The sequence below is a fragment of the Staurois parvus genome, unplaced genomic scaffold (assembly GCF_062004578.1).
Source record: "Staurois parvus isolate SC_StPar_1 unplaced genomic scaffold, SC_StPar_1.0 ptg000208l, whole genome shotgun sequence".
Classification (NCBI taxonomy): domain Eukaryota; kingdom Metazoa; phylum Chordata; class Amphibia; order Anura; family Ranidae; genus Staurois; species Staurois parvus.
Genome location: NW_028318004.1, coordinates 2,351,484 through 2,423,572, shown reverse-complemented (window position 1 = coordinate 2,423,572; position 72,089 = coordinate 2,351,484). Strand labels below are relative to the sequence as shown.

General features: G+C 42.9%; 1 protein-coding gene across 1 annotated transcript; it reads right to left on the bottom strand.

The window, feature by feature from the left end:
• Positions 1-20,078: 20,078 nt before the first annotated feature.
• Positions 20,079-67,211, bottom strand: LOC149461202 (protachykinin-1-like). Its single transcript, XM_089678670.1, has 6 exons — positions 67,056-67,211; positions 54,508-54,662; positions 41,015-41,120; positions 38,231-38,254; positions 33,031-33,084; positions 20,079-20,247 (listed from the first exon to the last, which is right to left on the bottom strand). Exons 2-6 carry the CDS (start codon positions 54,616-54,618, stop codon positions 20,198-20,200), a joined length of 345 nt encoding a protein of 114 aa, XP_089534796.1. The 5' UTR covers positions 54,619-54,662; positions 67,056-67,211; the 3' UTR covers positions 20,079-20,197.
• Between the last annotated feature and the right edge of the window lie 4,878 nt (positions 67,212-72,089).

The following is a 72,089-nucleotide window of genomic DNA, read 5'->3' as shown; positions in this document are numbered from 1 at the left end:
TTCCCTGCCAGCACTCAGTGATCACCATGTATCACTGATGGGGGAGAGACCTGTATGTAAACAATACAGATCTCTCGCCTGTCAGTTCCTGCACATTGCTTTGTATGGCTCTACATAGCAGAGCCATAGAAAGAAATGTGCTGACACAGTGAAACACACACACAGCACACAGTAAAACAATCACAGCACACAGTTAACCCTTTGATCGCCCCTCATGTTAACCCTTTCCTGCCCAGTGCCATTAGTACAGTGTCAGAGCTTTTTATTAGCACTGATCACTGTATTGGTGTCACTGGGGATGTCAGTGGCAGTTAGTCAGTTCCCCCTCCCAGTGTCAGAATGCCCGCCTCAGTCCCGCAGTCCTGCTCTAAGTCGCTGATCGCCGCCATTACTGTATGAGAAAAACAAATTTCATTATATATACCGCCATTTGTAGGTGCTATAACTTTCACGTAAACCACGCAAAGACATGGAGCAGAATACATTTTGGCCTAAATTTATGATGAAATTAGATTTTTTACATTTTTTTGCTGGACATGTAATAGCAAAATGTCCAAAATATTGTTTTCTTTCTCAAAATTGTCGTTTTTTTTTTTGTTTATAGCACAAAAAATAAAAACCGCACCAAAAACCCACCAAAAGAAAGCTCCATTTGTGGGAAAAAAGGACATAAATTTAATTTGGGTGCAGAGTTGCATGACCGCACAATTGTAAGTTAGAGTAATGCAGCGCCGTATCGCAAAAAATGGCCTGACTTTTTGCTTTTAAACATGTCTAGGAAAAAAAAGTAAAAAATCAAAGTTCGTCAGAAATGTATGCCAAAATGTATTCTGCTCCATGTCTTTGCTAAAAAAAATCCCAATACGTGTAAATTAATTGGTTAATGTGAAAGTTTCAACGTTTACAAATGGCGGTATAGATAATGGGATTTTTTTTTAAATTTTTACTAGTAATGGCGATTATGACTTATAGAGGGACTGCGGCGTGCATTCTGACACTGGGGGGACTTTGTGTCACTAACATCCAATACAGTGATCAGTGCTAAAAAAAAAAGCACTGACATTGTACTAATGGCACTGGGCAGGAAGGGGTTAACATGAGGGCGATCAAAGGGTTAACTGTGTGCTGGGAGTGTTTTACCAGGGGGTGGTGTCTGTGTGCTTCACTGTAATCACAAATCCAGAGCAGTGTGCCCCAGCTGATAGGGAGGAGGACTGTTAGTAAACAAACCAGTTCTCCTCCCTGTCGGAGATCTTCGGAAATCAGCGAGTAATTACCTGCCAGCACCCGGTGATTGATAGCCTCGGCCGCGAATGGCAGCGTGGGTAGGGCACGCGCGGCTCGCACGTGCCCTCCACCCTGGAAATGCGAAATCACACACATTTATATATGTGTGATGTAAAAAAAAACTGTTTAAAACAAGCAAATATAATACACATTCCTATTTATTTACTAATGCTAGCAGCATAAGGATTCAAAATAGCTAATGTTGATTGAGAGAGTGAAGTTACACTTTAAGTGGATCATTCACTTGGATGGACTTTTGATTTGTATTTTTTCTGAAGGTGTTAAAATATTTTTACAAACATTTATTTGCTTCTTTCTTCATGCATTGTACATATAAATGTCCGTTTTTAAATGCACATCACAACAATATTGTATAAAAGCATTTTATTGTGCATTCACCTGCAATTTGGTAAGTTGCTGATAGGATCTCTTCAAAGTAGCCCCAGTTGTCCTTGACCTGCCTCCAGCCTGTGACTAGACAGTGAAAGGAGAAGCAGCACGGGGATGAGCTAATCTCTCTGTCACTCTGCTCTCTCCTCCTATCAGCATGCATCTTATCAGCATATGAACTGATTCCTTCCTCCCATACTCTAGCCCTGCTGTACAGGGACTGCGAGAGGCTGATATCAGGTCACATTCAGGTACTGACACTGCTCATATTGAAAAAAAAAGAAATTCTCTGATGTATTAACCACTTTCCGTCCACCCCATGTACATAAATGGCCGGACGGGAGCAGTGCAGGGGCGGGTTGCCGTTTATAAATGGTGCCCGCCATTTTAGCCTATGTGCGCTCTCTGGGAGCACACGGCACAGCGATCCGGTGCCTCCAGACTCAGCGGAACACCGATCGCTGTACGGGACCTCTGTGTGAGGTCCTGATCATGTGATCACTGATTGGCCAATCAGTGATCACATGAACAGTAGTAAACAAGATGTCACTTCTGACCTCATTTCGTACTACTAGTGAAATCTGTGAATGATCACAAAGGTCACATGGTACAAGGCTAATCGCAACAGCCTTGTACCATGTGACAAGCTGTGACCAATCACAGCTCTCGTAGTATTTCTCAATAGCTGCAAGAATGCAGCCAGAGAGAAGGAGAAATGATTGCTTTTACAGCCTATATGGGTCAGTGTAAAAAAAAATAAATCTTCATCACCCCCCACAAGTAGTACAGTGTCACTATGGTGACACTGTAATGCTAGGGTGACAGTATTTAAAAAAAAAAGAAAGCCATAAATAATAATATAAGAAAATAAAATAAAAATGTGAAAACAATTTTGGAAAAATTATAATTTTTGGTTTTAAACTAATTTGGGTTTTTTTTTTACTAAAAAGATAATTGAATACATTTTGGCCAAGATTTATGAAGAAAGATTATTTATTTGCAAAATGTTATAAGAAAAACACTTTTTAAAAACATTTCTGGAGTTTTTCATTTATATAGCAAAAAAAATAAATACCACCAAAATAAAGTTTTATCTGTCTCAGAAAAATTATAAAATATTCATATGGGTACGGTGTTGCATGACCGCGCAATTGTCATTCAAAGTGTGATAGCACTGAAAACCTGAAAATTGGCCTGGACAGGAAGGGGGTGAAAGTGTCCGGACAGGAAGTGGTTAACAAATACAAAAGCTGTAATAATTTGTGTCTTTTATAGTTGCCTACAGTTTAGCTTTAAGACAAAGCCTTTTTGATAGAGTAGAGAAGGCTGAGAATGTCTGTCAGGTTTATTTGCGTCCCTGCTGAGATAATTCACCCTCTCTATTTCTTTTAGTAACTATTGTTACTTAGACAGAAAGTGACAGTTAATCTTCCATTTTACAGATGCCACTAGAACAGGAAATGAGGGAAAGTTTGCAGTTATACCTGGATCACCGACCTGCAGTTTTACATTAAATGAAATCTGTGCTTTACCAGTTCAGGGTTCTAAAGCAGGGAGAAGAAACAACCAGATTGCTGATTTGTGCTCAGAGCCCTTTGTTTTTTGTAAACACAGGACCCTGTACTGTGAATGGCTACAGCTGATCAGCAGGTCTCTAACCATTGGCTGGGCCCTTCTGGCAAAATCCAGTGTAGCCAGTGACAGCAGGATTCAGCAGGGGGGCGTGACCTGGAACAGGCTGGTTGATGTACATGTACGTGATCTAGCCGCCTGCAGTAAATGTACTGTGAGAGGGCAATAAGCAGTTGAAGCAAAAAATAGGAAAAATAACAATAAATAATCAATTAAAAGATAAAACAAAAAAAAACAGTTTTCACTTTCAATCCAGAGATGTCCTACGATGGTCGAAATCATTCAACCCACTTCCTTTAGGCCCACGTCTTCCCAGACGAGCCCCCAGCCTGTGACTAGACAGTGAAAGGAGAAGCAGCACAGTAATGAGCTCATCTTTCAGTCACTCTGCTCTCTCCTCCTGTGAGCAGTCCCCAATTCAGCACATAAACTGATTAGCTCCTGGTGCTACTTCTTTCCCTGCCTCAGGTTGTACAGAGAAGAGGGGAATTAAAGGTGGTGGAGGTGGTTTGCAAGGCCTTATTGAAGAATTGGACCTGGAATTTAGGTTTACAACTACTATAATTTGTTTTATATCTGCCTGGATCTCAGCTTTAATGTCCTCCCACTTCTCTAGAAGCAAATAATGAACTTCCCTTCATCCACCTTCCTCCCCCATTCCACTACATGCTCAAATGGCATGGTAAATACCCAGTACTTCCAGGTATGGAGGAGCGTGTAACTGGCTCCATGTGACAACCCTGGGCCTGGGTTGTCCTCAGAGGAGAAACAGGCAGCAGGCCAAAGGTTCCAAGACCCTTTCTACTCTATCAGACTTCTTTTTTTAATGTTTTATGCAAAGTGTGAGACATGTGTGTCCTGTGTACACTCCGGCCTCTGTACATACACTCCCCTCACATAGCTCCATGGGGTGGAAGACCACAGGCAGCACTATGGACAAGGCTCCTCCCCTCTGCATTTAGCTCCTCCTGTAGTGTTCCCAGTGTCTGAAGCTGTCCCCAGCCACCGCTTGGAGGACTAGTGCCCCCCAACTTGTCCCTCTGCCCCCCACCTGTCCTGCTGCCCCCCACCTGTTCCACTGCCCCCTCCGTCCCGCTGTCCCCAACTTGTCCCTCTGCCCCCCACGTGTCTCTCTGCACTTTCGTCACACTGCCCACTTCGTATATGTTGTCCCCCACCTTTTCCGCTGCCCCCCATCCCACTGCCCTACACCTAACAAGATATACCTGTGCTCCAATCCCAATAACTAGTACATGCATTTATCTATCAGGTGCTAAAGGGGTGTAACCACTCACTAGAAATTTTGAAGGACCATCTGCACACTGGTATATACCCTCTCCAGGAGACTTTGCAATAAAAAAATAGGGATATTTAGCTCACACACATTGCAATACATGTGTTCACAGCAGCATTTGTGTTGGCAGAGCAGAGAACGACTGGCCATAGAGGGATGACTTTGACGAAGTTGACCAGCTTAAGCAAAGTCTGCTTGGAAGGGTATATAGCAGTGTGCAGAGGGTCCTTTAGATTTTCTACTGCCCTACACCTGTCCCGTTGCCCCCCTCCAGTCCCACTGCCCCCATCTGTCCTGTTGCCCCCCTCCTGTCCCATGGCCCTTCCATCATGCTGCCCCCCTCCTGTCCCGCTGCTCCCCATCTATCCCATGGCCCTCCATCCCACTGCCCCCCTCCTGCCACACTGCCCTCCACCTGTCCCATTTCCCCCCTCCTATCCCACTGCCCCCCTCCTGTTCCATGTCCCCCATCACGCTGCCCCCCTCCTGTCCCACTGTCCCCCTCCTGTCCTACAGTCCCCCTGCCTTCCTCCTGTCCCACTGTCCCCCTTCTGTCACGCTGCCCCATAATCTCCTGTCCTGTCCTGAAGGTGTGCGTCTTAAACAGGAAGTTTAAGATGGGAGGGGCACCCAATTTTAGTCTTACCCAGGGGCCGGCTGACAACTCATGAGGCCCCCGGGCAATAGGGGATCATGGGGTCCCTGTGTCCTTGCCCAAACTCAAAAAAGCCTATGAAAAAGGTACCAGGGGCATCTCATGGGGCCCCCTACTGACCCCGGGCCCTTGGGCAGTGCCCTAGCTTCCAAATGGTCAGTCCGCCGTTGATCTTGCCTAGGGTAGCACAAAACCAAATACACCACTGAGCACAGCCCCCTCTTTCCTGTTATGCCATAGCTTCCTCCTCTTCTGGGAATGTCTAATTACTAGTGATGGCCCAGCTCCTCCACTCTCCTCTTCACCTTCTTACATTACTTTTTATGGAAGTAGTGAAGAGGAATACTATAAAATATACCTTGAGTGACAGCTTTGACTCTGATGACATCTCATTCATGATGGCAGTACGCAGCAGCAGTCGCATGGCTTTTGGATGTCAAATGCATGTATTTTATTGAGAAGATTGTATTTTAATATATATGGACATGATCTTTTTATGCTAATCATATTTCAACATTCTAAACAAAAAATGTAAACAAAAACCATGCTGCTTACTTTTAAATATGATGTACAGACGTGAATATACCATAATCCTGTGTATGAGCAACAAAATGAGCAGAACAAGAAGACGTGGCGCGGTATGTCTGCTCTATTCTCCCTTTGCCTGCTGATCCACAGTTGTCAGCTCGCCTTTGCTTTAATGCGGTGATGGATTATAATGTATTCCGCGCACAATGGGTCATTCATTATGGGCATATTGAGGATCTGTCTGCACCGGATTTTGTAATTAACTTCTTAAACAAACAATTATTTTCTGTTGGAAGGAGCGAGATAATGACAGCGGTACAAGACCAAAGCCGAACGGTTTAATCTCCGAACAAAGTGCCGACTTAAATACCTTCTTTTAGAATCACAGATTTACATTGCTCGATGTTCAATTTGGGAATCATTTTTGGACAAATGAGCGTTGAATTTAGTAAAAGAGAAAATGACGCATTCTGAGAAGCCTGTTTAGGAAATAAAAGGGATCCTGTATGGGGGCCACAGTAGCTGATCTACTTCTGTCATGTCAATACTTTAAGCCAGTGGTCTCCAAACTGTAGTCTGCAGACCAGATACGGCACTTTGTATGCTTTTATTCAGCCTTGGGGCACTAATTCCCCACTGACATCAACAAGAGAGCACTATCCTTCCCACTGATATCAGTGATAAGGCCCTATTAATAGCACTGACACCAATGAGGGGGCACTATTCTTCACACTGATACCAATGATGGGGCACTATTCCTGCCGCTGATATCAATGATGGGACACTATTCCTCCCACTGTAACCAATGATGGGGCACTATTCCTCCCACTGTAACCAATGATGGGGCACTATTCCTCCCATTGGTGCCAATGATAAGGCACTATTCCTCCCACTGATACCAATGATGGGGCACTATTCCTTCCACTGATACCAATGATGGAGTATTATTCCTCCCACTGATATCAATGATGGGACATTATTTCTGCCACCGATACCAATGATGGGGCTCTATTCCTTCTACCGATATCAGTGATGGGGTACTACTCCTCCCACTGATACCAATGATGGGGCACTATTCCTCTCACTAATACCAATGATGGGGCACTATTCCTCCCACTGATACCAATGATGGGGCACTATTCCTTCCACTAATACCAATGATGGGGCACTATTCCTCCCACTGATACCAATGATGAGTCACTATTCCTCCCACTAATACCAATGATGGGACACTATTCCTCCCACTGATACCAATGATGAGTCACTATTCCTCCCACTAATACCAATGATGGGGCACTATTCATCCCACTGATACCAATGATGGGGCACTATTCCTCCCACTAATACCAATGGTGGACCACTATTCCTCCAACTGACACCAATGATGGGTCACTATTCCTCCCACTGATAGCAATGATGGGGCACTATTCATCCCGCTAATACCAAAGATGGGGCACTATTCATCCCACTGATACCAGAGATGGGGCACTATTCCTCCCACTGATACCAATGATGGGGCGCTATTCCTCCCACTAATACCAGTGATGGGGCACTATTCCTCCCACTAATACCGATGATGGGCCACTATTCCTCCCACTGATACCAATGATGGAACACTATTCCTTCCACTGATACCAATGATGGGGCACTATTCCTTCCACTGATACCAATGATGGGGCACTATTCCTCCCACTGATACCAATGATGGAACACTATACCCCCCACTGATACCAATGATGAGGCACTATTCCTTCCACCAATATCAATGATGGGGCACTATTACTCCCACTGATGACAATGATGGGGCAAAGTTCCTCCTACTGATACTAATGATAAGGCACTATTACTCCCACTGATACTAATGATGGGGCACTATTCATCCCACTGTTACCAACGATAGGACTCTATTCCTACCACTGATACCAATGATGTGGCACTATTCCTCCCACTGATACCAATAATGGGAATTATTCTTCACTCTAATACCAATGGTGGGACCCTATTCCTCCCACTGATACCAATGATGGGGCACTATTCCTTCCACTGATACCAATGATGGGGCACTATTCCTCCCACTGATACCATTGATGGGGCACTATTCCTCCCACTGATACCAATGATGGGGCACTATTCCTCCCACTAATACCAATGATGGGGCACTATTCCTCCCACTAATACCAATGATGGGGCACTATTCCTCCCACTGATACCAATAATGGGAATTATTCTTCACTCTAATACCAATGGTGGGACCCTATTCCTCCCACTGATACCAATGATGGGGCACTATTCCTTCCACTGATACCAATGATGGGGCACTATTCCTCCCACTGATACCATTGATGGGGCACTATTCCTCCCACTGATACCAATGATGGGACCCTATTCCTCCCACTGATACCAATGATGGGGCACTATTCATCCCACTGGTACCAGTGATTGGGCACTGTTTCTAATCCTACTGACCACAGTCCCTCCAGAACCCCCAGTCCCAGTATTTCAATACATATGATGTCTTCCCATACTTTGTATTGTGTGAGTATAAACATTTTTTTTTTACTGTTGTGGCACAAGAGATTTTGGAAGAACTTACTGGGCCTGGGTCTAAATAAGGTTGAGAATATATCTGAGTCTGTAATAAGCAAATATGGCTGTCTCCATGTGTATGATTACAAACTTTACAGAAAAACAGGGTTTTAAAAACATGAGCACACGTTGATAACATTACTGACATGAAGTTCATCTCTTTTATAAATAAATATTAAAAGATCTGAAAAGATGATACCTTCACTTTAAGCCGTCTTGCATTTTCCTTTGGAAGCACGGCACACTTTGCTCCCCTGCACCGCTGTTCAGTCTAATACCTGTAATTTGGTGTAATGTGTACCTGTTGGAGACGTCTGTAGTCTCTGCAAACACAAAGATTGAAAATTTCATATATTTAGAGATTCTAAATGTGGGGGCTCTTTGTAGCTCAAGGATATAAGATGACCTAATGTTCTGTATAAACTGGATGAAAAGACAGCTAGAAGAATTTTAATAAATAACTTTTGAAAAGAGACAAATCCTTTACAGGAAGGACAATATAAATCAGCTTTTCTTAACATCACATCAAATTCCTTTTATATTTTATATTTTTGACCCTGAGATTTGGTTACTATTTCTATAGTACATGAGTGTTATTTAATGGTTACCTTTAAAGTCGTACTAAAGTCTGGTAAATACAATTTCTATTCAAGTGTGTATTCTTAACTCAAAAAGTCTCTCTTCTCAGCCTCCTCTGAATCTCCACATTCTTTTTTTTGATGCTGTGATCTGATTTCCTCTTAGAATTGTTCCTTCACCATGGTCCCACTGTTTGTAAGAATGTAGCCACCTTCTCTTGTTGGCTCCCAAGATGGACTGTTGATTTTGGATCCAGGTTTTCTCATCCAACATCAGTACCTGACCTTAAAAACATGTTTTTGGCTGTATGGGCACGAAGTCCCACAGACACACATACATCTAAAGAGTAAAGGCTGTTATAGCCAGGGGAAGGGACAACTGCTTAATAATGATAGTGGCCATGGTTTTGGAATGGGATGTCCAACAGCTCATATCGGTGGGATGGCCAGGTGTCTACATACTTTTGGCCATAGAGTGTATTTCAAGTGATACTAAACTCTGATTTAACCACTTTTAACCGTCATTCGGCTATAGCGTGGATGTCCAGTCCTGGGAGGGCATCATAGGATGTCTTCACAGAATGCACCTTTCAACACACCCCCAGGGGTACGCACCTGGTGATCTCCGTGATCGCTGTGTCCTACGGACACAGCTGATCACGTCATGTGGTAAAAGGCCAATCACAGTGGCCTTTTACCACGTGATCAGCTGTGTCCAATGACACAGCAGATCACTGGTAAATGCAGTTGCCGATTATCGGCTGCACTTTATTCATTCTGTCACAGTGTGAGGAAAGTACTGCCGATAACCGGCAATTGTCAGCGAACAGTTGGCACCGATCATCAGGGCAATGATGATCAGTTCCCTGATGATCAGTGCCCAGCAGTGCCACCCACCAGTGCCGCCCACCTGTGCCCAGGAGTGCTGCCCAAAAGTGCCCAGTAGAGCCACCCACCTATGTCCAGCAGTGTCAACAACCTGTGCCCATCAGTGCCTAGTAGTGCCACCCACCGGTGTCCATCAGTGTCACCCATCAGTGCCGCCAGTCAGTGCTGGCAGTCAGTGCCACCCATCAGTGCCAAATATCAGTGCCCATCATTGTTGCATATCAGTGCCGCATCATCAGTGCCGCCTCATCAGTTCCAGCTCATCAGTGCTGCCTATCAGTGCCCATCAGTGCTGCCTATCCGTGCCACCTCATCAGCGCCGCCTATCATTGCCCATCAGTGCTGCCTATCAGTTCCCATAAGTGCTGCCTTTCAGTGCCCATCAGTGCTGCCTATCAGTGCAGCCTCATTAACGCACATCAGTGAAGGAGAAAAAGTACCTTTTTGCAAACTTTTTTAATTAAAACAAAGAAAAACTTTTTTTCCACATTTTGTGCTCTTTTTTTGTTTATAGTGCAAAAAATAAAACAGCCAGCGATGATTAAATACCACCAAATGAAAGCTCTATTTGTGTGGAAAAAATTATAACAATTTCATATGGGTATATTGTTGCAAGACTGCGCAATTTTCATTCAAAGTGTGACAGTGCTGGGCAGGAAGGGGCTGACAGTGCCCGTGGGCAGGAAGGGGGTGACAGTGCCCGGTGGGCAGGAAGGGGGTGACAGTGCCCGGTGGGCAGGAAGGGGGTGATAGTGCCCAGTAAGCAAGTGGTTAAAAAAAAAAGGAAATATTTTTAAGTATGTATTCTGAACTCAAAAAGTCTCTACTAGTGCTCTGAGCCTCCTCCACCCTTAGAGGGTGCCTGCAGTCGTTCTCCATAATCACACTGTATGTAAGAAGGTAGCCACCCTTTCTTGCTCACTGCTGAGATGAACTATATACTATGGGATGTGTAGTGTGCATAGTGCAGTGTACAGGACCACAACTAAAATGCACTGCTCATTCCAAACAAATGTAAGTGAGGGGGAAAAAGAGGTTTAGGAGCTCATGGAAGACATAACAAAGAAGAGAAAACACAGTAAGAAACAATTTAATGAAAAATAGATTTCAGAGCCATTAAGTAATGGAAGCGTATGGATTATTTTTGGAGAATAAGGAAATTGTTTAGTCTCACTTTCGTGGTAATGTGTTGTGGTTTCCATATTTTTTCTTTAAACACTAAACTTTAGGCTAGTATGGAAGACACATATTAATGTAGCTCTGTAAGAGGCAGCACTGATGGGCACTGATAGGATGCACTGATGAGGTGGCACTGATGAGGCGGCACTGGTGGACATTGATGAGGAGGCACTGATGATGCTGCACTGATATGCAGCAATGATGGGCACTGATAGATGGCACCGATGGGCACTGACAGACAGCACTGATGGACACTGATAGGCAGGACTTATGGGTACTGATGGGCTGCACTGACTGGTGGTACTGACTGCACTGACTGGTGGCACTGACTGATGGCACTGACTGGCAGCACTGACTGGTGGCACTGCTGGGTGGCACTGATGAGCGCAACTGCTGGGCAGCACTGGTGGGTGGCACTGCTGGGCAATGATGGGTGGCACTGCTGGGCACTACTGCGTACTGGTGGGTGGCACTGCTGGGCACTCATGGGCTGCACTGCTAGGCACTGATGGGTGGCACTGATGATCAGGGCACTGACATTTGTTGGTTATCAGCAGTACTTTCCTCACGCTGTGACAGTGTGAGGAAAGTGCAGCCGATAACTGGCAACAGCATTTACTTTGTGATCTGCTGTGTCATTGGACACTGGGGTCCTGGGAATCCTTAGCTCAAACCAGAGCCAATAACAAAAATGCTCATAGTGTAGTAATGTTGCCACTTTATTATGTAAAAAATACGCTTATAAATTGTCCACGTGGAAATGCTTGAAAATTTGAATAAGATGGCCACCAGATCTTCGTGCGGCTCCGGTGGCCTGACGTCACGGCGTACGACTTCTTGATGCGTTTCGTGCACACGCACGTTCTCAGCCCCAGTGCATATGCAGCTTGCGCAAATGTTTTCCTGAGCACTCGCTGATTTTTGTTTGATTTAAATTTCTGCTTGTAACCTATTCTTGTTCTTATTTATTTACCTATTGGGCAGCACAGTGGCTAGCACATCTGCCTTGCAGTAAATGAGTCATGGGTTCAATTCCTGACCATGGTGCCTCCTCCATGGAGTTTGCATGTTCTCCCTGTGCTTGCGTGGGTTTCCTCCGGGTGCTCTGGTTTCCTCCCACACTCCAAAGACATGCTGGTAGGTTAAATGGTTCCTGTCTAAATTGTCCCTAGTATGTGTATGTATGAATATGAGTTAGGGATCTTAGATTGTACGCCCCTTGAGGGTTGGGGACTGATGTGAATGTACAATATATATGTGTAAAGTGCTGTGTAAATTGATGGCGCTATATAAGTACCTGAAATAAATAAATTTATATCCTGACCCGTCTTTTTCATCCTGTTTGAACCTCTATTGCTGACTCTGGCTTGTGACCCGACCTTGTTTCCTGCCTGCTGTTCCGGTACATCTTCTGCCTGCTTGATGGTGACCTTGGCTTGGACCTGACTCCTCTCCTGGTTCCTGACTTTGCACTCCTGCTGCCCAGTTGTTGCTGATCTCTGCTCATCTGACTACAAATCCAAGATTCAGTATCTTTCTACTGCCAGTTGGCCTGCTCCAACTCTGCATCTGCTTCCAAGATATTCCAAACCGGATCTCCTAAAGGCACCCATGCCACTCTGTGCCTAGTTTTACCCTGTCATCATCCATGGGGAAACAGGACAAGGGGTGTAAGGGCAGCCCTCTTGTCAGCTCAACCTCGACCAGGTATGTGACACCTATTTCCATGCTTTTCTGGTCAGCATCACCTAATAATGGTATAATAAATATGGTACAATTCCTCATCACGAGAATAACATTCTTTGCCTGACCCACAAAGACAGTCATTTCAGAAGGGTTAAATACCTACATAACGTCTACACCCCACAAGGGTATAAATCCTTACCATAGCTACAGAAGGAATTCAACATTGTTTTATTATTATCAATTGCATCGTGCCATAAAGACATAATCTGGATTGCTAGACATTCCCTGCTATGATGCTCCGACCTGACGAAACCTATCTCAGAGTATTACTCTGCCCTTGTGACCAACTCCATTGCCAGGTTTCCCATTGCACAGGCTAGATGGTCCTCACTACACATACAATTTACTGATTCAGATTGGAGTTGAATTTAGTAAAATTTATAAAAATGCAGTAATCTCCTCAAAGGATAAAATATTCCAACTGAAAATGTATCATCACAGTCACCTTACCCAACTACATAAATTGGGTTTGTGCTCTACGGCTGACATCTTTATAGATTGTGGGCTTCATGCCAACTTTCTACAATGTTTTTGGTCTTGTCCTGTAGTGCAAAAGTTTTGGTTAGAAATTGGCTTCTTCTCTTCTATAGCATTGGGCCTTCCTAATATCCTACATTCTAAGAATTGTCTTCTGGGCATATTTAGTATTTTCTAACTATGGTAAAAGTTTATTACAGACCCTGTACTTTTTTGCAAAAAAAAAAAGGATTTTGCTATCCTAGAAAGGAACATCCCCTCCTGAAATACACACGCGGCTTAAACTAATTAATGCCACTCTCTCCTTATATTGGATCACCTTTGAACTCAGAAAAAAGCCAACACTTTTCGATAAATTGTGGGGCAACTGGATTTCTAGTCCGCTCACACCAGGGCCAGATCTAGCCTGTCCGATGTGGGGGTCCAGTAAAAAATACCAGGGGGCAGAGGATGGGAGGTTAGCAGGGCAGAGGACAGGGGTCACTGCTGGCAGGACAGAGGACAGGAGTCAATACTAGCAGGACAGAGGTCACTGCTGGCAGGGCAGAATACAGAGGTCACTGCTTGCTGGGCAGAATACAGGGGTCACTGCTAGCTGGACAGAGGACAGGGGTCACTGCTGGGTGGATAGAGGACAGGGGTCACTGCTGGCAGGGCAGAGGACAGGGATCACTGCTAGCAGGGCAGAGGATAGGGGTCACTGCTGGCAGGGCAGAGGACAGGGATCACTGCTAGCAGGGCAGAGGACAGGGGTCACTGATAGCAGGGCAGAGGACAGGGGTCACTGCTGGCTGGGTGGAGGACAGGGGTTACTGCTGGGTGGACAGAGGACATGGGTCACTGCTGGTAGGGCAGAGAACAGGGGTCACTGCTGGCAGGGCAGAGGACAGGGGTCACTGCTGGTAGGGCAGAGGACAGGGGTCACTGCTGGTAGGGCAGAGGACAGGGGTCACTGCTGGCAGGGCAGAGGACAGGGGTCACTGCTGGCAGGGCAGAGGACAGGGGTTACTGCTGGCAGGGCAGAGGACAGGGGTCACTGCTGGCAGGGCAGAGGACAGGGGTCACTGCTGGTAGGGCAGAGGACAGGGGTCACTGCTGGCAGGGCAGAGGACAGGGGTCACTGCTGTCAGGCCAGAGGACAGGGGTCTCTGATAGCAGGGCAGAGGACAGGGGTCACTGATAGCAGGGCAGAGGACAGGGGTCACTGCTGGCTGGGTGGAGGACGGGTTACTGCTGGGTGGACAGAGGACATGGGTCACTACTGGCAGGGCAGAGGACAGGGGTCACTGCTGGCTGGGTGGAGGACAGGGGTTACTGCTGGGTGGACAGAGGACAGGGGTCACTGCTGGTAGGGCAGAGGACAGGGGTCACTGACAGCAGGGCAGAGGACAGGGGTCACTGCTGGCAGGGCAGAGGACAGGGGTCACTGATAGCAGGGCAGAGGACAGGGGTCACTGATAGCAGGGCAGAGGACAGCGGTCACTGCTGGCAGGGCAGAGGACAGGGGTCACTGATAGCAGGGCAGAGGACAGGGGTCACTGACAGCAGGGCAGAGGACAGGGGTCACTGCTGGCAGGGCAGAGGACAGGGGTCACTGCTGGCAGGGCAGAGGACAGGGGTCACTGCTGGCAGGCCAGAATACAGGGGTCACTGATAGCAGGGCAGAGGACAGGGGTCACTGCTGGCAGGGCAGAGGACAGGAGTCACTGCTGGCAGGGCAGAGGACAGGGGTCACTGCTGGCTGGGTGGAGGACAGGGGTTACTGCTGGGTGGACAGAGGACAGGGGTCACTGCTGGCAGGGCAGAGAACAGGGGTCACTGCTGGTAGGGCAGAGGACAGGGGTCACTGACAGCAGGGCAGAGGACAGGGGTCACTGACAGCAGGGCAGAGGACAGGGGTCACTGCTGGCAGGGCAGAGGACAGGAGTCACTGATACCAGGGCAGAGGACAGGGGTCACTGATAGCAGGGCAGAGGACAGGGGTCACTGCGGACAGGGCAGAGGACATGGGCACAGCTTCTTCTCCATTCCTGCACTGCACACAACCTGGGCACAGGCAGCAGAGCCCCTCCTCCCCACACAAAGAATAACAGAGATAGTATAGTGTCAGTCAAGGACAGTGTAGTGTCAAACTAGGGTGGTAAAGTATCATATTAGGGTGGTATAGTGTCCGATTAGGGCAGCATAGTGGCAGGTTAGGGCAGATCAGTGGCAGGTTAGGATTGACTAAAATCTGGGGGGGGGGGGGCATAGCTCACACTAGCACCCCCCTAGTTCTGGGAATGGCACACGCTCAGTTCTCTCTACCTACAGGATATTAAATTCAAACTATAAGATTCCCCATAATATTCTGCTGAGAATATACACTGCACTACCCAATTTATTTAGTGTACATTTATTTATTATTCTTATTCTTATTATTATACAAGATTTATATAGCGCCAGCAGTTTGCTCAGCGCTTTACAATATAACAGAAGACAAAAAAATATATTTCATATTTTTAAAATATTTTTTTTTAAATATATTCTTCAGATTTTTTTTAACCTTAAAAAAGTAATTTTAACATATATTTTTACATATATTTATTGAAATATATTTTGAAGTATATTGAATACGGTCAAAATTGCAGCATTTTAAAAATATGTCAATATAGTTGGGAAGAATATATTCCAAATATATTTCAAATATATTTTTCTTCCATGTTGGCGGCCAAGCAGATATTCTGACAGGAAGCTTCAATTAACTACCATGGCGCTCCACTACAAGCCCACAGCCGCTAAGACTGTCGGACTCGGGACTTGCAGTTCATTCATTCATTCACGTAATGCAGCTGGGTGGGTGGAGCGCTGTTTTCAAATCTGACAGATAGTATGGGGAGACTTCTCCCCATACTATCTCTCAGAGGGAGGGGGGCGGCAGGCAGAGGCTGCGGCTATGGGAACATGCTACATGTTGCTTCCTTTAAATCTGAGTGTACAGAGTTTGCATGTTCCATCAGAACACCAGCCCTACCGTATTGGTTGAAGTACAATGTCATGGTAAAAGCTGCAGATAAAGGTTACCGCTACCTGTGTATCTAACCTGAGCTTCTGTTATTCATGTTTATTTTTAACATACATGAATCAATTTGCAATTAGTAATCTGGTACTTCCCATTTATTGATTTAATAAAGGTAAAAAAGCTGTCCAATTTGCAAGGGAATTTTCCCCAGAGTTTTGTAAATGTGGTTAAAATTCCCTTTGCAATGAACACCCAATTATGTGTAAGGACAAAAATAAAATATGTTTTGTTTGCACATGATTGGATGTTTCTAAAGCAGCAATGGGCAAACTACGGCCCGCGGGCCGTATACGGCCCGGCGGACCTTTTAATCCGGCCCGCGGAGCGTGATACATTGGCTGTCAGGATGTGTGTAGGCGAGGCAACATGATGAACGTGAGGGGAGCTAGGCTCCTCTCACAGTCCGCCCTGAAGACCGGAACGGTGCGGGAACACGGCGAGAGGAACGCGCGGAGCAAAGGTAAGTAAATTGACACAGGGGGGACTTGGCTTACTACTTGGGGGGGAATAGTACTATGGGGGATGAAATACTATATGAGGGATGAATTAATATGGGGGATGAATTAATATGGGGAATGAATTACTATAGGGGGGATGAATTACTATAGGGGGGATGAATTACTATATGGGGGATGAATTACTATGGGGGATAAATTACTATGGGGGATAAATTACTATGGGGGATGAATTACTATGGGGGATGAATTACTATATGGGGGATGAATTACTATGGGGGATGAATTACTATATGGGGGATGAATTACTATGGGGGATGAATTACTATGGGGGATGAATTACTATGGGGGATGAATTACTATATGGGGGATGAATTACTATGGGGGATGAATTACTATATGGGGGATGAATTACTATATGGGGGATGAATTACTATGGGGGATGAATTACTATATGGGGAATGAATTACTATATGGGGGATTAATTACTATATGGGGGATGAATTACTATATGGGGGATGAATTACTATGGGGGATGAATTACTATGGGGGATGAATTACTATATGGGGGATGAATTACTATATGGGAGATTAATTACTATGGGGGATGAATTACTATGGGGGATGAATTACTATATGGGGGATGAATTACTATATGGGGGATGAATTACTATATGGGGGATGAATTACTATATGGCGGATGAATTACTATGGGGGATGAATTACTATATGGGGGATGAATTACTATATGGGGGATGAATTACTATGGGGGATGAATTACTATATGGGGGATTAATTACTATATGGGGGATTAATTACTATGCTTACTATGGGAGAATATTACTATACTTACTATGGATGACACATACACATCATTCATCTACTCTTGGTCCGGCCCCCGGGTCCAATATATGAACCCATTGCGGCCCTCAAGTCAAAAAGTTTGCCCACCCCTGTTCTAAAGTGTTACTAAACCCACAACAGCAAAATCAGTCTGTATCAGGGGCGGACTGACAACTCATGGGGCCCCTGGGCAATAGGGGATCATGGGGCCCCTGTGTCCTTGCCCAAACTCGAAAAAGCCTATGAAAAAGGTACCAGGGGCATCTCATGGGGCCCCCTACTGACCCCGGACCCTCGGGCAGTGCCCGAGTTTCCAAATGGTCAGTCCGCCCCTGGTCTGTATTTGCAGTAAAGCATGCTTGTTATACTCACTGTGGAACCTAAGGGGTTAATCCTCTGCAGTGTGTAAAAAGGCCGTTTGATCCTGTCTTCTCTGATTCTCCCCTTCTTCTACAGTCCTCAATCCATCTGCTGATAGAACAGAGCATTGGTGACACGCTGCACAGGCTCAGCTTAGTGTGCTAGAGAGTTTTTTTTTCCTTTGGGAGAGTGCCTGTGATCAGCACAGGGCCAATCAGCACTGTTCAGACAGAGGGTCAGGGGTTATGCAGCCTCATAGGACAATCAGGGGAGAATGAAAACTTCTCCTACAAGCTTTAACCAGTGCTCAGCTGGACACTGATAGATGTCACAAAACTGCTCTAACTGCTGATGAGAAAAGGTATTTAGCAGTTTATATTTACTAAAATAATTGTATTTCCATGTTGTGTGTACTGTGGGAGACCAGATATAGTGAATGCAGGGTGCGGGGAGACCAGATATAGTGAATGCAGGGTCCGTGGAGACCAGATATAGTGAATGCAGGGTCCAGGGAGACAAGATATAGTGAATGCAGGGTCTGGGGAGACCAGATATAGTGAATGCAGGGTCCATGGAGACCAGATATAGTAAATGCAGGGTCCGGGGAGACCGGATATAGTGAATGCAGGGTCCAGAGAGACCGGATATAGTGAATGCAGGGTGTGGGGAGACCAGATATAGGGAATGCAGGGTCCGGGGAGACCGGATATAGTGAATGCAGGGTCCAGGGAGACCGGATATAGTGAATGCAGGGTCCGGGGAGACCGGATATAGTGAATGCAGGGTCCGGGGAGACCGGATATAGTGAATGCAGGGTCCGGGGAGACCGGATATAGTGAATGCAGGGTCCGGGGAGACCGGATATAGTGAATGCAGGGTCTGGGGAGACTGGATATAGTGAATGCGGGGTCTGGAGTTTAGTAACACTTTAACCACTTGCCCTCCTGAGGATTTACCCCCCCTCATGACCAGACCATTTTTTGCGTCATTTTAACTGACGATTGTGCGGTCATGCAACCCTGCACCCAAATGAAATTTATATCTTTTTTCCCACAAATTGAGCTTTCTTTTGGTGGTATTTGATCACCTGTTGGTTTTTTTATTTTTTGCGCTATAAGCAAAAAAAACCCACAATTTTGAGAAAAAAACAACATTTTGGACTTTTTGCTATTAAACATGTCCAGTAAAAAAATGTAAAAAATCAAATTTCGTCATAAAGTCAGGCCAAAATGTATTCTGCGACATGTCTTTGCTAAAAAATCCCAATACGTGTAAATTAATTAGTTTACATGAAAGTTATAGCACCTACAAATGGCGGTATAGATAATGGGATTTTTGTTTTCTACTAGTAATGGCGGCAATCAGCGACTTCGGTGGACATTCTGGCACTGGGGGGGGAACTAACTTGGTGTCACTGATATCTCCAGTGACACCAATACAGTGATCAGTGCTAAAAAAAAAGCACTGACACTGTACTAATGGCACTGGGCAGGAAGGGGTTAATGTGAGGGGCGATCAAAGGGTTAACTGTATGCTGGGAGTGTTTTACTAGGGGGCAGGGTGTTCTTCACTGCAAGCACACTGATCGGGATGGCTGTACTGTGCAAAGCTATCCCAAGCAGTGTGCTTGAGCTGACAGGGAGGAAGATTGTTTGTAAAACAATCTTCCTCTACATCGGAGATGCTCGGTAATCACCGGGCGCTGGCGGGTAATTACCGGCTGGGACCTGGTGATTGACATCCACGGTTGCGAATGGCGGCGTGGGTAGGGCGCGCTCACAGCTAGTGGGCCCTCCCTACCTGGAAATGCATAATCGCATATATATATATATATATATATATATATATATATATATGTGATTTTGTGCACAGGTGCTGCCCTGTAGCAGTATATCTGCTATAGGGCGGTCCTTAAACAGTTAAGTCAGCAGAGCTTCATCTCATCCACTAAACTCTGAGGAAAATTCCCTTACAAAGTGCAACTTCCCTTTCAAAGAGACCAGTCTATTTATCATTAATAAATCAACCCCAATATGTCATCGTTGTACTCTATAAATGACCCAATTGTCTCTTTTTCTTATTTATTTATTTTTTTTAGTTTCAGAAAAACTCTTCACACTGTCAGTGGTATAAATACTTTATTGAATATACATTTGGCTAATTTCATTGAATTAGCAACTGAAAGAGAAGAAAAGACTTTCATGCCAGTGAATATAACTCATTGCAGTGAGAGATAATTTATCTACGCCTTCTGATGAAATCCATTTCATTGCTGCTTTCTGGCAAGCCTGAAAAACAAAATAGCGCTCTGGTCAGCGGTGAAATTATTTGGGTAGAGGCCAGATCTTCATATTCCTAGAAGTCAGTGAAAGTGTTGTGAAAGGCTAAATATATTATTTTATCTTGAAAAATGTAAAGTGGACCTTTCCTCCTTTCTCACTGCATAAGTACCTTAGTAAAATGGAGTAGCCTCTCAACCTCTTCAGTACGAAGGAGCTCTTGAAATAACGTTCCAGTCTCAGGGAACTAAAAATGACTATATCTAAGACTCAGGATACATTAGTGTGATGGTCACTGGGAAAAATGTTCCTTACACTTGTGGTCATTGAAAAGAATTACCAATGGTAATAAATGGTGTCAGTCATTGTGAAGAATTACCAATGGTAATCAATGGTGTCAGTGGGAAATAATCAAAGAAAGTGCTCAATGCTCAAGGAATCGCTAGCAACCTCTGAAGGAACCCTAGTTGATATGGAGAAATAAAACTCATACTTCTGGGATTTGTGAAGGATGTATGACATGTAAATTTGTTTTAAGAAGGTTTTGCGGTTTGTTGTCTTTTTTTCCCCCAAAATTGTAATTCTAATTTCTTCATTGCACCTAACTGCTGGTGATTTTGGCAGAAATGCAGCAATATCAACACAAACTTTTAGCCCCCCTAACCTATTCTATGCTAAACCCTCCCCATTCAGTTGCCTACTTACCTCTTCCTGACAATGCCGAGCTCCCACGATGTTTACAACCTCACTACAGAAACCCTTGCTGTCCACTTCTGCACAGTAACGGGACATAGATTTGAATGGGCTTTACCTGTAACACTGAAGTAAGGCCTCAGTCAAGTCTTTAGGACAGGGTTACTCTGCCAGTTCTTCTTGGAGCCCTAGGGCTCATCTGGAGGTTGCTAGGGGTTCCTTGAGCAATGAGCAATTTCTACTTCTCAGATAATATCCCACTGACACCATTGATCTGTTTATCTACCTGTAAGTGGGTAAGGAGAATGTGTCCCACTGGCCATCACACTATTGTATCATGCGTTGTAGATATAGTCATTTTTAGCAGGGATTCCTTGAGACTGAAAGGTTATTTCAAGGGTTCCTCTGTGTTGAGAAGGTTGAGAAAGGCTGCTTTTGGGAGTTAAATTTAAAACTACCCAGCCAGGGGCGGACTGACAACTCATGGGGCCCCTGGGCAATAGGGGATCATGGGGCCCCTGTGTCCTTGCCCAAACTCAAAAAAGCCTATGAAAAAGGTACCAGGGGCATCTCATGGGGCCCCCTACTGTCCCTGGGCCCTCGGGCAGTGCCCGAGTTTCCAAATGGTCATTCCGCCCCTGTACCCAGCCACCCTCCCTATCCCCCTAACCTATTCTAAGTTACCCCACCAACACTAAGGTGCATACTTAACTTTTTCTGACCATGACAGACTCCTCCTGCATTGTTTAGGGCCTCACTGCAGGAATCGTGTCCTACTCAGCCCACACCAGTGTATGATCTCCCTATGTGTAGAATTGAATGGGGCCTTACTTCATTGATTTTGATCCCCCTAACCTATTCTAAGATACCCTCCCCCCTCCAACACTAAGGTGCGTACTTAACTTTTATTGACCATGACAGCCTCCTCCTGCATTGTTTAGGGCCTCGCTGCAGGAATCGTGTCCTACTCAGCCCATACCAGTGTATGATCTTTCTATGTGTAGAATTGAATGGGGCCTTACTTCAATGATATTGATCCCCCTAACCTATTCTAAGCTGCCTTCCCCCCTCCAACACTAAGGTGCGTACTTAACTTTTTCTGACCACGACAGCCTCCTCCTGCATTGTTTAGGGCCTCACTGCAGGAATTGTGTCCTACTCAGCCCATACTAGTGTATGATCTCCCTATGTGTAGAATTGAATGGGGACTTACATCAACGATATTGATAGCACCCGGTCGAGTCTATAGGAAGTTACTGTGCAGGCATAGGCAGAGACAGGGAATATTGCTGCGACAAGGCTGCAAACAACATGGGAGGCCACTGCCTTCCTAAAGAGGAAAGTAGACACCTAAATAGGAAATGGGGGGGGCTAAATGTGAATAGGCTCAGGGCTAGAGAGTTTTTAATTTTATGTGATTCTGTCCTTTACAACATAGTTTCTAAAGAACTACCAATAAAAGAATTAGCTTTATGTTTTTTGGATATTGGGATACTGGGATGATATAGTGACAAAAAAAGTAAACAAGTATCACTCTTTAAACGGCCCCTTTAATGTGACTGTTTGAATATCTGATGCTTCTGATTTGGATTAGAATGCATGTATAATACAAAACAATTATGTTGATAACATACATAGCCCAAATGCCTTCCCAATTTGCCATTTTTTTTGGTCTTTATTATCTAGATTACGATGACATCAAAATAGAATCTCTCATGCATAAATAAAATTCCCTGGGGAATTTATGAGCCCTTTCAATAAAAAGACTATACAACAAGTTCCAAGGAACTTGAGTTAAATTGTAGACTGCAGACAAAAGGTGTACCGTTCCTGTTAGCACATAACTCTCATTTCTTTTATTAATTCTCAAATTAGGCTCTGGATGGAGATAATGAGTTGCATACACTTCACAGGCATGTTATTGTTCTATGTAGGTAATCCTTCATTTAATAGGACTTTGTTTGGGCTTTGTTTTTGGTCACCATGGAAGTTTAATTTTTCAAAGGCATGTTATAGACAACAGGTGTCTCTTCCCCTCCAGGTTCCGAGTTCCATAATGACAAAATTTGGCTTCCTTTCAAGAAAGGGAATGTTCTACATTAAGGGCTAGTGAGGGCTCTCCAACAGCCGAGTCTTTAGTAATTTTAAGGAATGGGATTTTGCTCCTTCTAAGGCTTTGGTCTAGGCATTATATGCACCGAATAGGCTTTAAACAAGATATCAAAGGACATTAACGAGAAAAATTGTCCTGCTGTAGAGAATGCATGGTTAATGTATTTTTCCCTCGTAATGGATCATTCAGGAGAGAAGAAAGGTTTTAATGGTCCTGTTTAGCAATTTCTTCTCCTTGTCTGCTTATTCTGCTCCTGATATGGACAAGGTGATATTATTTTAGCAGGGGAATTACAAGGCCGTGCCAGATCCATTTTGTCATTTTAGAATGCCCTGGAGTGTAATGGATTCAAAAATAGTTGATAAGTGGATTAGAAAAGTTGTAGATTGGGCACTCTAGAGAGTTTTCTCATTGTGAAACAACCAGTATTCAAGGTGACATTAAAGGGAAATTGACCCACAACATCTATGTGTATGCCTGCTTGCTCTTGGTTGGTCACTTACTGAAGCCTTTAGTCCAGCTTGGGAGCCAGGCAACTATCAATTTTTAGAAGGAGAAATAGCAGCCCCTGTATTTCTTTAAGAAGAGGCTTTAAACAAAGAACAATAGTCTGTTAATCATTGTGTTTTTTGTGAACAAGTTCCAAGGTGCTGAAAATTTAAAGGGTCAATAATCACCTTAAAGCTATGACCTGTCCACTCAACTAAGCCCTGCTCATGTTTTTCAACAACCCTTTGAGAGTACCTACATTTTCCCCTCACTTTGAAACACTATCAATAATTCAATTAACCCAAAAACTAGGCAGGCTTACATTAGATAGAATCTACTGAACATTGCACGTGAGCTCATGTTTTTTAATAGATCTATTTTAGAAGTTTTGGAAGGAGATTTTTAAAAATTAAAGTAGACCTAAACCCCAAATGGCTAAACTTTCGTTAGTTAAATGCTTAAATATCTGTCTTTTTTACATAAAATATCATTTGAAATCTTTTCACCATTTTTGTCATCTCCTGCAGCTTTTTGTAGCCACTTCCTGTCGCACATCGTTCTGGACTGGCTTCCTGATAGTGACAATGGTGGACCATGCTTGTGTTATGTACGTCAGGTGCATCATTATATTCATTCCCCACCACAGTTAATAGACAGTTGTCAACCTATAACTGTAATGCTTGCCCCAATACAGTAGTAAAAGACTATAGCTGGCTAGTCCAACTTCACCTATAGCAGATTACTTGGTTGCCACCAGGAACTAACCCACAATGATATAGTTTTTGGCCAAGTGGTACAAGGGAAAAAGCAAATATACCAAAATGGGTACCTAAGGTCATGTAGGATCAGGCAACGATCAAGGCAGACTGTAGACAGTATTATCTAGGGATAGGCAGTGGTCAGCGAAGGCAACAGGCAGTAAGAACAATCAAGAGACAGACTAAAGTCAGAGCTGGCAGCAGACAGTAAGTATAACCCAGGGACAGACTGAGGTCAGGGCAGGCAGCAGACTAGAGAATATTCTAGGGACAGGATGAAGTTGGGGCAGGCAGCAGACAAGAGAGTATTCCAGGAACAGGATATCTAGGCTTTAGAATCAAGAAACAAGGCAAGCAGTAGATAGTAAGTATTATCTAAGGACAGGCAGTGGTCAGGGCAGGCAACAGGCAGTAAGAGCAATCAAGAGACAAACTAAAATCAGAGCTGGCAGCAGACAGTAAGTATAACCCAGGGACAGTCTGAAGTCAGGGCAGGCAGCAGACTACAGAATATTCTAGGGACAGGATGAAGTTGGGTCAGGCAGCAGACAAGAGAGTATTCCAGGAACAGGATATCTAGGCTTTAGAATCAAGAATCAAGGCAGGCGGTAGATAGTAAGTATTATCTAAGGACAGGCAGTGGTCAGGGCAGGCAACAGGCAGTAAGAGCAATCAAGAGACAGACTAAAGTCAGAGCTGGCAGCAGACAGTAAGTATAACCCAGGGACAGGCTGAGGTCAGGGCAGGCAGCAGACTACAGAATATTCTAGGGACAGGATGAAGTTGGGTCAGGCAGCAGACAAGAGAGTATTCCAGGAACAGGATATCTAGGCTTTAGAATCAAGAATCAAGGCAGGCGGTAGATAGTAAGTATTATCTAAGGACAGGCAGTGGTCAGGGCAGGCAACAGGCAGTAAGAGCAATCAAGAGACAGACTAAAGTCAGAGCTGGCAGCAGACAGCAAGTATAACCCAGGGACAGGCTGAGGTCAGGGCAGGCAGCAGACTAGAGAATATTCTAGGGACAGGATGAAGTTGGGGCAGGCAGCAGACAAGAGAGTATTCCAGGAACAGGATATCTAGGCTTTAGAATCAAGAATCAAGGCAGGCGGTAGATAGTAAGTATTATCTAAGGACAGGCAGTGGTCAGGGCAGGCAACAGGCAGTAAGAGCAATCAAGAGACAGACTAAAGTCAGAGCTGGCAGCAGACAGCAAGTATAACCCAGGGACAGGCTGAGGTCAGGGCAGGCAGCAGACTAGAGAATATTCTAGGGACAGGATGAAGTTGGGTCAGGCAGCAGACAAGAGAGTATTCCAGGAACAGGATATCTAGGCTTTAGAATCAAGAATTAGAGAAACAGCATTCAGAGCCAGTGTAGACAGAACTATCACAAGCCCTGAGCAGTGGACTTGTGATGCTTAAATAGGGCACGATATGTGCTGTAGCCTATGAGGGCAGAAGAGGCAGAGTATCTAAAGCTAATTCCTATATAGCAATGGGGTAGCTGTTTGAGGGCATGCCTGCCAGAGTTGAGGGGGCTCCACAGGCAAAGCAGGGCTTGCTGCCCAGCACATGACACAAGCTATGGAGACACAATGGCTGAGCGGGATTCATGGAGGTGGGGATGGCCAGCACAGGAGCATACAAAATGCTCCTAGCAATAACAGTAGTTATTCAATCAAGGACCTTCATGGCAGGATCATCAGGATTTTTTTTACTGAAAGCTACATTGACATGTTAAAATCTATATGTATTTGTAGTAACTGGGATCAGACCTATTTATTATTATTATTATTATACAGTATTTATAAGCTCCAATGGTTCGCTCAGCGCTGTACATTACAAAGGGGGACAGAACATGTGACAGAACAATACCAATACAATGCAAAACATGAGGGGATCGAGGGCCCTGCTCTTTCGAGCTTAAAATCTAGGAGGGAGGGGATGGTGGTACAGGAGGAGAAGCTGTGGGAGATGGAGTGTTAGGAAGAGTGGAGGAGGTCGGCAGGTTAGCAGGGGGTGGGGTAGGCTTCCCTGAAGAGATGGGTTTTCAGGGTGCGCCTAAAAGAGAGGAGAGTAGGTGATAATCTGATGGGTTGGGGCAGGGAGTTCCAGAGGATGGGTGACACCCTGGAGAAGTCCTGGAGGTGGGCATGGGAGGAGGAGACCAGGGAACTAGAGAGAAGGAGGTCTTGTGAGGAGCGGAGTGTGCGTGCTGGGCGGTACTTGGATATTAGGTCAGTGATGTAGTTCGGGGCAGTATGGTGGACAGCTTTGTACGTCAGTGTTAGGATTTTGAATTTGATCCGTAGCGCAATCGGAAGCCAGTGGAGGGATTGGCAGAGGGGGGTGGCGGAGATGGAATTATCCTTAAATGGTCATAATTATTTAAGCTGTGAATGCATAACAATGTGAAATAATACATTGGATCGATGCATGATAGGACTGGGACATAGTAGTAATAAGCATGTCAGGTTAAGCTCTTTCTTTATTAACATCTGGAGTGGTCACAGGGGAGTCACACACCTGACACAAGGTGGGAAATAAATCTATGGCGTGCATAGGATTATAAGGGTTAAGCTTGGATGACCTCTCTAGAACTCAGGACATTAATCTGTGATAATCCTTGACCTCAGGTGTCAGGAGACTTTGCTGTGAATATTGAACAAGGCGAAAAGTGACAGTTCCCCAGCTTGTTGCTATTTATGCTGTGCATAATATCGATTGCTGTATTTTATTTCTGTGGAAAAGAGAATTTCTCCCAGAGGTGGATGCTTTGATGGAGAAACTGAATTTATGTTTGGGAATAATAACAGATTAAAGTCTATAAATTTTGTATTTTACAACAGAGAAGGGAAAATATAGGAGTAGAATCTCTGTTGGGCTTTTCTTGCTATCTCTGTTGATTAGTAATTTGATAAATCTGACAAATTGAGCACAAGATTTGATAAGACTGACGACTGATACGGGCTATGGTGCTAAATCTGAGATGTTCACAAGGCACTGTAGAACGCACAAACATCGTGTGACATGATTATGTCCATATTTCTGTGCTCAAAGCGGTACTTTTTTTGCATGGAAATATGTTTTTTTTATATGGTAGGCCTGTAATTTTTAGGAATAACTCACTGAAATCTGTCCGAACAAGAGTCTAGTAAACATTCAGGGTAGGATAAAACTTGAAACACGAAATCATAAATTATAATTTAATAAATAATCATAAAAAATAATAATAATAATATAATAATAATAATAAATTTCATTCAATAATATAATCAAACCAAAAACACTGAAATTTGAAATAGAGCGCCAAGTTTGCACATCACTGAGCAAAGTCGCAAAATCATTTTCAGTGTCTGATGACGAATTTCCCCACGAATCATTATCACTCAATTCCGCAAGTGGTTCTGATTTACTATCGCTGTTCTCTAGCCGGTCTAAAACCGCTTTTGACCTAAAGGGACGCTTTTTGGACGCCATGGACGTTTCTCAGTTTCCAGGCAGAAAGAGCAGTAAAAATGCAGGCAGGGCGCCGGACAAAGCACTCGGGACAAAATGTATGTGAAATGGTTTGATACAAGAATGTATTACTATGTGATTTTAGTGATTTTAGTGAATGTCACTGTTTGTCATTTTCAAATTTCCTGCCGTTCCATCCCCGTACGTCCTGACGCTCGCAGGGGATGGAACCCAGATGACAGATGCCGGCATCCGCCGGATTACATTGCCGGGGACACTGCAGGGGGGCATCGCGGGAACGCAGGACAAGGTAAGTGATCGAGAGATCACGGAGCAACGCCGCATGGTATTCCCGAGTGTAGCTCGGGGTTACCGCTTGTGGTGCTGAAACTTAACCCCGAGCTACACTCGGGAATACCGCCAGGGAGGTTAAAGTCTTTATTTAAAAAAGAAAACTAATACAAACGTTTTTTACAAACTTGTTTTGTTGAAAATTATATCACGGAAGGGACCTGCTCAACCCTCACTACACAAAAGAAATCCCCGTAGTAGATCCTGTTAGACAGCATGCACCCATTTTTATAGCTTGCATCATGGATAACTAATTTCAAAGATGGACCCTCTTCATCAGAGCAGATTCATTGGCCAGGACCCGGTGATTGACATCCCTAGCCACCAATAGCGCCTGCCCCCTCCCCGTAAATGCAAATCACATATACATATGTGATTTTGCGCAGCCGTGTCACCCTGTAGCAGTACTTCTGCTCTAGGGTGGAGGGCAAGTGGTTAAACTGGAGAGGGGTTAGGGCATGGGATACTCCAAAATGCTGCATCGAAACAGGAGATAACTCTTCCACAGGCTCCCGTACATGGATTCAGCAGAGGAAACAGGGGAATAGTCAGTACTCTGAGACCCTATGAGAGCTGTCTCAGTCCATTGTTACCACTGGCACTTACATCCCAAAGCACATGGTCACCAGGGATCACCATTCAGGGTCAGTACTCACAAGTCCCCAGGACAGCTGCACACCTTCCATTCCTCTGGATACTTCCCAGTGAGGGAGAAAATCCTTTTCCAGACCAGATCCAATAAGGTGAAATCCCACAGCCAGCTCCTCAAAGAGATTGTGTCAAGCCCCCAGCTCTGCCCCAGCTGAGACCTCAGAGAACAGATACTCAGTCCACTGGCTGTCTCAGAGGGGTAGGAGCCCAAGAGGCTCTGGAACCTTCCCCAATGAGGACGGAGCAATCTGCTCAGGCTATGCGCATTATATTACCTACCTTCTGGATACACTTTCCCAGGGATTGGCTGGCACCTGATAAATATTCAACTAATTATTTGAATTTCCCCCTCTATGCTGCAGAAGCTTCTTCTAAGGACAGGAGGAAGCAATCAAACTCTCTGTTCAGGAAACCCTGATCAGACCAGTACAATCTCTGACATCGCTCCCTAGACTCCAAAAACTAAATTTGCCAAGCATCCTTTGCTAGGACGGTTCTACATAAGCAATCTAGCTCTGATGGAATGGTCCACCCTTGAAGGTGTTTATAAAGATTCCCAGTCTAAAGTGTGTAGCAAAGCAATGAACATGTGTTTTACAATTACAACTCCACAGAACCTTTTCCTGGAAAGACATATTCCCAAATTTCCTTGCAGCAAGATTACTTCCTTTTTTTCAGCACTGATTGTATCAAATTGCTATGGTCCTATGGGCCTGTATACAGAGTAGCCAATGTTCATGTTACTGGAACATTCCACCCAAACTTGAAAGGCTTTCCAGCAATGGGCTCCTCTCATTGGTAGCAAATCAAACCAATAGCTGGGACATTCAGGCCAATGCAACACTAATTCACAGCAAACATGTGTACTGAGCCCTTTACACTCAATCAGACTTGGAATTGGCTTGGGATCTTGACTGGGAACTGCATGGCAAGCACCGCTTTAAATGCCAAATCTGAAAAAGGCCTTGGCCCCACAATGAATTACTTTAGTGACTCTCAAGCGATAAATGCACAACCACTGGGACAGGGGCTGCCTGACAACTCATGGGGCCCCCGGGCAATAGGGGGTCATGGGGCCCCTGTGTCCTTGCCAACACTCAAAAAAGCCTATAAAAAAGGTACCAGGGGCATTTCATGGGGCCCCCTACTGACCATGTTAAATTTTTTAACAGTTGCATTTATTGAAGATGTACAATGATACAAACAAATAGAGGTACATAAAACCTAGTCAAGCGGTCAGTATATGACAAGGTATACAGCATACATAAATAATCTAAAACAGGAAAGTCCTAAAATTAGTATCCTGGTAAGATTCTGTGTTTTGCCCAAGATGCGCCCCAAGCAGGCTAATGCCATTTTGAATTTGCCCTGGTCACAACACAAAGCATCACGTAAGCAGCATGTAAACAGCCTTCTCTGGCTGTAATAGTAGGCTTTAGGTATACTGTTGCTCATCCGCCTGTTTTTACCACCCTCTGTCCACCTGTGTGAAAGAGGCCTAAGGGTGCCAAAGTGGTCAAATAGGGATTATCTAATTGGACATGAAAGGTTGGTGGATATTTAGCTCAAGCAAAGCTTTAGCCATTAGGAAAATAAAACCCATAAAACCCATAGAAGCAAAGTTGAATTGGCATCATAAGGTGCACAGAAGAGGATGTTCTAGCTAAAAAGCTAGTAGGACACCTCTTGAGGTCCTTGATCCTAGACATGACTTTACCTTTTAAAAAGGATTGTAAAAACCTGACAAGATTACTTTAAGATGCACAGTTTAGATAAATTAAAATACTTTTTATTTGACTTCACAAAACTTGATTTTTATAAGTGGATTAGTAACAGAAGGCTCTCAAAGCTCAGGGATAATTTATGTGTTCTGGGGATTGTTTTAATAAATGTAAAAGACATCCATCTAGCAGTAAATTCAACTTTTAATCCATTTTTTGTTTAGATATATTTTATAGCTTACGCATAGTTTTAGATCTGACGTCAGCTGATATAGACACTTTTATTAAAGGGAAGCCCCCTTTGCTTCCTATGTGAAAGTTGCATTCTTTCCATAAATCGGCAAGCCATTAACATTGTTCTTCTGCTACTGAGGTTATTTGGGTAAAACAATAATTTTTGCTTGACTGACAGGTTCACAATTAAGGATGACATCAAAGGTGACACTGACTGAGTGATGTCACTGCAGACTTAAGTGTATGTGAACTTGCGAGTGCTTTATAAATCCATAGCCTGTTTTAAATGTAAAAAATATAAATATCGTAAGTGTCCTATAACATAACTGGCTACTAAAATCTGTACTAAAGTAATGTTATGCCAGACAGCTGCTCCTCGAGTGTTGGGTCACATGGTCGCTGCCAAGGTTCTACAGGTTCCACAGTTCTGGTTGGGCCATGCCTTTCTGATGAAGTGCTATCGCACGAAACGCGTTAAAGGGGCCTGCACGCCGTGACGTCTATTTGCACATTGAGCCCAAGCATCAGGAGTCTGTGACACATGATACCACCTTAAGGATGACGCACGCATGATGGGGACCTCTGGTTTATGTATCACATGCGTATTGAAAATACGCATCTGGTGAGTGCGCATTTTCACTATTTGTCACCAGACCACAGGATCGGGAAGTCACTAGTAACTCCTATATAGATCACTCATCACGAACTGTCACTATCTTATTAATTTATTTATTTTTAATATTTTCTTATTGTGTTATTTTTATTACCCATATGATTTGGAGAACATAAAATAACATATTTTATTGGAGTATATACTTTTTAGCATGGCACTTCTACGTATATTTATGAGGTTTATTTTTTGGTTGCCTTGCGTGCTATAGCTGCTATCATTTGAAGCGCTCAATGATTGCATTTATCTTTAAGTTCTGGTTGGGTGCTGGCAGCTGAAGGGAGCCTGGAGCAACTGGCATGAAACCTTTGCTAAGAGTTTCTTAGAATCTTATGATAGGGAACTTCCAGAGGAGGGCAGTACACAGTATTATACAGTAGTTGAAATCAACTTAAATGGTAACTCCACTTTTATTGAGAAAAAATAATGTTGGTCTGCAGATGAGTCTTTTTACCATTGCAAATAATTAATTAGCTGCATTTAGCACTTTCAACAGCTTCCTATCACTGGATAAATCTTGCCGCCTTGACCTCTGAGACATTTCCTGAATCTGCCCCTTCCTGACTAACGACACCATAAAACAACTTATTCACTTCTTGGTTATATCCCGCCTTGACTACTGCAACTCCCCCTTCACTGGCCTGCCTTTACACAGGCTATTCCCGCTTTAGTCTATTATGAATGCTGCTGTTTGACTTATAACCTTTTACTAACCAATCTTTGACTGCTGCCCCACTCTGCCAATCCCTTCACTGGCTTCCACTAGCCCAATGTATAAAATTCAAAATACAAACCACAACATACAAAGCAATACACTACACTGCCCCTAGCTACATCACCAACCTCACCTGCAGATATTGCCCACATTGTCCTCTCTGCTTCTCCCAAGACATCTTGCTCTTTAGCACCTTTGTTACCTCCTCTGACGAATGCCTCCAGAACATTTCCAGAACCTCTCCCATCCTCTGGAACTCCTTACCCCAGTATGTCAGTATGCTCTTACCCTGTCCACCTTTAGGCGATCATTGAAAACTCATTTATTCTGAAAAGCCTATCCCACCTCCACTTAAAAACTGTACCTCAACCTTCTCCATCAGATCAACCCCCATAGCTATTACCTTTGTATTCCCTCCCCCTCCCTTTGGATGGAAAGCTCCATTAGCAGGACCCTTCTTTACTGAACTGTGTTGTAATTGTACTGTCCCCTATTATATTGTAAAGCGACATTCAAACTGTGGGTGCTTAATAAATCATGTATAATAATAACAATAATAATAATAATTTTAAAAAATCCATCCAAATATTGTCATTTTGCTTTCTGCAAAACATGGTTTAGAACCTTCAATTTATCTCATTTCTGATCCCAATAACACCATTTAGCAGGACAGGAGTGAGGGTAATGCTCTCCAAACAGATGCAAACAGCGAAAAAATTTCTGAACAGCGCATTCAACCTTTCTAAAAGTGGATGGAAATGTACTCTAAGTGTGGCTATATGAATCAACAGTTTATTATTTAAATCAGAAATAAATATAGTGTACATTTTGCAATTAGGAAGATTTTTTTTTTTAATTGGCATTCTTAGGGTGTTTACTATCTAAATGTACTTATATTTGGATACGAAGATATTTTAAAATTCAGAGCTGTACTTACCAGAATGTACTGATTTTTTGCCCATCAACCCAATAAAGTTATCCAATCTGTGCCCTGAGACAAAAAACATGGATCAATCATTATTTGATAGAAATGAAGGCACATCTACATCAGATGCTGCAAATTATGAATGTTTTCAGAAATAGAAGTATTAATGGTTTATATTTATCATTTAACAAAATGAAAAGTAAACAAACAGAAGAGAAATCCAAATCAAATCAATATTTGGTGTGACCACCCTTTGCCTTCAAAATAGCATCAATTCTTCAGGTACTCTTGCACACAGTTTTTGAAGGAATTCAGAAAGTACGTTGTTCTAAACATCTTGGAGAATTAACTACAGATCTTCTGTGGATGTAGGCTGACTCAAATTCTTCTGTCTCTTCATATAATCCCAGACAGACTCCATGATGTTGAGATCAGGGCTCTTTGGAGGCTAAACTATCATTTCCAGAACTCCTTGTTCTTCTTTACACTGAAGATAGTTCTTAATGACATTGGCTGTATGTTTGGGGTTGTTGTCCTGCTGCAGAATAAATTTGGGGCCAATCACATGCTTCCCTGATGGTATAGCATGATGGATAAGTGCAGTATCTGCCTGTATTTCTCAGCATCGAGGGCACTATTGATCCTAGTCAAATATCCAACCCCATTTGAAGAAATACAGCCCCAAACTTGCAAAGAACCTCCATCATGCTTCACTGTTTCCTGCAGACACTCATTATTGTATCGCTCTCCAGCCCTTTGTGAACAAAGGTTCTCCTGCTACAGCCAAACATTTTAAATTTTGACTCATCAGTCCAGTGAACCTGCTGCCATTTTTCTGCACCCCAGTACCTATGTTTCCTTGGCTGACCAATGTGTTTATGGTCCTCAACGTTGCCTGTTTGTGCTTCTTCAAAAGAGCTTGAACAATACATCTTGAAACCCCAGTCTGCCTTTAAATCATTGCCTGGAAGAGACCTTGCTGATGCAGTATATCCATCTCGTATCTTGATGATGTTCTCAGTCTTAGCATGGTGTATGACCTGTCTGAATGGTGTATGACCTGTATGACCTATCTTCCACAGCCTCACCTTAGTAGCAGTTTTCCACCCAGTTTTAAGCCTTCTACACAGCTGTTTCTGTTTCAGATATTGACTGTGTTTCTGTCAGGGCAGGGTCACGCACTGACTGACGACAACCACCACCCACAGACCGGAGTCCCTCAGGGCGCGGAGTCTAAGTCCCAGACTGCCCTTCACCAGGGCCCCTGATGGTGGGGATGGACTTGACGCAGCCAGGAACCAGGTCGCGGCCCCCGAGACACCCCAGCTGTGGTAATGGCCGCCTCCAATGGCGTGTAGCTGGTAGGGACCAGATAGACAAAGAGTAGTTGGGCAGGCCGGGTCGATAACAATGGGACAAACGGTACAGAACGGTAGACAAGAATAACAGGTCACAGGCCGGGTTCAGCAACGGAAGGTCAGATCAATGGAAAACGCAGAGAATGGTCAGTCAAAAGCCGAGTCAGATTCCAGGAGAGCCACAAGCGTATAAACAGAGCTATAGTCACACTAACACACAAGACACGAATGCAAAGGGCACGTGCGGACAACAGGCTTATATGCGATCAACCACACCCCTCTGGGGGATGGACCGCAGAGGCCTGAAGGCATAAAAGACTCCCACCATGCTCTGCAGAAATCCAAGATGGATGCCAGCACATGGAGCAGCATAACCTCTGGGAAAAGGTAGGACCTTGACAGTTTCAACCTACATATGAAATTGATGATCATTAGCACCTGCCTGGTATATTTGGGTAATCATACACCTGACTCTAATCCTAGAAAATCCCTGATTTTGTGCAAGTGTATAAAGTGTGCAAGTACAAGAACTGATGCTGGTTTGAAGCCAAAGGGTAGTCACACCAAATATTGACTTGAATTACATTTTTCTTCTGTTTTCTCAGTTTACATTTTGTAAATGTAATCAGGGACCACATTTTACAGACATGCCTTGGATCGGAGATGTGGCTTCACATGTATCTCCAAATGCATGTTACAAAACCTTTGTTTCTAATGCTAACTGTTGAAAGAGTTTAAACTTTGTGTTTGTGTGCCAAGGTGCCATTTCCTGTAATATACAGTATCTCAACTTCATTACAAACAGCTGCTATTTCTCCAGCACCAGCGTTCCCCGCTCAGCATCTGTTAATCACGAGCCATGTGTTCAGTTCAAACATCCTGGTCCAGGTCTATGATTAGCCTTGTTATTAATCTGGGAACTGACCTATCCATCCCCCTCCCCCCCCATACTCATATCTACCTTTGGCATAATAACAAGCCTAAATCACCTATGCTGGTCAAATGGGAAAATTTAATCAAAAAGATTTAGTGGAGTATAAATGTTAACATGCAACAAAAAGGTTAAATAAAAACTGTGTTTTTATACAAAATAGAATTCAAAAGTATTGCCAAAATCTGCAAGCACATACGCATATTTGAATTAACTTTACACATCTCCTAATCTTATATGACAGCCACCCTACATAACATTACTTAATCAGCATGCTGACAGCATGTTGACCAATTGTAATAATTTTGAAGGGCCAATGCATTTTGTGGACACGTTATGCTTCAGGACCACAATGTCAATCCATACACATTGAACTGTTTAAAAATAACACTTATTCGTCATGACATATGTTTGTAAGTGTCTAAAAGTATGAATCAAATACAGTGAGTAAATGCTAAGAATATCTCCATTAGTTATATCATGACTTAGGGGATAATCCAGAAGAAATACTGATACAGACCTGAGATATAATAACATGTCAGGGCCAAAGCCTTCCTGGTAATAACCCCCAAACAGCAAAGCAAAAACACTCTACTGAAAGATTGAACACAAAGGTGTTCTGTTTACGCCTCTGTTTGGATACCACCAAGAGTATTTTAGAGGGGACGGAGTTGAACACTGAACCATCAACCTGCAGAAGAGAAGATACCTTAGATGGCGTGACAATGGCATTGTATGCTGTCACATAGACAGTCCCATCCTACACCTAGCACGCAGGTGTCTCAACCTTCCCTTCATTCCTCCACCCTCTACCTTTGTGTTCAGTCTATTCTGCAGAGTGTTCTCTTTGTGTCTCGCTGTTTGGATACCACCAAGAGTATTCCAGAGGGGAGGGAGTTAAACACTGAAATGTCAACTAGCAGAAGATACCTTAGATGGTGTAACAATGACATTGTAAGCTGTCACACAGACAGTCCCATTCCACGCCCAGCAAGCAGGTATCTCAACCCAACCAGAATGCCTACACTCTCTACCTTTATGTTCAATCTTTCTGCAGAGTGTTCTGTTTATGCCTGGATGTTAGGATACCACCAAGAGTATTCCAGAGGGGAAGAAGGATAACATGGAACAGTCAACTAACAGAGGAGAAGATACCTTAGATGGTGTAACAATGGTATTCTAGACTGTTACCTGGATAGCCACATCCTATGTCTAGCAAGCAGGTATCTCAGCCCAACTGTCATATCTCTTTCCTTTATCAATACCCACTAGGCCTACCACATGACGTGTCACTTCCATGTAACAGCCTGTTACACAATCTAAGATATCTAAAGGGAATGAAGAGGACACTGAACCATCAGATAGCAAAGGAGAAGATACCTTAGATGATGTGACAGGCTGTTACATGGAAGTAACAATTCATGTGGTAGGCCTGGTGGGGATTGATAAAGGGTGAAGGTATGACAGTTGGCTTGAGACACATACTTGCTAGATGTAGGATGTGGCTATCCATGTAACAGCCTAGAATGCCACTATTACATCAACTAAGATATCTTCTCCTCTGATAGTTGATGGTTAAGTGTCCTTTTCCATCCCCTCTAGGATATTCTCGGTGGTATCCTAACCTCTAACTCTGGCTTCAGACCTTCTACAAGAGTGTTCTGTTTATGCCTGGCTGTTTGAGGGTAGTCATGCAATTGGTGATATTACTGATGAGGCTTTGGCCCTAACATGTTTTTTGTTAAGTCTCAAGTCTGTATAGTTATTTATTCAGGTGGATCCCCTATGATAAGGCTAATGGAGATATTCATAGAATTTATTCACTGTTTGTTTTTTGTAAACTTAAGACACCACAACCAAGTGTTATTCAACATATGTGGATAGACATCATGGCCCTGGCGAAGCAGAAGAGATTCATGTAGTGTGCAAACCTCTTCAATGTATTTGTAATTGGCCAACATGCTGTAAGAATATTAAATAATATTATGAAGGATGACTGTCATATATGACTATACACTCACCGGCCACTTTCTTAGGTACACATTGCTAGTACCAGGTTGGACCCCCTTTTGCCTTCAGAACTGCCTAAATTCTTTATTGCATAGATTCAACAAGGTGTTGGAAACATTCCTCAGAGATTTTGGACCATATTGACATTAGCTACTGTTGTCTTTCTATCATCTTGAACCAGTCTGCCCATTCTCCTCTGACCTCTGACATCAACAAGCCATTTATGTCCACACAACTGCTGCCCACTGGATATTTCCTCTTTTTCGGACCATTCTCTGTAAACCCTAGAGATGGTTGTGCGTGAAAATCCCAGTAGATCAGCAATTTTTTAAATACTTAGACCAGCCCGGCTGGCACCAACAACTATGCCACAATCAAAATAACTTAAATTTCCTTTCTTCCCCATTCTGATGTTCGGTTTGAACTTCAGCCAGTCGTTTTCACCATGTCTACATGCCTAAATGCATTGAGTTGCTGCCTGATGATTGGCTGATTAGCTGTTTGTGTCACCAAGCAAGTGAACAGGTGTACCTAATAAAGTGTTTGGTGAGTGTATATAACATGATTCTAAATGTGTTTATATGTTTTAGCAATCTTTTTGTGTCAATACATTCTTTTTTTTTTATTTTTATATTATCTTTTTGTTACACTTGTTGACATTTAAAACCCTTTAAATCTCTTTGATCATATCTAATATGTATATGCAGAGGTCAGCAGTGTATTTATACAAATCTACAAACCCCTTGCTTACTGTCTGTCAAACTGGGCCATTAGAAGGCTTTCCAAGTAGAAGACCTTCCAATTTAAAATAGGGTTCTGTTCCTATAGAAAGCATATATCTTTAATTACATTTAAACATATATTTTGCAAGGATAGGAAAATGCTAATGTAATGAAATGAAGTGGTTACTCACTCTTTGGAGATGACCGTTTAAATTCTGAAAGGGTAAAAAAATGAATAACATTAGTAACTATGGAGCAAGTTTTTTGTACAAGACAAAATGGGCAGTGAGGGAGAGAGAATGTAATATAATCAGTCAAAGGAAAAGTATAATGGTTCGTTGGTCAGTTGTATTTATTTTATTTTTTAAGCTGAACTCCAGACAAACAGCCAATTACAAAAATGAAACACATATCTGGGAGCTGTCTTAGCTGCCAAAGGATCTTTATTTCTGTTCATCCAGCTTGCTTTTAGAGAATAAATGGAATGAATACCGATCTGCAGTCAGTTAAAAAAAAAATCTGTTTGGAGTTCAGATTTAGGTATATTAGTTTTTAAACTAATGAAATTTGTTTCACCCATAAATATATAAAGCACATATATACTTTAACACAGGGTGGGGTACAAAGAGGCCACTGCTTTGACTTGTTCACTTGTATGTGTAAATTTTATCTTCAGTTGTTGAGCTCTGTATACAACAGGGGACAGGGAGACATTGGGAAACAGGTCAAATAGAACCTAAAGCTCCACCTACTGTTTGGATATAAGAATACATATTATTGGCAGGCATATTTTATAATTACCTCAGTAAACAACATGAAAAAATTAATTAAATTTATTGCAATCTTGTCCATGATTAATTAAACAGATTAAATCTTAATTAAATGAATAATAATAAAAAATCTCTCTCTCGCTCTCTCTCTATGTATGTATGTGTATATATATATATATATATATATATATATATATATACACACAGGTGAAACTAAAAAAATTAGAATATCGTGCAAAAGTTCATTTATTTCAGTAATGCAACTTAAAAGGTGAAACTAATATATGAGATAGACTCATTACATGCAAAGCAAGATAGTTCAAGCCGTGATTTGTCATACTTGTGATGATTATGGCTTACAGCTCATGAAAACCCCAAATCCACAATCTCAGAAAATTTGAATATTGTGAAAAGGTGCAATATTCTCGGCTCAAAGTGTCCCACTCTAATCAGCTAACTAAGCCATAACACCTGCAAAGGGTTCCTGAGCCTTTAAATGGTCTCTCAGTCTGGTTCAGTAGGAATCCCAATCATCTCCTAGATTGTAAGCTCCAAAGAGCAGGGCCCTCAATCCCCTCATGTTTCGCATTGTATTGGTATTGTTCTGTCACATGTTCTGTCCCCCTTTGTAATGTACAGCGCTGAGCGAACTATTGGCGCTTTATAAATACTGTATAATAATAATAATAATAATGGGAAAGACTGCTGACCTGACAGTTGTGCAGAAAACCATCATTGACACCCTCCATAAGGAGGAAAAGCCTCAAAAAGTAATGGCAAAAGAAGTTGGATGTTCCCAAAGTGCTGTATCAAAGCACATTAATAGAAAGTTATGTGGAAGGGAAAAGTGTGGAAGAAAAAGGTGCACAAGCAGCAGGGATGACCGCAGCCTGGAGAGGATTGTCAGGAAAAGGCCATTCAAAAGTGTTGGGGACTTTCACAAGGAGTGGACTGAGGCTGGAGTCAGTGCATCAAGAGCCACCACACACAGACGGATCCTGGACATGGGCTTCAAATGTCGTATTCCTCTTGTCAAGCTGCTCCTGAACAACAAACAACATCAGAAGTGTCTTACCTGGGCTAAAGAAAAACAGATCTGGTCTGTTGCTCAGTGGTCCAAAGTCCTCTTTTCTGATGAGAGCAACTTTTGCATCTCATTTGGAAACCAAGGACCCCGAGTATGGAGGAAGAATGGAGAGGCACACACTGCAAGATGCTTGAAGTCCAGTGTGAAGTTTCCAGTCTGTGTTGATTTGGGGAGCCATGTCATCTGCTGGTGTTGGTCCACTGTGCTTCATTAAGTTCAGGGTCAAGGCAGCCGTCTACCAGGAGATTTTGGAGCACTTCATGCTTCCTTCCGCAGACGAGCTTTATGGGGATGACTTCATTTTCCAGCAGGACTTGGCACCTGCCCACACTGCCAAAAGCACCAAAACCTGGTTCAATGACCGTGGGATTACTGTGCTTGATTGGCCAGCAAACTCGCCTGACCTGAACCCCATAGCGAATCTATGGGGCATTGCCAAGAGAAGGATGAGAGACATGAGACCGAACAATGCAGAAGAGCTGAAGGCCGCTATTGAAGCATCCTGGTCTTCCATAACACCTCAGCAGTGCCACAGGCTGATAGCTTCCATGCCACGCTGCATTGAGGCAGTAATTGCTGCAAAAGGGGCCCAAACCAAGTACTGAATACATATGCATGCTTATAGTTTTCAGAGGTCCGATATTGTTCTATGTACAATCCTTGTTTTATTGATTCCATGTAATATTCTCATTCTCTGAGGTTGTGGATTTGGGGTTTTCATGAGCTGTAAGCCATAATCATCACAATTATGACAAATCACGGCTTGAACTATCTTGCTTTGCATGTAATGAGTCTATCTCATATATTAGTTTCACCTTTTAAGTTGCATTACTGAAATAAATGAACTTTTGCACGATATTCTAATTTTTCGAGTCACTTGTATATAGTATAAAACAGCATTAGGCTCCCTTTATAGTTTGGGGAGTTTGGGACCTCTCTAATAAGGGAGAAGTCACTATGTTCAAGTCATTATCTATGTTTCATTCCTCGAGATCAAAGAAGCACTGACTATCATACTGTGATAGGCAGGACTGAATACTAGTGCTTGGCTGTTTGAGGGAAATGGGATATTACACTAACTACCCCATCAGTAAAATTATATGAAATCTTCTTCTTACCAATGTTACCAACATTCCTTTTCCCCATGGTTCCATAGAATTTTTCTGGATTGGGTTTTCGTGCGAGTCTCAGTCGATATCTGTATATTGGTTCCTCTAGATCTACCTAAAAATCAAAGCAGAGATACATAAAATAATACCTAAAGAGGTCAGGTCCTCAAAAACTAATATATGTGTCATTGGTGGATGCTTCCCAACTCCACCCATCTGACTTGGTGTTTATGGAAGGGCCTACGTTTTGATGCTGGATTCTTTAAAGTGGTTGTAACACCTTACATAAACCCAGTGAACTGACTTCAGGTTATACACAGGGATTAAACAAATCCTTCTACAAACATAGTACCTGTTCATCTGCAAACCTCTTTTCCCTACAATCATTCAAAGTCCAGAATTTACACAGCATTTCTCAACACCAGAAGGCAGAAGACAGATAGCTGATGTCACAAACTGCAGAGCATAGAACAGAGAGCTGAGTGTAATATGAGACTTGGGCAGAGGAAAACGACACCCTACCACCTCTACACAGTCTCATAGGGAAACATGCACAGATGAGGCTGTCAATCATTGTTTGGTGGATTGTTTGCTGTTAGTGTCACTATATATAAAATAGATGCAGTGTTCTCCTAGTTAGGTTGCTAGGTAAATTTAGTTTTTGGCACCACTGTAGTGAGTGGAGTGCTTGTTGATTGTTTGGTCTGACCAGGATTCCTGAGCTGAGAGTTTGATTGCTTCCCCCTTCCTCTGCAAGAAGCTTTCAGAGCATAGGGAGGGAGATTCAAATGATCAGTTGAATATTTATCATACCTAGCCAATCCCTGGAAGGAGGCATTCAGAAGGTGGCTGAGGAGGTGATCAATGTGCAGGAGGCCTAAGCAGATGGCTCCTTCCTCATCAGGGAGGGCTTCAGTTCTCCTGGAGAGGCTGTTGTTCTTGGAAGATAGCCAGAGAGACAAGAAGCTTCAGTATATGCCTTACCGGCTGCTGGGCTGAGGGCCTGGGAAGATTGCCTGAGAATTACACTGAGGACACTGCACTGGAGTCCTGGGTCTGGGGAAGGTTCTTGTTATCTTCCTCACTAAGAATCTATCTGTGGATGCTGGGTGGCAGACAGCTCCTTGGACCCTGTGAGTAAAAACCTTACTGGGACTAATAGTTGTGCAAGTGCCAAAGGGGAACCAGTTGACAGAGGTTGCTATGTGGACTGCTGTTGTAGGGTTTTATATACACTGCTCAAAAAATTAAAGGAACACTTTAACAGAGAACTAGCATCAAGCCAATGAAACTCCATTGATCTGGTCAGTTAAGCATGAGGGGGGTTGTTAATCAGTTTCAGCTGATTTGGTGTTAATTAAATTAACAACAGGTGCACTAGATGGGTAACAATGAGACTACCCCCAAAACAGGAACGGTTTTACATGTGGAGGCCACTGACAATTTTTTCCCTACTCATCTTTTCTGACTGTTTTTCACTAATTTTGCATTTTGCTAGCGTCAGTGTCACTACTGGTAACATGAAGCATGACCTGGATCCTACAGAGGTTGCACAGGCAGTCCAAATCCTCCAGGATGGCACATCAATACGTGTCATTGCCAGAAGATTTGCTGTGTCTCCCAGCACAGTCTTAAGAGCATGGAGGCGATTCCAGGAGACAGGCAGTTACTCTAGGAGAGCTGGACAGGGCCGTAGAAGGTCCTTAACCCATCAGCAGGATTGACCTCCAGCAGGCCACTGGTGTGAATATCTCTGACCAAACCATCAGAAACAGACTTCATGAGGGTGGCATGAGGGCCCGACGTCACTGCCCGGCACCATAGAGCTCGATTGGCATTTGCCATTGAACACCAGAATTGGCAGGTCCCCCACTGTACCTTTCACAGATGAGAGCAGGTTCACCCTGAGCACATGTGACAGAGTCTGGAGAAGCCATGGAGAACGTTATGCTGCCTTAACATCATTCAGCATGACCGTTTTGGTGGTGGGTCAGTGATGGTCTGGGGAGGCATATCCATGGAGGGACGCACAGACCTCTACAGGCTAGAAAATTGCACCCTGACTTGCATTAGGTATCGAGATGAAATCCTTGGACCCACTGTCAGACCCTACACTGGTGCAGTGGGTCCTGGGTTCCTCCTGGTGCACGACAATATCCAGCCTCATGGTGGAAGAGTATGCAGACAGTTCCTGGAGGAGGAAAGAATTGATACCATTGAATGGTCCCCACGCTCCCCTGACCTAAATCCAATAGAACACCTCTGGGATATCATGTTTCGGTCCATCCGACGCAGCCAGGTTGCACCTCAGACTGTCCAGAAGCTCAGTGATATCCTGGTCCAGATCTGGGAGGAAATACCCCAGGACACCATCCATTATCTCATTAGGAGCATGCCCCAACTTTGTCAGGCATGCATACAAGCATGTGGGGGCCATACAAACCATTTTGCTGTTCTGCAATGAAATTTCAGCAAAATGGACTACCCTGCTGCATCATTTTTTCACTTTGATTTTTGGGTGTCTTTGAATTCAGTCCTCTGTAGGTTGATAATTTTCATTTCCATCAAATGATGGGGCATCCTTACATTCCTAACACATTACCCAGTCCATATCAGTATAGAAATCCAGCATGATATTTTTCTCCATTGAGATCTGTTGTGTTTTCAAAGTGTTCCTTTAATTTTTTTGAGCAGTGTATATACTGGCCATTCTCTGCTACCTCCAGAAAAGCTGCTTTGGAATATTAGAGAACATTAGAGAGAGAAGTTTGCCCTCCTACTGTTGTTACTGATCATTAGGGAGTATCCTATGACCATAAACCCTTCCCCTGTTAAAGTTCTTCAGCAATAAATACCAAAAAGACATCCCCTAGACTGAGCCTGAATTGTCAGTGTGCTTGGGACTGTGTTTGAGTGACTGGCAGCCTCTGTACTACTTTGGTAGAGCCTGTATATTTCCAGTGCCCCCTTCGGGGGTAAGTGCTACATATCCATACCTGGAATTCATCAGTAAGTGTCCTGGAGTTAGGCTTTAAGTTCTGCTTTAAATCTATTACTTTATTAGTGTAAATCAACCTTTCTCATCCTTTTCCCCCTGAGGAACCCCTAAAACAGTTTTCAGATCTCAGGGAACCCTACCAAAATCAATGAATCTGGAGACATTGGATAAAATACCTTTTACATCGTTATTCCAAAGGAAGAATAAAACCCTTACAGTGGTAATCAGAATGTCACCCTTTCAGATAGCTAAAAGATCATTGGTGTCATGCTGCTGGCTTTGCCAAGTGTTGTTGGCCCCAGAACTATACAAGCACCATCAGATTGGAGGTCAGTCAGCCACAGCTCAAGGAACCCCTAGCAACCACTGGAGGTACCTTAGGGTTCCACAGAACCCTGGTTGGGAAAGGCTGGTGTAAACTCTTTAGCCAGTGAAAGTTTGAGAGTTTTCGGATTCCAGCTTATCCGCGCCTATTACTAAACCATGATCATTGGTGCATTGACAATATTTCTAAAGCTTTGTTAGAGAAATGTCGCAGATTTGTGATTCACATTGACAATTACATGCAGTAATGGCTCATTCTTCTCTTGTCACTGTACGGCCATCTATTCAGTCACGGTGAAGCTCTTTATTTATCACAGCCTTTGTGAGATCAACTTTATCACATTTACCGTGTCAGCCACAATTAACTTCTCTGGAACAATTCCAAGAGATCCCACCACTGCAGACAACAGAGCTGGCTGCAGGAATTGTATTCTGATAATAGTCTATAAATGGGCGGTGTGCTTTGTGTTGTATTCATATATAATACATTCTAGATCTGAAGCCAGATGGAAATGATGTGTATGCAGTCTACATATATAACAATACATATATAATACAATGGAATACAGAGCACCTATACATTCATTTGTATCCCTTTCTTTTGGGTTCAATCTGCACTTGAAACTGTATTTATGAATGCTCAATGACACTTATGTACTTACTGCTTTGTTTGATTCAGTCCAAGCTATGATAGAAATGATGATTGTTATTATAGATGAACGCCGCCAAGAATTATTTCTATTGCCTACGTACATACATTGCTCCAGCAAGGCACAATATAAGTACAAATTTAATATAATAACAATAATATTAAAGTGGCTGTAAAGGTTTTTTTACCTTAATGCATCCTCTGCATTAAGGTAAAAAACTTTTTATGTGCAGCTTCCGCAACCCCCCTAAATACTTAACTGAGCCTGATCTACTGAGCTCCTGCTGCTTTCTCTCTCCCTCCTCACTGGACTCGGAGACAGCAGCAGGAACCATTGGCTCCGGCTGCTGTCAATCAAATCAAGAGATGAGGAAGCAGGGTCAAGATACACTGTGTGTCAATAGACACACATAAAGCACAGCTCATGTTCGGGCATGCATGTCTGCCACCATAGGAGGCTGCTTTCTATGGTGACACATGGAGAAGAGGAGTCCAGAGTGCCAGCAGGGGAACCCAGAGGAGGAATATTGAGGCTGTTGTGTGCAAAATCATTTCACAGAGCAGGTAAGCATAACACATTTGTTAATTTAAAAAAAGAAAAAAATTATAATACAAAAAATAGCAAAAAATAGTAATTATGTACAAAGAGGAATTTCAGCTTTAAAAAAAATTAAAGCCAGCAGTTACAAATAATGCAGCTAACTTTCCAGCCCATTGTCTTCACTGGGTCTGGTTCTTCACTGGTCTTTCAGTCCCTGGAGCTGCCATCTTGACTGTGGGAAGCCATCTATGGCTCCCCGATGCTTCACAGCCAGGTTCCCACTGCGCTTGCGCGAGACACACTGTGCTTTCTAAATGGTCCCATTGTTGCATGGGACAGGTGAGTATAGTGGGTGGGAGCATGTATTTGTCAGAAATAGGAACCCACTCCCTAAAAAAGATTTTAATAAAGAGCAAAAGGAGAGAAGCAGCACCGGTCTGAGTGTAGCACAATGGGTTTATTTGTGACAAGCAACAAATTGCACACTTACAAAATAAGCAGTAAAAAGAGACGCTCATCAAAGAAAGCCACTATCTACTGTAGGTACCTCCGACCAGGGCCACTGCACGCTGGGAGACACACTGGTAGAAGGATCCTCTGAGATTCTGGTGGCTTCCAGCATGTCTTGGATGTTCCAGAGGATATGTGGGCGTCGGGCGTGATGTCAGCACATCAGGTACTTAGCAGTGGGCATGGCATGTGTTTCGGAGCATTCGTGATCCTTCTTCGCACCTATAGTTTTAGACTATTTTCTCTCTTGGTAAATATTGACTCCCATGATCAAATGTTCTCTAGTAGGGTCACACTGATATCAGGGAGTACGAGTACCAACACTTTAAGGTCAAATACTCGCTTATATTGAGTACCAATACCTTTACTGTGTGATTTCAGCCCATAGAAAATGAATGGGATCAAGTCACACTGCAAAGAATCTCATACCATTTCAACAGGAATGCAGTGCAATTCCTGTCCAAATCGCATGCGTTTTCCCCCACTGCTCCTGTGTGATCCCAGTATAGAAAGACAGAGAATCTAAGAAGTGCAGGAACTAGCAAACAGTTTATTAACCTTTTGCGGCCTCCCAGTGTCTGGGCCTTGACGCCGAGCGGCCACACATCTGCACGCAATTAAGAAAAGCATTAGTGCTGAGAGCAGGGACGGACTGACAGCTCATGGGGCCACCAGGCAATAGGGGATCGTGGGGCTCCTGTGTCCTTGCCCATACTCAAAGCACACCCAAAAAAGCCTATAAAAGGTACCAGGGGCATTTCATGGGGCCCCCTACTGACCCTGGGCCCTCACACAGTGCCCGAGTGCTAAAATGGTCAGTCCACCCCTGGCTGAGAGTGCGTGCCCTGCGCTCTGCCAGCACACATGTCTGGTACTCATGGAAAGGTCCAGATCTCCTCTTGCGATCGAGACCTTTCCTGATCATGTGACCGCGAATCATGGCGGTCACATGACCCTAAAACCACACCCAAAAAAGCCTATAAAAGGTACCAGGGGCATTTCATGGGGCCCCCTACTGACCCCGGGCCCTCGGGCAGAGCCCAAGTGCTCAAATGGTCAGTCTGCCCCTGGCTGAGAGTGCGTGCCCTGCGCTCTCTGCCAGCACACATGTCCGGTACTCACGGAAAGGTCCAGATCTCCTCTTGCGATGGGGACCTTTCCTGATCATGTGACCGCCGTGACAGCAAATCACGGCAGTCACATGACCCTAAAACCCCGCCCCACCTCCCGGCTTCTGAAACCCTTAAAGGGCCAGGAGGCACCGGCGCCAAGGGGTTAAGGTTATAACTCACATGTTAAAAGTATATAATATATCTTGCATGTCAAACCCAAAACCACAGTTCCTTGCAGTGCTCACAGGGCCGGAGGAGATGTAATGGCAGTAAGCCCCCAAGCTGACATCACTTCCACCATATACTCACACGGATATTGGGAGCATTTGCATGGGTACTGGTGCAAGTCCTTGGTGTCCGCAACGACAACAGTATCAGAATTGGTGTAACCCTAGTTCTTAGGTCTTTTGTTCTTTTAGGATGAAATGTTAGGGAATGTTAAATTTGGTATTCTAGCAAGAATATAACCCTAGTGAGCATTTAATCCTTGAAGGTTGGGGGGGGAGTATTTTTTTTTTGTTGTGCCTGGAGTTGGGCTTCAACATTAGCTATTTATTGACATTAGCAAATATCATTTTTTGCTTGTCTAAAAGTCACACATTCACATTTGTTCAGACTGGCAGGAACCCTGTAAAACAAACACTCAAAGATTTCCAGCAATTTGGTCCATCATGTTAATGAAAATGAATTCTAATTTGTCAACACGTGCGCGGGAGGGATGGCTGCGATCACAAAGCATTTCCGTAGGTCTCGCAGCTTTTTCTGAGAACCGCTCAACCTCGGATGTCACGGGGGAAATGAAAGGTTTCTTTAAATTCCTTTCTTCTATTGTGATAATTCACAGCGCATAACAGAATGGGTTTAATTCAAGTAAATTCTGCTTAGGCAGAGAGCACTGTGAGATGAAATAAACATTAGCATCATTTAGACTTAATGGATTCCTCATCCAGCCTCTCCTACTCATCCCGGTCTCCTGATAATTCCTGTCAATTGCATCCTCTTCAATCCGTTCTTCATGGTAATCAAGACTTCATTATCATCGTCGTATTGCTTTTCTTTCTTTGTCTTTCAATGGCATCAAATTGTCTGAGGGCTCAGCTCGTTTTTACTTGTGCTTGGGGGTGGTAAAAACACATGGTTGAGGCTTTTTTCTAGTCTTTTCTTGTCCTCCCAACTGCTCCCCATTAAGCGACACAGGCAGTGGATGGGGTGTAAACATATCCAAGCTGAGATGCTTTGCTTCATGGCCGCAGCAAGAATCAAAAAGCCTTTTCCATTCTTCAGGGTGCCCACTCCAACCCCATTCAAGTTAAGAGGGCCATGCTGGGTCCTATAGTGAAGGCTTTTAGGGGTTCAAGTGGTTGTAAACGTATGAAATGAAAAACGAACAAAGCATATTCTTCTACAATGTGTGTTTGCCTCAGTCCAGAGGACATAGTGTGATTTCTGTCTGCTTGCTGCTTCCTCTGCTATCTGCATGAGTCACTTCTGACAGTTAATCCCAACAACAGACAATCCCAGGAGATTGCCCCACGTGAGCAGGTGCAGTTTATCCTCCCTTCTGTAGGTGGTGCTGCTTTACTGGCTGCTGAACAGAGGACAAGAGGAGCTTTGTTCCTCTGCAGCCCTGTAGGTGTCATATGGAAGCAGATGTCCAACTGGAAACTGGATGACCTCCATGGCCATCTTTAGTGAGGGCAATGCTAATATATAGCACTGTCCCACTGCAATTGGCACGCATTATCAATGTGGATAGAGTAGGGACAGGATTCCCACTGGTCAGAGACAGTATATTTAGTGGTAGGGAGAGGTTCCTGTTGAGGAAAGACAGAACAGGGATACTGCTATCTGGGGACTCTAGAGCTGAAAGATCTTGCTATGGGTCTGCTAAGTGTGCCTACACCAGTGCTCTGCCTATCAGATACCTCCTTCACTCAGATGCTGCTCCAGTACTGTAAGCATTATTTATGTGACACTTCAAGTGCTGCGACTGGGTTACCCTCCCTAGCGGTCTGATTATGTCCATATTTCTGTGCTCAAAGCTGTACATTTTTTTGCATGGAAATATGTTTTTTTTATTGTAGGCCTGTAATTTTTAGGAATAACTCACTGAAATCTGTCCAAACAAGAGTCTAGTAAACATCCCGGGTATGATAAAATTTGAAACATGAAATCATAAATTATAATTTAATAAATAATCATAAAAAATAATAATAATATAATACATTTAATTCAATATTATAATCAAACCAAAAACACTGAAATGTGAAATAGAGCGCCAAGTTCGCACATCACTGAGCAAAGTCGCAAAATCATTTTCAGTGTCTGATGACGAATTTCCCCCACGAATCATTATCACTCAATTCTGCAAGTGGTTCTGATTTATTATCGCTGTTCTCTAGCCGGTCTAAATTCGCTTTTGACCTAAAGGGACGCTTTTTGGACGCCATGTGATTTTAGTGTATTAGTGAATGTCACTTTTTGTCATTTTCAAATTTCCCACCAGTTCCTTCCCCCATACGTCCTGACGCTCACAGGGGACGGAACCCAGATGACAGATGCCGGCATCGGCCGGAGGACATTACAGGGGACACTGCAGGGGGGGACATTGCGGGAGCGCAGGACAAGGTAAGAGAAGAACAGATCCCAGAGCAGCACCGCATGGTAAGTCCGAGTGTAGCTCAGGGTTACCGCTTGTGATACTGAAACTTTACCCCGAGCTACACTCAGGAATACCGCCAGGGAGGTTACAGTACAGCAATGTTACTGAGAACTGTTGTACCCGAGTTGCCTGTGTTATCAATACTGATTCCAAATTGTTTTGGGACTGTTAAGTAACCACCTTGCCGCTGCCCTCCAAGTATAATTTATTACTTCTAATTAACCAAATAATATTGGTGCCACTTTACTTGGTCTATGTATGCCTTTACTCCATCTTGGGTACTAATCAACTGGCCCTGCCCGCAACTCAGTCTAGCTGGCAGCAGGGGCGGACTGACCATTTGTAAACTCGGGCACTGCCCAGGGGCCCGGGGTCAGTAGGGGGCCCCATGAGATGCTCCTGGTACCTTTTTCATAGGTTTTTTTAGTTTGGGCAAGGACACAGGGGCCCCATGATCCCCTATTGCCTGGGGGCCCCAATGAGTTGTCAGTCTGCCCCTGGCTGGCAGGATATGCCTCATACTTTGGCTGGCATGGACAGGGGGTCTGGGGACCAGTATTTCAACCTTAGGAACAGCTTTAGTGCTAATCTCAAAGTCCAATGGCTCTAATGTCTTTCTGATGAAGTTAGAAGAGAGACTGGAAGATGCAGAATGCCCATAACAGGTGTCCATCAAGCTGATTGCAGAGTTAGCTATTAATTCCCTGAAGGATGATCCCCACCAAGTTATCATGGAACTGCTGGAGGAGGAATGCAATAGCTTGGAGCCAATACAGGCATGGCTGGAAGGCCTATTTGGGGAGAAGGTTACTCTTACTGAGCTGAGACTCCGATTCTTCGTTCATAGATAGCAAGAAGGTGAGACCTTTATTCACTTAGCAGTAGTAAAAAAGAAAAGAAAGTGCAAAAAATTTAATATAAATGTAAATAAATAAACAGAAATAATAATAGTGTCTAAATCTAAACACAGCACAAAAACTTAATATAGATATAATAAAAATATATAAAATAATATTAGTGTCCAAATCAAAACAATAAAGAAAGTCCCAACCCAAAAATTTTTAAAATGTTCCACGTCCAATGTGCTCCAAAAGAAATAGTGATGGATCTCGTGCAAAGGAAACTTCAGTGTATTGACACCCTCTGTGACAACCAGGGGCGGACTGACCATTTGGAAACTCGGGCACTGCCCGAGGGCCCGGGTCAGTAGGGGGCCCCATGAGATGCCCCTGGTACCTTTTTCATAGGCTTTTTTGAGTTTGGGCAAGGAGACAGGGGCCCCATGATCCCCTATTGCCCGAGGGCCCCATGAGTTGTCAGTCCGCCACTGGTGACAACCAATATATATTGCACTCACCAAATGTAATGGACTCTCAAAAGTTTAAGAGTCAAAAACATTTTTTGGATAATGAATATCCTGTCAATAGGGACCTCCACCATTCAGAAAGATGCTCCAATAAAAGGATTTTCCACACAATTTGCTCATTCAATATTTTTTTTTGGGCAGAGTATCCACTTTTACATTTTCATAAATACAAAAGCTGCAAGTTTCTTCTCATGCAAAGTAAATGTGATAACGAACTGGCCCTGTCTGTTGACAGCACAGATGGACCTATGACTGCCCACACTACCCAGTATGATTACACCACAGTGATGAAACTTGCAGCTTTTGAATTTATGAAAATGTAAAAGTGGATACGCTGCCCTAAAACAAATGTTGATTGAGCAAATTGTGTGGAAAACCCTTTTATTGGAGCATCTTTCTGGATGGTGGAGGTCCCTATCGACAGGATATTCATTATCCAAAAAGCGGTTTTGACTCTTAAACTTTTGAGAGTCCATTATATTTGGTGAGTGCAATATATATTGGTTGTCACAGAGGGTGTCAATACACTGAAGTTTCCTTTGCACAAGATCCATCACTATTGCTTTTGGAGCACATTGAATGTGGAACATTTTAAAATTGTTTGGATTGGGACTTTCTTTATTGTTTTGATTTGGACACTAATATTATTTTATATTTATATATTTTTATTTTTTTTATATTTATATTAAGTTTTTGTGCTGTGTTTACATTTAGACACTATTATTATTTATGTTTATTTATATTTATATTAAGTTTTTGTGCTGTGTTTAGATTTAGACACTATTATTATTTATGTTTATTTATTTATATTTATATTAAGTTTTTGTGCTGTGTTTAGATTTAGACACTATTATTATTTATGTTTATTTATTTATTTATATTTATATTAAGTTTTTGTGCTGTGTTAAGATTTAGACACTATTATTATTTATGTTTATTTATTTATATTAAGTTTTTGTGCTCTGTTTAGATTTAGACAATATTATTATTTATGTTTATTTATTTATATTAATATTAAGTTTTTTGCGCTTTTTTTTTTACACATTTCTGTTTGATTATTGGTCAACAAGGAGCAGCAGCATTGGTTGGTGATTTAAATTTGGCGCAGGTTTTGGTTGATTATTTCACTTCGCACAGGGGTAGGCAACCTGCGGCTCTCCAGCTGTTGCAGGACTACAAGTTCCATCATGCCTCTGCAAGTCATAGCTGTAACTGCCAGTTTTGTAATGTTGCAATGCCTCATGGGAAATGTAGTTCCACAACAGCTAGAGAGGGTTACCTACCCCTGACTTAGCAGTAGCCCTGCAGAAATTACGGAAACAACTGGCAAAAAAGGACCTTCAGCAGTGTGGTGATATCTTGACAAGCTATTATAAGACCAATTCACTGGAGGGGTAAGCACTGGCCCTGTGAGGGAATCCCTGCAAAAATGGGTGAAGTCCCAACCTCTCCTCACCTTCAATGATGTGGTGGTGGAAGCGGTGGCCCGGGAACAAGAGGGCATGGAAACCACTGTAGCTGGTGTGCCTTAGAGAAGAGAAGGCAGCGGTCCCTTCCCCTTTGTCTGCTCAACAGACAGCTATATGGGAGCTAACACAGAATATGGCCTCCATGCAGGGGCGGACTGACAACTCATGGGGCCCCCAGGCAGTAGGGGATCATGGGGCCCCTGTGTCCTTGCCCAAACTAAAAAAAGCCTATGAAAAAGGTACCAGGGGCCCCTACTGACCCCGGGCCATCGGGCAGTGCCCAAGTTTCCAAATGGTCAGTCCGCCCCTGACTCCATGTAACAAGAGATGACTCCAATCAAACAGGAGTTAGTCCAGTTTTGTTAAGGAGGTTTAAGTGGTGTCCATAAGCCTGTTACCCAGCATACTGTCTCCGGGGACTTTGATCAATTCCAGATGCATTATGATGGATTTACTAAATTGATTAATATTGTCTCTTTTGGGAATGTGGTTGGTGCCAGAAGGACTTCTCTGGGTTAGAAATAGTGGAATAAAAGGTAACTAAACATAACTGTGAGGGTAAAGATCACAAATACAACGTTGCAATGGTGAACTGAGGCTTTCATGATCTTACAGCTTGCAGGAGTAAGGGCCGGTTCACATATGTGAAGTGAATTCTAGGCAAACCACCACTGAACTCTATAGAACTTGCGTTTTGATGAAAGCACATCAAAGATGCAACATGCATTTTTTTTTCAACACACTACACCTAAAATGGTCGGGTGTAATTTCAGGCAAAAAGCAAAATACATGGAAATACATTTACTGGTTCTGTTTTACCTGCCAAATGATTTGTATTTCTGTCCCTCCAGTTCTGAGATTTACATCGCACTGCCGTATGGTACAACTGTATCTGGTAGGGCAGAGGACCTGATTTTTGTCTGCTGCAGTTCAGTAACACTTAATCCCCGTTCACACCTGGGCGTTTGCGATTCTGCCTGCGATCCCAAAATGCTCAGCAAAACCAACAAATTGCAGCACTCTTGTTCAGGTGTCATTAATTTTTAATAGGACCTAAACACGAGGGCAGTTCTGTCATGATTGTCGCACGAACCTTGTCACCCAGCAGAAGCCGCTGCTCCTTTTTGAGGGACAAGCTTCACTCGATGCGGTTTGCCTTGATTGCAGCGCAATTTATCATGTGACAATTGCGACAGAACATCACTCGCGTTTAGTTTATTAAAAATTAATTTATGAAAATGTATTAAACAAGTAATATTATTATTAATATAATATAATTCATATAATATACTTAATATTTATTTATTATATTATTATGAATTTAATAAAAATTAAGTTTAGTTATTTAAAAAATGAAGGGTATCTGAGCAAGCATAGTGTGATTTGTCAGTTTTGAAGAGCGTTTTGGGATCATGGGAAAAATTGCGGAGATTCTGCTTGCAATCGCAAATACTCAGGTGTGAATGGAGCCTTTCAGATTTTGTCCCTCTCCCTAGCCTGTGACTGTACAGTGAAAAGAGAAGCAGCAGACTGATGAGCTCATCTCTCTGTCACTCTGCTCTCTCCTACTATCGACATGCTTCTTACTAGCACTAGAGAACTGAAGTACAGCTGATTGATGCCTTATGCTTCTTCTCCCTGCCCAATCTGAGCTCTGCTGTACAGATGATAATACCATGTCAAATTTAGGTACTAACAACACTGCTTAGCTATAGAAAATACATTCATTTCTATCTATTATACCTGCCTGGAGTACAACTTTAAAATTAAAGTTAAACAACTCTGATCAGCAAAAGAATGGTTGGTCAGTCCTAGATCAGTGCTTGAACCCTTACATTCAGATGTCCATAGAAGTATTCCAGCAGCCTTACCTGATTTAATTCACTTTCTGGCCATAAACTGCCTTCGGTCCACTCCATCTCCTCCGCCAGTAACTGTGTTGTAGAGAGGAAGAATACTAGACAGGCTACTACAAGGTTCATATCGGTGTCCTGGTCTTCTCCTTCCCAGGGGTAGCACGTCGCTCCTTAAAAGCAACAGAACAGTTGTGATGATTTATGTATCAGTCGGACTTATATAGTGCACAGTAAAGTGCGTAGAACCATTGACATCACTGCTGTCTTCAAAGAAGCTCCCAGTCTAAGTCTTCCGCAGTCACACACACTCCTACCAATCTGTTTATGAACCAAATACGTTAATTCTGTATCATGGGAATAATGTAGTAACTCCAGTATTCTTAGGAAAACCATCAAACTCAAGGAGAACCTTCAACCCTATGTAGAAGGTGCCCTGATGAGGGTGGAACTGGGATCATGACTCTATAACCCAAGAGTTCCAATCCTTTAGTATCCAATTAAAGGGGCTTTGTGCAAAAAAACAGGTTTAAAAGGCCACTACTCAACTCAAGGAGCCTAAAGTGCATTACCACCTTTGCAGTCAATTTTGTGAAATCCCCATCATATGTTTTTTATGCATTCCCATTCACATAGCAAACCTGAAAATAACTTTTTAAAGAATATTTCTTAACTTTCTAGTTGTTTTTTTTTTTTGGAGAGGGATTATTCATAGGATTCTTTAACCACTTGCCTACAGGGCACTTATACCCCCTTCTTTACCAGGCCAATTTTCAGCTTTCAGCGCTGTCGCATTTTGAATGACAATTACGCGGTCATGCAAAATTGTACCCACATGAAATTTTTATCATTTTTTTCTCACAAATAGAGATTTCTTTTGGTGGTATTTAATCGCCGCTGGGTGCTTTACTTTTTGCGCTATAAACAAAAAAATTTGCAAATAATTTGAAAAAAAAAAAGTTTCTTTGTTTCTATTATTTCTATTATTTCAAACAGGTAATTTTTCTCCTTCACTGATGTGCGTTGATGAGGCAGCACTGATGGGCACTAATAGGTGGCACTGATGGGCACTGATAGGCAGCACTGAAGGACACTGATAGATGGCACTGATAGGCAGCACTAATGAGGTGGCACGGATATGCGGCACTGATATGCGGCACTGATAGGTGACACTGATGATGGGTACTGATAGACAGCACTGATAGGTGGCACTGACTGGCATCACTACTGGGCACTGACTGGCGGCACTGACTGGCACAATTGCTGGGCACTAACTGGTGGCACTGACTGGCAGCACTGCTGGGCACAGGTGGGTGGCACTGGTGGGTGGGCACTGGTGGGTGGCACTGGGCACAGGTGGGTGGCACTGGGCACAGGTGGGTGACACTGCTGGGTGGCACAGGTGGGGACACTGCTGGGCACAGGTGGGCGGAACTTGTGGGTGGCACTGCTGGGCACCGATCATCAGGTCACTGATCATCAGTGCCCTGATGATCGGTGCCGATCCCTGCTCTAACAACTGCCGGTTCTCGGCAGTACTTTCCTTACGATCTGACTGCGTGAGGAAAGTGCAGCCGAGAACCGGCAATGGCATTTCCCTGTGATCAGCATGTCATTGGACATGGCTGATCACGTGGTAAAAGGCCGCTGTGATTGGCCTTTTACCACATCACGTGATCAGCTGTATCTGTAGGACACAGCGATCACGGAGATTGCCGGGTGTTAAGCAATGTGTATTTCTCAGGATAGTTTTCAATGTGCAATTGGGGGACAGTTTTTTTTTTTTAAAGTTCCTTGACTTATTTATTACGGGTACTTATATAGGTCTGTCAATTTTACGCAGCGCTTTACATATATATATTGTACATTCACATCAGTCCCTAACCCTCAAAGAGCATGTAATCTAAGGTCCCTAACAGGGGCGGACTGACCATTTGGAAACTTGGGCACTGCCCGAGGGCCCGGGGTCAGTAGAGGGCCCCATGAGATGCCCATGGTTCCTTTTTCATAGGCTTTTTTGAGTTTGTGCAAGGACACAGGGGCCCCATAATCCCCTATTGCCCGGGGTCCCCATGAGTTGTCAGTCCGCCCCTGGTCCCTAACTTACCAATTAACCTACCAGCGTCGCTGTGGAGTGTAGGAGGAAACCGGTGTACCTGGAGGAAACCAACGCAGGCACAGGGAGAACATGCAAACTCCAGGGAGGTGGTGCCAACGATCCTAGTACTGCCAACCATTTAGCCGCTGTGTTGCCCTCTTGATGTACAATGCTCTCCCAAGTCTTGAGATCTCCTTCCATTGGCATCCCTTTAACAGGGTCTTTATGCCTGGGGGGAAGGAAGGACACCCCGATCATATGACCACTGTGATTGGCTGTCTCAGTGGTCATATGATCAGGAGCCAGCATTTGATCCTTACTAGAAACCATGATTTGTCTATGACATCTCAGTCACTGTGCTGGAAGCCCTCAGGGAGCGTGCTCTTAGCACAAAAACCTTGGCTGCCCATAGGCTATATACATGCTGCGTGGGCATTAAAACCCACCCTCTTTTACCATGGCACACATGTGTTACATGGGTGGCAAGAGGTTAACCCTTTGTGTGAACATCTAGTTTGCAACTGATAATGAAGTATTGCCAGCATGACACAGTGTTAATTATGCTAAGTATACCTCTCCAGCTCCCCCGTCTGGAACATTACATAGAAGGGGGAAGCTATTTTTTTTTTATTCTATGTGAACATGTAACAAGTATAAAGTAGGAGTTATCTCAATTTGGCTGCAAAGGTGGAAATATACTTTAAGGGTATCCAAACCCAAGTACAAATGTATAATATATTGCAGCTTACAGTCTTTAGATGTGGTGGATGCTTTTTTTCTGCTTTTTTAAACTTAATTTTCACCTGGTGGTCCCACTAGTAACATGCTTCCTTTTATAGGGTGACAATGCTCACTCGCTGTACTGTGTCTGTGTGGGGAAAGCATTGTTACTCTAGGACAGTGGTCTTCAAACTGTGGCCTAGGGGCTGGATGTGGCCCTTTGCTTACTTTTATTCAGCCTCTGGGCTATTACTCCCCCCACTGTCAGCAACAGTGGAGCATAGTTCCAGCCACTGACACCGATGTACTATTCCTCCAACTGACACCAACATTAGAGTACTATTCCTCTCACTGACACCAACGATGGGGCACTATTTCTCCAACTGACACCAATGATGTGGCACTATTTCTCCCACTGACACCAGCAATGGGACACTATTCCTCTCACTGACACCAACGTTGGTGCATATTCCTCCCACAGACACCAACGATGGGGCACTATTCCTCTAACTTATACTAATGATGGGGCACTATTCCTCCCACTGACACCAACGATGGGGCACTATTCCTTCTTCTGACATAAAAGATGGGACACTGTTTACTCCAACAGATGCCAAGACACTACTCCCACCGGTCACAGTCTGGCCCTCCTAAAATTTGAAGGACAATAAACTGGTCCTTTGCAGGGGTGGACTGACAATTTGGAAACTCGAGCACTGCACGAGGGCCCGGGTTCAGTAGGGGGCCCCATGAGATGCCCCTGGTACCTTTTTTATAGGCTTTTTTGAGTTTTGGCAAGAACACAGTGGCCCCATGATCCCCTATTGCCAGGGGGCCCTATGAGTTCTCAGTCCTCCACTGGTCATTTGTTTAGAAAGTTTTTTTTTTTCATTATTTTAGGCTTCTCTGCAACCATGTGATCATATATCATATTACGTAAAGTGAATGTATGAGGACAGAAATGTGAGAGCTGTCCTAGTTGACCTGTTAGTAAACCAAAGATTAGATCACAATGCTAGCAATTTAAATACATAGTTACATAGTTAGTTTGGCTGAAAAAAGACGAAAGTCCATCCAGTTCATCATATCCCCCCTTATGTATTATACATGGTGATCATATCCCCCCTTATGTATTATACATGGAGATCATATCCTCCTTATGTATTATACATGGAGATCACATCCCCCCTTATGTATTATACATGGAGATCACATCCCCCCTTATGTATTATACATGGTGATCATATCCCCCCTTATGTATTATACATGGAGATCATATCCCCCTTATGTATTATACATGGAGAACATATCCCCCCTTATGTATTATACATGGAGATCATATCCCCCCTTATGTATTATACATGGAGATCATATCCCCCTTATGTATTATACATGGTGATCATATCCCCCCTTATGTATTATACATGGAGATCATATCCCCCTTATGTATTATACATGGAGATCACATCCCCCCTTATGTATTATACATGGAGATCATATCCCCCCCTTATGTATTATACATGGAGATCATATCCCCCTTATGTATTATACATGGAGATCATATCCCCCCTTATGTATTATACATGGTGATCATATCCCCCCTTATGTATTATACATGTTGGTCATATCCCCCCTTATGTATTATACATGGGGATCATATCCCCCCTTATGTATTATACATGGTGATCATTTCCCCCCTTATATATTATACATGGAGATCATATCCCCCCCTTATGTGTCATACATGGAGATCATATCCCCCCTTATGTATTATACATGGAGATCATATCCCCCCCTTATGTATTATACATGGAGATCATATCCCCCTTATGTATTATGCATGGAGATCATATCCCCCCTTATGTATTATACATGGAGATCATATCCCCCCTTATGTATTATACATGTTGATCATATCCCCCCTTATGTATTTTACATGTTGATCATATCCCCCTTATGTATTATACATGGAGATCATATCCCCCCTTATGTATTATACATGGAGATCATTTCCCCCTTATGTATTATACATGGAGATCATAGCCCCCCTTATGTATTATACATGGAGATCATATCCCCCCTTATGTATTATACATGGGGATCATATCCCCCCTTATGTATTATACATGGTGATCATTTCCCCCCTTATATATTATACATGGAGATCATATCCCCCCCTTATGTGTCATACATGGAGATCATATCCCCTCTTATGTATTATACATGGAGATCATATCCCCCCCTTATGTATTATACATGGAGATCATATCCCCCTTATGTATTATGCATCAAGATCATATCCCCCCTTATGTATTATACATGGAGATCATATCCCCCCCTTATGTATTATACATGTTGATCATATCCCCCCTTATGTATTTTACATGTTGATCATATCCCCCTTATGTATTATACATGGAGATCATATCCCCCCTTATGTATTATACATGGAGATCATTTCCCCCCCTTATGTGTCATACATGGAGATCATATCCCCCCTTATGTATTATACATGGAGATCATATCCCCCCTTATGTATTATACATGGGGATCATATCCCCCCTTATGTATTATACATGGAGATCATATCCCCCTTATGTATTATACATGGAGATCATATCCCCCCTTATGTATTATACATGGAGATCATATCCCCCCTTATGTATTATACATGGAGATCATATCCCCCTTATGTATTATACATGGAGATCATATCCCCCCTTATGTATTATACATGTTGATCATATCCCCCTTATGTATTATACATGGAGATCATATCCCCCCTTATGTATTATACATGGAGATCATTTCCCCCTTATGTATTATACATGGAGATCATAGCCCCCCTTATGTATTATACATGGAGATCATATCCCCCCTTATGTATTATACATGGGGATCATATCCCCCCTTATGTATTATACATGGTGATCATTTCCCCCCTTATATATTATACATGGAGATCATATCCCCCCCTTATGTGTCATACATGGAGATCATATCCCCTCTTATGTATTATACATGGAGATCATATCCCCCCCTTATGTATTATACATGGAGATCATATCCCCCTTATGTATTATGCATCGAGATCATATCCCCCCTTATGTATTATACATGGAGATCATATCCCCCCTTATGTATTATACATGTTGATCATATCCCCCCTTATGTATTTTACATGTTGATCATATCCCCCTTATGTATTATACATGGAGATCATATCCCCCCTTATGTATTATACATGGAGATCATTTCCCCCCCCTTATGTGTCATACATGGAGATCATATCCCCCCTTATGTATTATACATGGAGATCATATCCCCCCTTATGTATTATACATGGGGATCATATCCCCCCTTATGTATTATACATGGAGATCATATCCCCCTTATGTATTATACATGGAGATCATATCCCCCCTTATGTATTATACATGGAGATCATATCCCCCCTTATGTATTATACATGGAGATCATATCCCCCTTATGTATTATACATGGAGATCATATCCCCCCTTATGTATTATACATGGAGATGTATATCCCCCCTTATGTATTATACATGGAGATCATATCCCCCCTTATGTATTATACATGGAGATCATATCCCCCTTATGTATTATACATGGAGATCATATCCCCCCTTATGTATTATACATGGTGATCATATCCCCCCTTATGTATTATACATGTTGGTCATATCCCCCCTTATGTATTATTCATGGGGATCATATCCCCCCTTATGTTCTCAAGCTCAACCTCTCCAAAACCGAGCTCCTCATCTTTCCCCCTGCCAACACCCCCCCCCCCCATCCTATCCATCATCACCAACAACTCCACTATCACTCCCGCCCCGCAAGCCAAAGTCCTTGGCGTCATTCTTGACGCGAACCTCTCCCTCCAACCCCATGTCAAATCACTCACAAACACATGCAGGCTCCATCTTCGCAACATTGCCAAGATACGCTCCTTCCTCACCCCAGACACCACCAAACTTCTAGTACACTCTCTCATCATCTCACGCCTTGACTACTGCAACTCCCTCCTCACTGGCCTACCCAAGTGCAGGCTCTCCCCGCTCCAGACCATCCTGAACTCAGCGGCCAGACTCATCCACCTCACCACCCGCTCCACCTCTGCCACCCCCCTCTGCCTCTCCCTCCACTGGCTCCTGATTGCCCAACGCATCAAATTTAAACTCCTAACCCTGACCTACAAAGCCGTTCACAACACTGCCCCTGACTACCTCACCAACCTGATCACCAAGTACCACCCTACCCGTACCCTTCGCTCCTCGCAGGACCTCCTTCTATCCTGCTCCCTGGTCTCCTCCTCCCATGCACGACTGCAGGACTTCTCCAGGTCCTCCCCCATCCTCTGAAACTCACTGCCCCAATCCATCAGACTGTCGCCTTCCCTATTCACATTCAGGCGCTCCCTCAAAACCCATCTCTTCAGGGAAGCCTACCCCACCCTCACCTAACGGCCATCCTCCCTCATTCCTCCCACCACTTCATCCCCCTCAGCCACTTACTACTGTACCTTTACCCCCTCCCTCCTAGATTGTAAGCTCGTAAGAGTAGGGCCCTCTTACCCCTCGTACGTTGTTTGTTGTTGTTGTACTGTGCCATGTATTGTCCCCCCTATTGTACAGCGCTGAGCAAACCCTTTGGCGCTATATAAACTCGTAGTAATAATAATAATAATAATAATGGAGATCATATCCCCCCTTATGTATTATACATGGTGATCATATCCCCCCTTATGTATTATACATGGAGATCATATCCCCCCTTATGTATTATACATGGAGATCATATCCCCCTTATGTATTATACATGGAGATCATATCCCCCCTTATGTATTATACATGGAGATCATATCCCCCCTTATGTATTATACATGGAGATCATATTCACCCTTATGTATTATACATGGAGATCATATCCCCCCTTATGTATTATACATGGAGATCATATCCCCCCTTATGTATTATACATGGAGATCATATCCCCCTTATGTATTATACATGGATATCATATCCCCCCCTTATGTATTATACATGGAGATCATATCCCCCTTATGTATTATACATGGAGATCATATCCCCCCTTATGTATTATACATGAAGATCATATCCCCCCTTTTGTATTATACATGGAGATCATATCCCCCCCTTATGTATTATACATGGAGATCATATCCCCCTTATGTATTATACATGGAGATCATATCCCCCCTTATGTATTATACATGAAGATCATATCCTCCCTTATGTATTATACATGTTGGTCATATCCCCCCTTATGTATTATACATGGAGGTCATATCCCCCCTTATGTATTATACATGGTGATCATTTCCCCCCTTATATATTATACATGGAGATCATATCCCCCCCTTATGTGTCATACATGGAGATCATATCCCCTCTTATGTATTATACATGGAGATCATATCCCCCCCTTATGTATTATACATGGAGATCATATCCCCCTTATGTATTATGCATGGAGATCATATCCCCCCTTATGTATTATACATGGAGATCATATACCCCTTATGTATTATACATGTTGATCATATCCCCCCTTATGTATTTTCCATGTTGATCATATCCCCCTTATGTATTATACATGGAGATCATATCCCCCCTTATGTATTATACATGGAGATCATTTCCCCCTTATGTATTATACATGGAGATCATATCCCCCCTTATGTATTATACATGGAGATCATATCCCCCCTTATGTATTATACATGGAGATCATATCCCCCTTATGTATTATACATGGAGATCATATCCCCCCTTATGTATTATACATGGTGATCATATCCCCCCTTATGTATTATACATGGAGATCATATCCCCCCTTATGTATTATACATGGAGATCATATCCCCCCTTTTGTATTATACATGGAGATCATATCCCCCCTTATGTATTATACATGGTGATCATATCCCCCCTTATGTATTATAAATGTTGGTCATATCCCCCCTTATGTATTATACATGGGGATCATATCCCCCCTTATGTATTATACATGGTGATGATTTCCCCCCTTATATATTATACATGGAGATCATATCCCCCCCTTATGTGTCATACATGGAGATCATATCCCCTCTTATGTATTATACATGGGGATCATATCCCCCCTTATGTATTATACATGGAGATCATATCCCCCCTTATGTATTATACATGTTGATCATATCCCCCCTTATGTATTTTACATGTTGATCATATCCCCCTTATGTATTATACATGGAGATCATATCCCCCCTTATGTATTATACATGGAGATCATTCCCCCCCCCTTATGTGTTATACATGGAGATCATATCCCCCCTTATGTATTATACATGGAGATCATATCCCCCTTATGTATTATACATGGGGATCATATCCCCCCTTATGTATTATACATGAAGATCATATCCCCCCTTATGTATTATACATGGTGATCATATCCCCCCTTATGTATTATACATGGAGATCATATCCCCCCTTATGTATTATACATGGAGATCATATCCCCCTTATGTATTATACATGGAGATCATATCCCCCCTTATGTATTATACATGGAGATCATATCCCCCCTTATGTATTATACATGGAGATCATATCCCCCTTATGTATTATACATGGAGACCATATCCCCCTTATGTATTATACATGGAGATCATATCCCCCTTATGTATTATACATGGAGATCATATCCCCCCTTATGTATTATACATGAAGATCATATCCCCCCTTATGTATTATACATGGAGATCATATTTCCCCTTATGTATTATACATGTTGGTCATATCCCCCCTTATGTATTATACATGGAGGTCATATCCCCCCTTATGTATTATACATGGAGATCATATCCCCCTTTATGTATTATACATGGAGATCATATCCCCCCTTATGTATTATACATGGAGATCATATCCCCCCTTATGTATTATACATGGAGATCATATCCCCCCTATGTATTATACATGGAGATCATACCCCCTTATGTATTATACATGGAGATCATATCCCCCCTTATGTATTATACATGGAGATCATATCCCCCTTATGTATTATACATGGAGATCATATCCCCCTTATGTATTATACATGGAGATCATATCCCCCCTTATGTATTATACATGGAGATCATATCCCCCCTTATGTATTATACATGGAGATCATATCCCCCCTTATGTATTATACATGGAGATCATATCCCCCCTTATGTATTATACATGGAGATCATATCCCCCCTATGTATTATACATGGAGATCATATCCCCCCTTATGTATTATACATGGAGATCATATCCCCCCTTATGTATTATACATGGAGATCATATCCCCCTTATGTATTATACATGGAGATCATATCCCCCTTATGTATTATACATGGAGATCATATCCCCCCTTATGTATTATACAAGGAGATCATATCCCACTTATGTATTATACATGGAGATCATATCCCCCTTATGTATTATACATGGAGATCATATCCCCCCTTATGTATTATACATGGAGATCATATCCCTCCTTATGTAGTATACATGGAGATCATATCCCCCCTTAATCTCCTCTTCTGAAGAGAGAATAAATTCAGTTCCTTTAATCTTTCCTCATAGCTGATCTCCTCCATGCCTCTTATCAGTTTGGTTGCCTTCTCTGCACTTTCTCCAGTTCCCCAATGTTCTTTTTGTGAATTGGTGCCCAAAACTGAACTGCATATTCCAGATGAGGTCTTACTAATGATTTGTACCGGGGGAAATGATATCTCTCTCTCTGGAGTCTATACCTCTATTAATACAAGAGAGGATTTTGCTCGCTTTAGAACCCGCAGCTTGGCATTGCATACCGTTACTAAGCTTGTGATCTACCAGAACTCCCAGATCCTTCTCCACCATTGATCCCCCCAGTTGTACCCCCCCCCAGTATGTATGATGCATGCAGAACCTTACATTTATCAACATTAAACTTCATTTGCCACATAGTTGCCCAATTACACAGAGCATTGAGGTTGGCTTGTAAATTGGAAACATCCTGTAAGGACATTATTCCACGGCACAGCTTGGTGTCATCTGCAAAGACTGAAATGGGATTTATAATCCCAGACCCTATATTGTTTATAAATATATTAAAAAGTAAGGGTCCCAACATTGAACCTTGGGGTACACCACTGATGACCCTAGACCATTCAGAGTATGAATCATTAACCACTACTCTCTGAATGCAATATTTTACCCAGTTTTCTATCCATTTACATACGGATATTTCCAAGCCTGTAGACTTTACCCTACTCATTAGCCATGTGTGGGGAACTGTGTCAAACGCTTTTGCAAAATCCAAGTATACCATGTCCACCTCCACCCCTCTGTCCAAGTATACCACATCCACCGCCACCCCTCTGTCCAAGTATACCATGTCCACTGCCACCCCTCTGTCCAAGTATACCATGTCCACTGCCACCCCTCTGTCCAAGTATACCACATCTACTGCCACTGCCACCACTCTGTCCAAGTATACCACATCCACTGCCACCCCTCTGTCCAAGTATACCACGTCCACCGCCACCCCTCTGTCCAAGTATTCCACGTCCATCTCCACCCCTCTGTCCAAGTATACCACGTCCACCTTCAGCCCTCTGACCAAGTATAACATGTCCACCGCCACCCCTCTGTCCAAGTATACCACGTCCACCGCCACCTCTCTGTCCAAGTATACCACGTCCACCGCCACACCTCTGTCCAAGTATACCACGTCCACCGCCACCCCTCTGTCCAAGGTTTTGCTCACCTCCTCATAAAAAGATATCAGATTTCTTTGACAATTTCTGTCTTTCACGAATCCATGCTGTCTGTTGCTTAAAATATTTTTTCCAGCAAGAACTCATCTATGTGGTCTTTTATTAAACGCTCCAGTATCTTCCCAACTATAGAAGTTACACTAACAGGTCTATAATTACTTGGTAAAGATTTTGACCCCTTTTTTAATATTGGCACCACATTGGCCCTACGCCAATCCAGAGGTACTATGCCAATCATTAAAGAGGTTTGTGGCCACCTGGGCAAAAGTAATGTACTGGGGTCTCTACCAGTCTGCCCCAATTTACACACCTACGCTTAAGAATTAAAGTATAAATAGTTGATAGAATTAAGTATATATTAGTGCTTTCAAAAAAATGTATTTTAAACAATAAGACAACATGTCATAAATCAAAGACTAATCAACATAAAGGGCATGGTACAGGGGGAGGGAAGCAGAAGGGAACAGTACAGGGGGAATTAGGAGGGCTCAATATTGGGATCAGGAGGACACAGTGCAGGTTCTGGGAAGCTGCCTGGGCCATCCTGGGACAGCTTGGTAAAAAACATGACTGTCCCGGCAAATCTGGGACAGTTGGCAAGTATGATGTAATGCAAGATTATCATGGAGCGCCTGAGTAGTGCCCAGGGGTGCCCGTGCATTAAGACAGCCCTGTGCAGACATCTTCTCCCGGATAGTTGTCGTTGGGGCAGATGTCTCCATGGGAGGACAACTGTAAAATGTTGGATGTCCCAACATTTTGGGCCACCAGGAAAAACGGAGAATGTGAATCTCCCAGTGAAGACAGAGAAAGTAATAAAAAACTGATAAAGCTTTTTAAACCTTCCAAAAAATTAGGCTATAGATTTACTTTAAGATAGATCCAAAGTCCATCATCAAGCATGGCATTCAGTACTTACTCCTTTGTAGAGCAGATCAGCTTCCAGCCTTCAGAGTATCTGAACATCTCCAGGCAGCCTCTACGTTTTTATATCCCTGATGACCAGCCCAGCAAATTAGTCTAATTTGTTTAAAGCTAATAAACTTTGAAATTTTTCTTCCCGAAACAAGGAACAGTGACAGCTTCCTCGTGTTTGTTTTTAATCATTATTTGATTACCTCGCCGTGTTGAAGAATTTGTTCCGATGAGTGAGCATTGGAAAAAACAGAAGGCTGACCTAGACCTTCTAGTTAAATTTGGAGCTGTGAAGTCATGGCCTGGCACCTCCTAGGTGTGCAGTCTGTAAATGTCAACTCGTGTCTCTGCTAACTTCTAAGGAATCGTTGACTCGTATGATAGACAATGCTTCCATGTTGCTTGGTATCGTGATGTCATGCGACGCCGTAAAGTTTAAAAACATGTATTGACTTCATTGGAAAATAGTGCCCCGTGTATACAAAGTAACATACATGCATTCAGTGGCGACACAAAAGCTTTGTTTATATACGACTCTTTTATGTTGATTACTATGGGTCCTATCCAAAAAATTGTTGATACAAGGCAGTAGGATATGATTTGTTTGCATTATTCAGCTAGAAAGGAAATGAGATGTGATTTCTAAACAGGTACCGCTGACCACATGAAGGAAGTCTGATATCCAAGAACATATTTAATTTGTTGCAAAGCTACCAGGAAAATGATTAACAGTAGAGCCACAGACATTTGGAGTGGCTTGGTTGTAGCTATTAAATGGTGGATGAAAAGTTACCATTCTGAGGTTGTAAGGAGATTCTTTCATACCGTTTTAAGAATGGTCTTTTAGAAAGATGAAGAAAATAATATGACAACTTCTAGTCTGAAGGATAGCCTCACAGTCCATGTACAGTAACAGTGATTAGTGAACAATGGCATTGGAATATTACCAAGAAATAAATGACAAGGGAATAATATGATACCTGTAGGAAACGCTTGATAGAGAAGGAGGAAAGGAGACAGCAGAGGAGAAAAAGAGAGGAAGACAGAAAGAGATGGAGAGAAGGAAAGAGGACAAAAACCACTGAGAGAGAAGAGGGCAGAGTTGAGATCAGGGGTGGTCAATTAATGTTCCCAAAGGGCCACATAAGAAACTGCGACTATTGTGGAGGGCCGAACTTAATTCTGCTCAGTATTAATTCTGGACCTGGGAAGGTCTGTAAGCAGGGGTGGACTGACCATTCAGGAACTCGAACACTGCCTGAGGGCCCAGGGTCAGTAGGGGGCCCCATGAGATGCCCCTGGTACCTTTCATAAATTTTTTTGGGTGTGGTTTGAGTGTGGGCGAGGACACAGGAGCCCCAGGATCCCCTATTGCCCGGGGGCCCCATGAGTTGTTAGTCCGCCCCTGTCTGTAAGTATGCAGATATGGGCAGCACAGTGATTAAATGGTTAGCACTTTAACCTGGCAGTACTGAGGTCATTGGTTCACATCATAAACACGGTACCACCTACCTGGAGTTTGCATGTTCTCCCTGTGCCTTTCTGGGTTTCTTCCGGGAACTCCGGTTTCCTCCCACACTCCAAAGACATGCTGGTAGGTGAATTGAATCCTGTCTAAATTGGCCCTTGTATGTGAATGTATGACAGGGGTGGACTGACCATTTGGAAACTCGGGCACTGCCCGAGGGCCTGGGGTCAGTAGGGGGCCCCATGAGATGCCCCTGGTACCTTTCTCATAGGCTTTTTTGAGTTTGGGCAAGGACACAGGGGCCCCAAGATCCCCTATTGCCCGGGGGCCCCATGAGTTGTCAGTCTGCCCCTGATGTATGAATGTAAATTAGGGACTTCAGATTGTATGCCATTTGAGGGTTAGGAACTGATGTGACTGTACAATATATATGTAAAGTGCTGTGCAAATTGACAGCGCTATATAAGAACCTGTAATAAAAAATAAACACCTGGCGCAAGGGTTAACCAATTGCCCTCCGGAAGATTTACTCCTCCTTCATGGCCAGGCCATTTTTTGCGATATGGTGCTGCGTTACTGACTGTGTTACTGACAACTGCAGGTCATGCAATGCTGTACATAAATGAAATTTATGCCATTTTTTCTCACGAATAGAGCTTTCTTTTGGCGGTATTTGATCACCTCTGAGCTTTTAATTTTTTGCACTATAAACAAAAAAAAACCAACAATTTTGCAAAAAAAATATTTTTGACTTAAAACATATCCAATAAATAATAAAAAAAAGAAATTTCTTCATAAATTTAGGCCAAAATGTATTCTACTACATGTCTGGTAAAAAAAAAAATCCAAATAAGTATATATTAGTTTTTTATGTGAAAGTTATAGAGTCTACAAATGGCGGTATATATACTTGAATTTTCTTTTTTTTATACTAGTAAATCAGCGAATCATAGCGGGACTGCGGCGGGCATTCTGACACTAACATACAATGGGTGGGAACTGACTAACTGCCACTGACATCTCCAGTGACACTAATATAGTCAAGAGCGCCCCCTTGTTCTCTGTGATGACCTCAGGGTGAATAGCTCTACACCGAGTTCACTATATGAACCACTGATGTATTATACATGGAGATCATATCCCCCCCTATGTATTATACATGGAGATCATATCCCCCCCTTATGTATTATACATGGAGATCATATCCCCCCTTATGTATTATACATGGAGATCATATCCTCCCTTATGTATTATACATGGAGATCATATCCCCCCCTTATGTATTATACATGGTGATCATATCCCCCCCTATGTATTATACATGGAGATCATATCCCCCCTTATGTATTATACATGGAGATCATATTCCCCCTTATGTATTATACATGGAGATCATATCCCCCTCTTATGTATTATATATGGTGATCATATCCCCCCTTATGTATTATACATAGAGATCATATCCCCCTTATGTATTATACATGGAGATCATATCCCCCTTATGTATTCTGCATGGAGATCATATCCCCCCTTATGTATTATACATGGTGATCATATCCCCCCTTATGTATTATACATGGAGATCATATCCCCCTTATGTATTATGCATGGAGAGCATATCCCCCCTTATGTATTATACATGGAGATCATATCCCCCAATATGTATTATACATGGTGATCATATCCCCCCTTATGTATTATACATGGAGATCATATCCCCCTTATGTATTATGCATGGAGATCATATCCCCCCTTATGTATTATACATGGAGATCATATCCCCCTTATGTATTATGCATGGAGATCATATCCCCCCTTATGTATTATACATGAAGATCATATCCCCCCTTATGTATTATACATGGAGAGCATATCCCCCTTATGTATTATGCATGGAGATCATATCCCCCCTTATGTATTATACATGGTGATCATATCCCCCGTTATGTATTATACATGGTGATCATATCCCCCTTATGTATTATGCATGGAGATCATATCCCCCTTATGTATTATACGTGGAGATCATATCCCCCTTATGTATTATACATGGAGATCATATCCCCCTTATGTATTATACATGGCGATCATATCCCCCTTATGTATTCATACATGGAGATCATATCCCCCCTTATGTATTATACATGGAAATCATATCCCCCTTATGTATTATACATGGAGATCATATCCCCCTTATGTATTATACATGGAGATCATATCCCCCCTTATGTACTATACATGGAGATCATATCCCCCCCTTATGTATTATACATGGAGATCATATCCCCCCTTATGTATTATACATGGAGATCATATCCCCCCTTATGTACTATACATGGAGATCATATCCCCCCTTATGTATTATACATGGAGATCATATCCCCCTTATGTATTATACATGGCGATCATATCCCCCTTATGTATTCATACATGGAGATCATATCCCCCCTTATGTATTATACATGGAAATCATATCCCCCTTATGTATTATACATGGAGATCATATCCCCCTTATGTATTATACATGGAGATCATATCCCCCCTTATGTACTATACATGGAGATCATATCCCCCCCTTATGTATTATACATGGAGATCATATCCCCCCTTATGTATTATACATGGAGATCATATCCCCCCTTATGTACTATACATGGAGATCATATCCCCCCTTATGTATTATACATGGAGATCATATCCCCCCTTATGTATTATACATGGAGATCATATCCCCCCCTTATGTATTATGCATGGAGATCATATCCCCCTTATGTATTATACATGGAGATCATATCCCCCCTTATGTATTCATACATGGAGATCATATTCCACCTTATGTACTATATATGGAGATCATATCCCCCCGTATGTATTATACATGGAGATCATATCCCCCTTATGTATTATACATGGAGATCATATCCCCCCTTATGTATTATACATGGAGATCATATCCCCTCTTATGTATTATACATGGAGATCATATCCCCCCTTATGTACTATACATGGAGATCATATCCCCCCTTATGTATTATACATGGAGATCATATCCCCCCTTATGTACTATACATGGAGATCATATCCCCCCCTTATGTATTATACATGGAGATCATATCCCCCCTTATGTATTATACATGGAGATCATATCCCCCCTTATGTATTATACATGGTGATCATATCCCCCCTTATGTATTATACATGATGATCATATCCCCCCTTATGTATTATACATGGAGATCATATCCCGCCTTATGTATTATACATGGTGATCATATCCCCCCTTATGTATTATACATGGAGATCATATCCCCCCTTATGTATTATACATGGAGATCATATCCCCCCTTATGTATTATACATGGAGATCATATCCCGCCTTATGTATTATACATGGAGATCATATCCCCCCTTATGTATTATACATGGAGATCATATCCCGCCTTATGTATTATACATGGAGATCATATCCCCCCTTATGTATTATACATGGAGATCATATCCCCCCTTATGTATTATACATGGAGATCATATCCCCCCCTTATGTATTATACATGGAGATCATATCCCCCC

What these genes read in the sequence shown, in the direction of transcription:
- LOC149461202 (XM_089678670.1), bottom strand. Translation starts at nt 54,618, where the DNA reads ATGAACCTTGTAGTAGCCTGTCTAGTATTCTTCCTCTCTACAACACAG. An exon ending in CAGAAAGTGAATTAAATCAG is followed by an intron (nt 41,121 to 54,507) that starts GTAAGGCTGCTG and finishes TTTGATTTTTAG; the next exon opens with GTAGATCTAGAGGAACCAAT. An exon ending in AAGGAATGTTGGTAACATTG is followed by an intron (nt 38,255 to 41,014) that starts GTAAGAAGAAGA and finishes TTACCCTTTCAG; the next exon opens with AATTTAAACGGTCATCTCCA.